Consider the following 72,089-nt stretch of genomic DNA (forward strand, 5'->3'; position numbering starts at 1 on the left):
CTGAAGAGATGAGTCTTCAGTAAAGACTTAAAGGTTGAGACTGAGTTTGCGTCTCTGACATGGGTAGGCAGACCGTTCCATAAAAATGGAGCTCTATAGGAGAAAGCCCTGGCTCCAGCTGTTTGCTTAGAAATTCTAGGGACAATTAGGAGGCCTGCGTCTTGTGACCGTAGCGTACGTGTACAGCAAGACCAAATCAGAGAGATAGGTAGGAGCAAGCCCATGTAATGCTTTGTAGGTTAGCAGTAAAACCTTGATATCAGCACTTGCTTTGACAGGAAGCCAGTGTAGGGAGGCTAGCACTGGAGTAATATGATAAACATTTTTTGGTTCTAGTCAGGATTCTAGCAGCCGTATTTAGCACTAACTGAAGTTTATTTAGTGCTTTATCCGGGTAGCCGGAAAGTAGAGCATTGCAGTAGTCTAACCTAGAAGTGACAGAAGCATGGATACATTTTTCTGCATCATTTTTGGTCAGAAAGTTTCAGATTTTTGCAATGTTACGTAGATGGAAAAAAGCTGTCCTTGAAATGGTCTTGATATGTTCTTCAAAAGAGAGATCAGGGTCCAGAGTAACACCGAGGTCCTTCACAGTTTTATTTGAGACGACTGTACAACCACTAAGATTAATTGTCAGATTCAACAGAACAAATTCTTATTTTCAATGACGGCCTAGGAACAGTGTGTTAACTGCCTGCTCAGGGGCAGAACGACAGATCTGTATCTTGTCAGCTCAGGGGTTTTGAACTTGCAACCTTCCGTTTACTAGTCCAACACTCTAACCACTAGACTACCCTGCCACCCCTACACTCTAACCACTAGACTACCCTGCCACCTCTACACTCTAACCACTAGACTACCCTGCCACCCCTACACTCTAACCACTAGACTACCCTGCCACCTCTACACTCTAACCACTAGACTACCCTGCCACCCCTACACTCTAACCACTAGACTACCCTGCCACCCCTACACTCTAACCACTAGACTACCCTGCCACCCCTACACTCTAACCACTAGGCTACGCTGCCGCCCCTACACTCTAACCACTAGACTACCCTGCCACCCCTACACTCTAACCACTAGACTACGCTGCCGCCCCTACACTCTAACCACTAGACTACCCTGCCACCCCTACACTCTAACCACTAGGCTACCCTGCCACCCCTACACTCTAACCACTAGACTACCCTGCCACCCCTACACTCTAACCACTAGACTACGCTGCCGCCCCTACACTCTAACCACTAGACTACCCTGCCACCCCTACACTCTAACCACTAGACTACGCTGCCACCCCTACACTCTAACCACTAGACTACCCTGCCACCCCTACACTCTAACCACTAGGCTACCCTGCCACCCCTACACTCTAACCACTAGACTACCCTGCCACCCCTACACTCTAACCACTAGGCTACCCTGCCACCCCTACACTCTAACCACTAGACTACCCTGCCACCCCTACACTCTAACCACTAGACTACCCTGCCACCCCTACACTCTAACCACTAGGCTACCCTGCCACCCCTACACTCTAACCACTAGGCTACCCTGCCACCCCTACACTCTAACCACTAGGCTACCCTGCCACCCCTACACTCTAACCACTAGGCTACCCTGCCACCCCTACACTCTAACCACTAGGCTACCCTGCCACCCCTACACTCTAACCACTAGGCTACCCTGCCACCCCTACACTCTAACCACTAGACTACCCTGCCACCCCTACACTCTAACCACTAGGCTACCCTGCCACCCCTACACTCTAACCACTAGGCTACCCTGCCACCCCTACACTCTAACCACTAGGCTACCCTGCCACCCCTACACTCTAACCACTAGGCTACCCTGCCACCCCTACACTCTAACCACTAGGCTACCCTGCCACCCCTACACTCTAACCACTAGACTACCCTGCCACCCCTACACTCTAACCACTAGACTACCCTGCCACCCCTACACTCTAACCACTAGGCTACGCTGCCGCCCCTACACTCTAACCACTAGGCTACCCTGCCACCCCTACACTCTAACCACTAGGCTACCCTGCCACCCCTACACTCTAACCACTAGGCTACCCTGCCACCCCTACACTCTAACCACTAGGCTACCCTGCCACCCCTACACTCTAACCACTAGGCTACCCTGCCACCCCTACACTCTAACCACTAGGCTACCCTGCCACCCCTACACTCTAACCACTAGGCTACCCTGCCACCCCTACACTCTAACCACTAGGCTACCCTGCCACCCCTACACTCTAACCACTAGGCTACCCTGCCACCCCTACACTCTAACCACTAGGCTACCCTGCCACCCCTACACTCTAACCACTAGACTACCCTGCCACCCCTACACTCTAACCACTAGGCTACCCTGCCACCCCTACACTCTAACCACTAGGCTACCCTGCCACCCCTACACTCTAACCACTAGGCTACCCTGCCACCCCTACACTCTAACCACTAGGCTACCCTGCCACCCCTACACTCTAACCACTAGGCTACCCTGCCACCCCTACACTCTAACCACTAGACTACCCTGCCACCCCTACACTCTAACCACTAGACTACCCTGCCACCCCTACACTCTAACCACTAGGCTACGCTGCCGCCCCTACACTCTAACCACTAGGCTACCCTGCCACCCCTACACTCTAACCACTAGGCTACCCTGCCACCCCTACACTCTAACCACTAGGCTACCCTGCCACCCCTACACTCTAACCACTAGGCTACCCTGCCACCCCTACACTCTAACCACTAGGCTACCCTGCCACCCCTACACTCTAACCACTAGGCTACCCTGCCACCCCTACACTCTAACCACTAGGCTACCCTGCCACCCCTACACTCTAACCACTAGGCTACGCTGCCGCCCCTACACTCTAACCACTAGACTACCCTGCCACCCCTACACTCTAACCACTAGGCTACCCTGCCACCCCTACACTCTAACCACTAGGCTACCCTGCCACCCCTACACTCTAACCACTAGGCTACCCTGCCACCCCTACACTCTAACCACTAGGCTACCCTGCCACCCCTACACTCTAACCACTAGGCTACCCTGCCACCCCTACACTCTAACCACTAGACTACCCTGCCACCCCTACACTCTAACCACTAGGCTACCCTGCCACCCCTACACTCTAACCACTAGGCTACCCTGCCACCCCTACACTCTAACCACTAGACTACCCTGCCACCCCTACACTCTAACCACTAGGCTACCCTGCCACCCCTACACTCTAACCACTAGGCTACCCTGCCACCCCTACACTCTAACCACTAGGCTACCCTGCCACCCCTACACTCTAACCACTAGACTACCCTGCCACCCCTACACTCTAACCACTAGGCTACCCTGCCACCCCTACACTCTAACCACTAGACTACCCTGCCACCCCTACACTCTAACCACTAGGCTACCCTGCCACCCCTACACTCTAACCACTAGGCTACCCTGCCACCCCTACACTCTAACCACTAGGCTACCCTGCCACCCCTACACTCTAACCACTAGACTACCCTGCCACCCCTACACTCTAACCACTAGGCTACCCTGCCACCCCTACACTCTAACCACTAGACTACCCTGCCACCTCTACACTCTAACCACTAGGCTACCCTGCCACCCCTACACTCTAACCACTAGACTACCCTGCCACCTCTACACTCTAACCACTAGGCTACCCTGCCACCCCTACACTCTAACCACTAGACTACCCTGCCACCCCTACACTCTAACCACTAGGCTACCCTGCCACCCCTACACTCTAACCACTAGGCTACCCTGCCACCCCTACACTCTAACCACTAGGCTACCCTGCCACCTCTACACTCTAACCACTAGGCTACCCTGCCACCCCTACACTCTAAACACTAGGCTACCCTGCCACCCCTACACTCTAACCACTAGGCTACCCTGCCACCCCTACACTCTAACCACTAGGCTACCCTGCCACCCCTACACTCTAACCACTAGGCTACCCTGCCACCCCTACACTCTAACCACTAGGCTACCCTGCCACCTCTACACTCTAACCACTAGGCTACCCTGCCACCTCTACACTCTAACCACTAGGCTACCCTGCCACCCCTACACTCTAACCACTAGGCTACCCTGCCACCCCTACACTCTAACCACTAGGCTACCCTGCCACCCCTACACTCTAACCACTAGGCTACCCTGCCACCCCTACACTCTAACCACTAGGCTACCCTGCCACCCCTACACTCTAACCACTAGGCTACCCTGCCACCCCTACACTCTAACCACTAGGCTACCCTGCCACCCCTACACTCTAACCACTAGGCTACCCTGCCACCCCTACACTCTAACCACTAGGCTACCCTGCCACCCCTACACTCTAACCACTAGGCTACCCTGCCACCCCTACACTCTAACCACTAGGCTACCCTGCCACCTCTACACTCTAACCACTAGGCTACCCTGCCACCCCTACACTCTAACCACTAGGCTACCCTGCCACCTCTACACTCTAACCACTAGGCTACCCTGCCACCCCTACACTCTAACCACTAGGCTACCCTGCCACCCCTACACTCTAACCACTAGACTACCTGCCACCTCTACACTCTAACCACTAGGCTACCCTGCCACCCCTACACTCTAACCACTAGGCTACCCTGCCACCTCTACACTCTAACCACTAGGCTACCTGCCACCTCTACACTCTAACCACTAGACTACCCTGCCACCCCTACACTCTAACCACTAGGCTACCCTGCCACCTCTACACTCTAACCACTAGGCTACCCTGCCACCCCTACACTCTAACCACTAGGCTACCCTGCCACCCCTACACTCTAACCACTAGGCTACCCTGCCACCCCTACACTCTAACCACTAGGCTACCTGCCACCTCTACACTCTAACCACTAGACTACCCTGCCACCCCTACACTCTAACCACTAGACTACGCTGCCACCCCTACACTCTAACCACTAGGCTACCCTGCCACCTCTACACTCTAACCACTAGACTACGCTGCCACCCCTACACTCTAACCACTAGGCTACCCTGCCACCCCTACACTCTAACCACTAGGCTACCCTGCCACCTCTACACTCTAACCACTAGGCTACCTGCCACCTCTACACTCTAACCACTAGACTACCCTGCCACCCCTACACTCTAACCACTAGACTACCCTGCCACCCCTACACTCTAACCACTAGACTACCCTGCCACCTCTACACTCTAACCACTAGGCTACCCTGCCACCTCTACACTCTAACCACTAGGCTACCTGCCTCCTCTACACTCTAACCACTAGACTACCCTGCCACCCCTACACTCTAACCACTAGACTACCCTGCCACCCCTACACTCTAACCACTAGACTACCCTGCCACCCCTACACTCTAACCACTAGGCTACCCTGCCACCCCTACACTCTAACCACTAGGCTACCCTGCCACCCCTACACTCTAACCACTAGACTACCCTGCCACCTCTACACTCTAACCACTAGGCTACGCTGCCGCCCCTACACTCTAACCACTAGGCTACCCTGCCACCCCTACACTCTAACCACTAGACTACCCTGCCACCCCTACACTCTAACCACTAGACTACCCTGCCACCCCTACACTCTAACCACTAGACTACCCTGCCACCCCTACACTCTAACCACTAGACTACCCTGCCACCCCTACACTCTAACCACTAGGCTACCCTGCCACCCCTACACTCTAACCACTAGACTACCCTGCCACCCCTACACTCTAACCACTAGACTACCCTGCCACCCCTACACTCTAACCACTAGGCTACCCTGCCACCCCTACACTCTAACCACTAGGCTACCCTGCCACCTCTACACTCTAACCACTAGGCTACCTGCCTCCTCTACACTCTAACCACTAGACTACCCTGCCACCCCTACACTCTAACCACTAGGCTACCCTGCCACCCCTACACTCTAACCACTAGGCTACCCTGCCACCTCTACACTCTAACCACTAGGCTACCTGCCTCCTCTACACTCTAACCACTAGGCTACCTGCCGCCTCTACACTCTAACCACTAGGCTACCCTGCCACCTCTACACTCTAACCACTAGGCTACCTGCCTCCTCTACACTCTAACCACTAGGCTACCCTGCCACCCCTACACTCTAACCACTAGGCTACCTGCCTCCTCTACACTCTAACCACTAGACTACCCTGCCACCCCTACACTCTAACCACTAGACTACCCTGCCACCCCTACACTCTAACCACTAGACTACCCTGCCACCCCTACACTCTAACCACTAGACTACCCTGCCACCCCTACACTCTAACCACTAGGCTACCCTGCCACCCCTACACTCTAACCACTAGACTACCCTGCCACCCCTACACTCTAACCACTAGACTACCCTGCCACCCCTACACTCTAACCACTAGGCTACCCTGCCACCCCTACACTCTAACCACTAGGCTACCCTGCCACCTCTACACTCTAACCACTAGGCTACCTGCCTCCTCTACACTCTAACCACTAGACTACCCTGCCACCCCTACACTCTAACCACTAGGCTACCCTGCCACCCCTACACTCTAACCACTAGGCTACCCTGCCACCTCTACACTCTAACCACTAGGCTACCTGCCTCCTCTACACTCTAACCACTAGGCTACCTGCCGCCTCTACACTCTAACCACTAGGCTACCCTGCCACCTCTACACTCTAACCACTAGGCTACCTGCCTCCTCTACACTCTAACCACTAGGCTACCCTGCCACCCCAAAATGTAATGTAATGTATGTATGTGTGCTGTACTGTATGTGTACTGTACTGTACTGTATGTGTACTGTACTGTATGTGTACTGTACTGTATGTGTACTGTACTGTACTGTATGTGTACTGTACTGTACTGTATGTGTACTGTACTGTACTGTATGTGTACTGTACTGTATGTGTACTGTACTGTACTGTATGTGTACTGTACTGTACTGTATGTGTACTGTACTGTACTGTATGTGTACTGTACTGTACTGTATGTGTACTGTACTGTATGTGTACTGTACTGTACTGTATGTGTACTGTACTGTATGTGTACTGTACTGTACTGTATGTGTACTGTACTGTATGTGTACTGTACTGTATGTATGTGTGCTGTACTGTATGTGTACTGTACTGTACTGTATGTGTACTGTACTGTACTGTATGTGTACTGTACTGTACTGTATGTGTACTGTACTGTACTGTATGTGTACTGTACTGTATGTGTACTGTACTGTACTGTATGTGTACTGTACTGTATGTGTACTGTACTGTACTGTATGTGTACTGTACTGTATGTGTACTGTACTGTACTGTATGTGTACTGTACTGTATGTATGTGTGCTGTACTGTATGTGTACTGTACTGTACTGTATGTGTACTGTACTGTACTGTATGTGTACTGTACTGTACTGTATGTGTACTGTACTGTACTGTATGTGTGCTGTACTGTATGTATGTGTACTGTACTGTACTGTACTGTATGTGTACTGTACTGTATGTATGTGTGCTGTACTGTATGTGTACTGTACTGTACTGTATGTGTACTGTACTGTATGTATGTGTGCTGTACTGTATGTATGTGTACTGTACTGTACTGTATGTATGTGTGCTGTACTGTACTGTATGTGTGCTGTACTGTGTTTATGTGTACTGTACTGTGTGTCTGTGTACTGTACTGTATGTATGTGCACTGTACTGTGCGTATGTGTACTGTATGTACAGTGGGGAGAACAAGTATTTGATACACTGCCGATTTTGCAGGTTTTCCTACTTACAAAGCATTTATCATAGGTACACTTCAACTGTGAGAGACGGAATCTAAAACAAAAATCCAGAAAATCACATTGTATGATTTTTAAGTAATTAATTGCCATTTTATTGCATGACAAAAGTATTTGATACATCAGAAAAGCAGAACTTAATATTTGGTACAGAAACCTTTGTTTGCAAAGACATACACACAGGTTGTTTTTAGCCTAAATAATCAATAATATTTCAACTGGACAATAAACAAGAAAGGCGCGCTCTCGGTCGTGCGCATGAAAAACCTCTGGGACACCGTAGTGTCCACTCATTCAGAGTGTTCTTGCTCCCTCATGTTTCAGAATACAAGCCTGAAACAATTTCTAAAGACTGTTGACAGTCTTTGAGTCCTAAGTCAATGGATACTGTAATGGCATTCAATAGAAAACTACAAACATAAAAAAAAAAATCTCAGGTTTTTGCCTGCCAAATCAGTTCTGTTATACTCACAGACATTATTTTACAGAGTGTTTTCTATATGCATATCCTAGCTTCTGGGCCTGAGTAGCAGGTAGTTTACTTTGGGAACACTTTTCATCCGGAAGTGAAAATAGTGCCCCCTACCCTAGTGAAGTTTTAATCTCTTAATCACTCTCTTAATCTATCAGGACATTCTGTAAACGGCATTGCCTAGGTTTGCAAAACTCAAGTTACTCTACAAAAATTCCAAGGTTTTAGTCCTGGTTAGATGATTCCAGGATGTTCTGCTTATTTCCCTCTTGATTCCCCAGGAGTCTTCCAACCAGGATTTGGGGAAAACCTGGGAATTATGGAAATGTTTCTGGAATTGTATTTCCAACCCTAGTCGGTTATGTTTGTGTTGGGTTAAACCCAGAGACACTGCGGATCCGCCCCTTTTTTTCAATTTTCGCCTAAAATGACAAACCCAAATCTAACCGCCTGTAACTCAGTTCCTGAAACAAGGACATGCATATTCTTGGTACCATTTGAAAGGAATCACTTTGAAGTTTGTGGAAATGGGAAAGGAATGTAGCAGAATATAACACAATAGATCTGGTAAAAGAAAATACAAAGAAAAAAACAACCGTTCTTTTGTATTTTTTTTGGAAACGTCATCTTTGAAATGCAAGAGAAAGGCCATATTGTATTATTCCAGCCCGGGTGCAATTTATATTTTGGCCACCAGACTGCAGCAGTGTATGTGCAAAGTTTTAGACTGATCCAATGAACCATTTCATTGCTATGTTAGAGGCAGAGAAAATGTTGTATCAAAATTGCCCAAATGTGCCTAATTTGTTAATTAACAACGTTTCATGTTCAAAATTGTGCACTCTCCTCAAACAGTAGCATGGTCTGATAATGTCTGCTAGGGTCTGATAGGATCTGCTAGGGTCTGACAAGGTCTGATAATGTCTGCTAGGGTCTGCTAGGGTCTGATAATGTCTGCTAGGGTCTGATAATGTCTGCTAGGGTCTGACAAGGTCTGATAATGTCTGCTATGGTCTGATATAGTCTGCTAGGGTCTGATAATGTCTGATAGGGTCTGATAGGGTTTGCTAGGGTCTGACAGGATCTGCTAGGGTCTGATAGGGTCTGACAGGGTCTGATAATGTCTGCTAGGGTCTGATAGGGTCTGATAATGTCTACTAGGGTCTGATAGGGTCTGACAGGGTCTGATAATGTCTGATAGGGTCTGATAGGGTCTGCTAGGGTTTGCTAGGGTCTGACAGGATCTGCTAGGGTCTGATAGGGTCTGACAGGGTCTGATAATGTGTTCTAGGGTCTGATAATGTCTGATAATGTCTGCTAGGGTCTGCTAGGGTCTGACAGGATCTGCTAGGGTCTGATAGGGTCTGACCGGGTCTGATAGGGTCTGATAATGTGTGATAAGGTCTGATAATGTCTGATAGGGTCTGCTAGGGTCTGACAGGGTCTGATAATGTCTGTTAGGGTCTGATAATGTCTGATAGGGTCTGCTAGGGTCTGCTAGGGTCTGACAGGGTCTGATAATGTCTGATAGGGTCTGATAATGTCTGCTAGGGTCTGATAGGGTCTGATAGGGTCTGCTAGGGTCTGATTATGTCTTCTAGGGTCTGATAATGTCTGATAATGTCTGCTAGGGTCTGATAGGGTCTGACAGGGTCTGATAATGTCTGATAGGGTCTGATAATGTCTGATAGGGCCTGATAGGGTCTGATAGGGTCTTCTAGGGTCTGATTATGTCTTCTAGGGTCTGATAATGTCTGATAATGTCTGCTAGGGTCTGACAGGGTCTGACAGGATCTGCTAGGGTCTGATAATGTCTGCTAGGGTCTGATAGGGTCTGATAATGTCTGATAGGGTCTGATAGGGTCTGCTAGGGTTTGCTAGGGTCTGCTAGGGTCTGACAGGGTCTGATAATGTCTGATAGGGTCTGATAATGTCTGCTAGGGTCTGATAGGGTCTGATAGGGTCTGCTAGGGTCTGATTATGTCTTCTAGGGTCTGATAATGTCTGATAATGTCTGCTAGGGTCTGATAGGGTCTGACAGGGTCTGATAATGTCTGATAGGGTCTGATAATGTCTGATAGGGCCTGATAGGGTCTGATAGGGTCTTCTAGGGTCTGATTATGTCTTCTAGGGTCTGATAATGTCTGATAATGTCTGCTAGGGTCTGACAGGGTCTGACAGGATCTGCTAGGGTCTGATAATGTCTGCTAGGGTCTGATAGGGTCTGATAATGTCTGATAGGGTCTGATAGGGTCTGCTAGGGTTTGCTAGGGTCTGACAGGATCTGCTAGGGTCTGATAGGGTCTGACAGGGTCTGATAATGTCTTCTAGGGTCTGATAATGTCTGATAATGTCGACTAGGGTCTGCTAGGGTCTGACAGGATCTGCTAGGGTCTGATAGGGTCTGATAATGTGTGATAAGGTCTGATAATGTCTGATAGGGTCTGCTAGGGTCTGACAGGGTCTGATAATGTCTGATAGGGTCTGATAATGTCTGATAGGGTCTGATAATGTCTGCTAGGGTCTGACAGGGTCTGATAGGGTCTTCTAGGGTCTGATTATGTCTTCTAGGGTCTGATAATGTCTGATAATGTCTGCTAGGGTCTGATAGGGTCTGACAGGGTCTGATAATGTCTGATAGGGTCTGATAATGTCTGATAGGGCCTGATAGGGTCTGATAGGGTCTTCTAGGGTCTGATTATGTCTTCTAGGGTCTGATAATGTCTGATAATGTCTGCTAGGGTCTGACAGGGTCTGACAGGATCTGCTAGGGTCTGATAGGGTCTGACAGGGTCTGGTAATGTCTGCTAGGGTCTGATAATGTCTGATAGGGTCTGACAGGGTCTGACAGGATCTGCTAGGGTCTGATTATGTCTTCTAGGGTCTGATAATGTCTGATAATGTCTGCTAGGGTCTGATAGGGTCTGACAGGGTCTGATAATGTCTGATAGGGTCTGATAATGTCTGATAGGGCCTGATAGGGTCTGATAAGGTCTTCTAGGGTCTGATTATGTCTTCTAGGGTCTGATAATGTCTGATAATGTCTGCTAGGGTCTGACAGGGTCTGACATGATCTGCTAGGGTCTGATAATGTCTGCTAGGGTCTGATAGGGTCTGATAATGTCTGATAGGGTCTGATAGGGTCTGCTAGGGTTTGCTAGGGTCTGACAGGATCTGCTAGGGTCTGATAGGGTCTGATAATGTCTGATAGGGTCTGACAGGGTCTGACAGGATCTGCTAGGGTCTGCTAGCGTCTGCTAGGGTCTGACATGGTCTGATAATGTCTGCTAGGTTCTGTTAGGGTCTGACAGGGTCCTATAATGTCTGCTAGGGTCTGACAGGGTCTGATAATGTCTGATAGGGTCTGATAATGTCTGATAGGGTCTGATAATGTCTGCTAGGGTCTGCTAGGGTCTGACAGGGTCTGATAATGTCTGATAGGGTCTGATAATGTCTGCTAGGGTCTGATAGGGTCTGATAGGGTCTGCTAGGATCTGATTATGTCTTCTAGGGTCTGATAATGTCTGATAATGTCTGCTAGGGTCTGATAGGGTCTGACAGGGTCTGATAATGTCTGATAGGGTCTGATAATGTCTGATAGGGCCTGATAGGGTCTGATAGGGTCTTCTATGGTCTGATTATGTCTTGTAGGGTCTGATAATGTCTGATAATGTCTGCTAGGGTCTGACAGGGTCTGACAGGATCTGCTAGGGTCTGATAGGGTCTGACAGGGTCTGGTAATGTCTGCTAGGGTCTGATAATGTCTGATAGGGTCTGACAGGGTCTGACAGGATCTGCTAGGGTCTTTCAGGGTCTGATAATGTCTACTAGGGTCTGATAGGGTCTGATAATGTCTGATAGGGTCTGACAGGGTCTGACAGGATCTGCTAGGGTCTTTCAGGGTCTGATAGGGTCTGAAAGGGTCTGGTAATGTCTGCTAGGGTCTGATAATGTCTGATAGGGTCTGACAGGGTCTGACAGGATCTGCTAGGGTCTGATTATGTCTTCTAGGGTCTGATAATGTCTGATAATGTCTGCTAGGGTCTGATAGGGTCTGACAGGGTCTGATAATGTCTGATAGGGCCTGATAGGGTCTGATAGGGTCTTCTAGGGTCTGATTATGTCTTCTAGGGTCTGATAATGTCTGATAATGTCTGCTAGGGTCTGACAGGGTCTGACAGGATCTGCTAGGGTCTGATAGGGTCTGACAGGGTCTGGTAATGTCTGCTAGGGTCTGATAATGTCTGATAGGGTCTGACAGGGTCTGACAGGATCTGCTAGGGTCTGATTATGTCTTCTAGGGTCTGATAATGTCTGATAATGTCTGCTAGGGTCTGATAGGGTCTGACAGGGTCTGATAATGTCTGATAGGGTCTGATAATGTGTGATAGGGCCTGATAGGGTCTGATAGGGTCTTCTAGGGTCTGATTATGTCTTCTAGGGTCTGATAATGTCTGATAATGTCTGCTAGGGTCTGACAGGGTCTGACAGGATCTGCTAGGGTCTGATAATGTCTGCTAGGGTCTGATAGGGTCTGATAATGTCTGATAGGGTCTGATAGGGTCTGCTAGGGTTTGCTAGGGTCTGACAGGATCTGCTAGGGTCTGATAGGGTCTGACAGGGTCTGATAATGTCTTCTAGGGTCTAATAATGTCTGATAATGTCGTCTAGGGTCTGCTAGGGTCTGACAGGATCTGCTAGGGTCTGATAGGGTCTGACAGGGTCTGATAGGGTCTGATAATGTGTGATAAGGTCTGATAATGTCTGATAGGGTCTGCTAGGGTCTGACAGGGTCTGATAATGTCTGATAGGGTCTGATAATGTCTGATAGGGTCTGATAATGTCTGCTAGGGTCTGCAAGGGTCTGATAGGGTCTGATAATGTCTGATAGGGTCTGATAATGTCTGCTAGGGTCTGACAGGGTCTGATAGGGTCTGCTAAGGTCTGATTATGTCTTCTAGGGTCTGATAATGACTGATAATGTCTGCTAGGGTCTGATAGGGTCTGACAGGGTCTGATAATGTCTGATAGGGTCTGATAATGTCTGATAGGGCCTGATAGGGTCTGATAGGGTCTTCTAGGGTCTGATAGGGTCTGATAATGTCTGATAGGGTCTGACAGGGTCTGACAGGATCTGCTAGGGTCTTTCAGGGTCTGATAATGTTTGCTAGGTTCTGATAGGGTCTGATAATGTCTGATAGGGTCTGACAGGGTCTGACAGGATCTGACAGGATCTGCTAGGGTCTGATAGGGTCTGACAGGGTCTGGTAATGTCTGCTAGGGTCTGATAGGGTCTGACAGGGTCTGACAGGATCTGCTAGGGTCTTTCAGGGTCTGATAATGTCTACTAGGGTCTGATAGGGTCTGATAATGTCTGATAGGGTCTGACAGGGTCTGACAGGATCTGCTAGGGTCTTTCAGGGTCTGATAATGTTTGCTAGGTTCTGATAGGGTCTGATAATGTCTGATAGGGTCTGACAGGGTCTGACAGGATCTGCTAGGGTCTGCTAGGGTCTGCTAGGGTCTGACATGGTCTGATAATGTCTGCTAGGGTCTGTTAGGGTCTGACAGGGTCCTATAATGTCTGCTAGGGTCTGACAGGGTCTGATAATGTCTGATAGGGTCTGATAATGTCTGATAGGGTCTGATAATGTCTGCTAGGGTCTGCTAGGGTCTGACAGGGTCTGATAATGTCTGATAGGGTCTGATAATGTCTGCTAGGGTCTGATAGGGTCTGATAGGGTCTGCTAGGGTCTGATTATGTCTTCTAGGGTCTGATAATGTCTGATAATGTCTGCTAGGGTCTGATAGGGTCTGACAGGGTCTGATAATGTCTGATAGGGTCTGATAATGTCTGATAGGGCCTGATAGGGTCTGATAGGGTCTTCTAGGGTCTGATTATGTCTTCTAGGGTCCGATAATGTCTGATAATGTCTGCTAGGGTCTGACAGGGTCTGACAGGATCTGATAGGGTCTGATAGGGTCTGACAGGGTCTGGTAATGTCTGCTAGGGTCTGATAATGTCTGATAGGGTCTGACAGGGTCTGACAGGATCTGCTAGGGTCTTTCAGGGTCTGATAATGTCTACTAGGGTCTGATAGGGTCTGATAATGTCTGATAGGGTCTGACAGGGTCTGACAGGATCTGCTAGGGTCTTTCAGGGTCTGATAATGTCTGCTAGGTTCTGATAGGGTCTGATAATGTCTGATAGGGTCTGACAGGGTCTGACAGGATCTGCTAGGTTCTGCTAGGGTCTGACATGGTCTGATAATGTCTGCTAGGGTCTGTTAGGGTCTGACAGGGTCCGATAATGTCTGCTATGGTCTGATAATGTCTGTTAGGGTCTGATAATGTCTGCTATGGTCTGATAATGTCTGCTAGGGTCTGATAATGTCTGCTAGGGTCTGCTAGGGTCTGACAAGGTCTGATAATGTCTGCTATGGTCTGATATGGTCTGCTAGGGTCTGATAATGTCTGATAGGGTTTGCTAGCGTCTGACAGGATCTGCTAGGGTCTGATAGGGTCCGACAGGGTCTGATAATGTCTGACAGGGTCTGGTAATGTCTGATAGGGTTTGCTAGGGTCTGACAGGATCTGCTAGGGTCTGATAGGGTCTGACAGGGTCTGATAATGTCTGCTAGGGTCTGATAATGTTGTATAGGTTCTGCTAGGGTCTGCTAGGGTCTGACACAGTCTGCTAGGGTCTGACAACATCTGATAATGTCTGCTAGGGTTTTCTAGGGTCTGCTAGGGTCTAATAGGGTCTGATAATGTCTGATAGGGTCTGACAGGGTCTGACAGGATCTGCTAGGGTCTGATAGGGTCTGATAATGTCTGATAGGGTCTGATAATGTCTGATAGGGTTTGCTAGGGTCTGACAGGATCTGATAGGGTCTGACAGGGTCTGATAATGTCTGCTATGGTCTGATATGGTCTGCTAGGGTCTGATAATGTCTGATAGGGTTTGCTAGGGTCTGACAGGATCTGATAGGGTCTGACAGGGTCTGATAATGTCTGACAGGGTCTGATAATGTCTGATAGGGTTTGCTAGGGTCTGACAGGAACTGCTAGGGTCTGATAGGGTCTGACAGGCTCTGATAATGTCTGCTAGGGTCTGATAATGTCGTATAGGGTCTGCTAGGGTCTGCTAGGGTCTGACACGGTCTGCTAGGGTCTGACAGCGTCTGATAATGTCTGATAGGGTCTTCTAGGGTCTGCTAGGGTCTGATAGGGTCTGACAGGGTCTGATAGAGTCTCTAGGTGAGGATCATTCTCAAAGATTAGATTCTCTCCCTCGGATTTCAATGTAATCCCACTCCACTCCAAGCCTAATCGCCCCTTTTTAAAACTGCCCCTCTGTAGTTAGTCTCTCTCACCAAACGCATGGCGCTCCAGATGCTCCACAGCGGTTGTGAGAAGAGACTACAAACACACACACGCACACGCACACACACACACACACACACACACACACACACACACACACACACACACACACACAAGCACACACACACACACACACACACACACACACACACACTGTTACAACTATCACACAGACAACTATCATACAGCCAGCATTATCCTTTTCCTCAGTCTCTAAATGAGTCAAATAGCTCTCTCCTTTGACTTACTATGAGGGAACACATTATAGGCTTACAGAGTTAGAATATAACATTTTAGAAATCATAACTCTTCAGTCAATTGGATTGCAGCTAGCCTGGATACCTGGATATGCAGCTAGCCTGGATACCTGTATATGCAGCTAGCCTGGATACCTGGATATGCAGCTAGCCTGGCTACCAGATCTGTTAGTGCTAACATTCCACTCCTTGTCATGCAAAACATTAACAAAAAAATTAAAAAACAGATCTGGGACCAGACTTATGATCCTGCTGCAAATCCAGGAAACATCATTATGTTGTTGACGCACAACCCTTATAGTTCCATCTTGGCAGGGGAATACATTGATGCATCATGATACCATGCAGTAGCACAACCAGGCGTATTGATGACAGCACAGATGTTACCAGTGACCTGACCTCAGAGATTTACCATTGGGGGATGTGTGTGTGTGTATGGGGGGGGGGGGGGGGGGTTTGGGTGGGACAACGAAGGCAGCAGGGGGTTGGAGGGTGTTTAGGGGAAACAAAAGCTTTATGGATTATTAGGTCAACAAAACAAAAAAACACCCTGAAATCTCTGTTCTGTTTGTCTTTTTCATCAGTCAGCTGTTCAACTACATTCTAACAATGGTCGAGTCTCGTTTGGTCTGTCCTTGTGTCGGCTGTTCTGATTGGTGCTCCTTGTGTCGGCTGTTCTAATTGGTGCTCCTTGTGTCGGCTGTTCTTATTGGTGCTTTAGCTTGTGTTTTGATTTTCATGTGATGATCGGATACAATAATGAAGAATTCAGTAAGTTATTGGGAGGGAAGCATCTACTTTCAAGGCTTCATTAGATCTCCCCAGCGTATTGAATCATCCATGTGAGGATTGAATCTTCCATGTGAGGGTTGAATCATCCATGAGAGTATTGAATCATCCATGAGAGTATTGAATCATCCATGAGAGTATTGAATCATCCATGAGAGTATTGAATCATCCATGAGAGTATTGAATCATCCATGCGAGTATTGAATCATCCATGTGAGTATTGAATCATCCATGCGAGTATTGAATCATCCATGTGAGTATTGAATCATCCATGTGAGTATTGCAGCTAGCTAGCTAGCTCACAGCCTGCAGCTAGCTCACAGCTAGGCATCCAGTACCAAAGCTATCCCTGAGGCCCACCTCCCGGCCTACTCAGCTGTTCACCCGAACCCCACTCATACACGGCTAGAGCCACTGCCACGAAGCTAGCACCAGCTAGCCGTGAGCCAGGCGCATCTCCTGGCTAGCAAACTAAATTCTACAATACCTCTTTCGCCATCTGGCTTGGATTCTCTGTCGACACAGCGCCCCGCCGCACCACCACGACAGGTCTGCCGACAAATACTCCATCCGCTGTGCCTTCAACCGGCCTCCGTCTGAGCAGACCCTCCTACCACCCCCGGGCTACTAACTTTAAACGCTGTGTCGCCCGCATGCGTAGTGGCGGCCCCAGCCGCGAACTCAGACTCTGTGTGTAGTTAATCCGACCCTCTCTGCCTAGTCATCGCCATTTTACCTGATGTTGTTGTGTTAGCTGATTAGCTGTTGTTATCTCACCTAGCTCTCTGTTTTAGCTAGCTCTCCCAATCAACACCTGCGATTACTTTATGCCTCGCTGTATGTGTCTCTCAAATGTCAATATGCCTTGTATACTGTTGTTCAGGTTAGTTATCATTGTTTTAGTTTACAATGGGGTCCCTAGTTCCACTCTTCATACCCCTGATACCTCCTTTGTCCCACCTCCCACACATGCGGTGACCTCACCCATTACAACCAGCATGTCCAGAGATACAACCTCTCTTATCATCACCCAGTGCCTGGGCTTACCTCCACAGTACCCGCACCCCACCATACCCCTGTCTGCGCATTATGCCCTGAATATACTCTACCACGCCCAGAAATCTGCTCCTTTTATTCTTTGTCCCCATCGCTCTAGGCGACCAGTTTTGATAGCCTTTAGCCGCACCCTCATTCTACTCCTCCTCTGTTCCGCGGGTGATGTGGAGGTAAACCCAGGCCCTGCTTGTCCCCAGGCACCCTCATTTGTTTACTTCTGTGATTGAAAAAGCCTTGGTTTCATGCATGTCAACATCAGAAGTCTCCTCCCTAAATTTGTTTTAAGCACACTCTGCCAACCCTTGATGTCCTTGCCGTGTCTGAATCATGGCTTAGGAAGGCCACCAAAAATTCTGAGATTTCCATACCCAGCTATAACATTTTCCATCAAGATAGAACTGCCAAAGAGGGAGGAGTTGCAGTCTACTGCAGAGATAGCCTGCAAAGTAATGTCATACTTTCCAGGTACATACCCAAACAGTTCGAACTTCTAATTTAAAAAATTAATCTCTCCAGAAATAAGTCTCTCACTGTTGCCGCCTGCTACCGACCCCCCTCAGCTCCCAGCTGTGCCCTTGACACCATTTGTGAATTGATCGCCCCCCATCTAGTTTCAGAGTTTTCAATCTCACACAAATCATCAAGGAACCCACCAGGTACAACCCTAAATCTGTAAACAAGGGCACCCACATAGACGTTATCCTGATCAACTGGCCCTCCAAATACACCTCCGCTGTCTTCAATCAGGATCTCAGCGATCACTGCCTCATTGCCTGTATCAGCTACGGGTCCGCAGTCAAACGACCACCCCTCATCAATGTCAAACGCTCCCTAAAACACTTCTGCGAGCAGGCCTTTCGAATCGACCTGGCCCGGGTATCCTGGAAGGATATTGACCTCATCCCGTCAGTTGAGGATGCCTGGTCATTCTTTAAAAGTAACTTCCTCACCATCTTAGATAAGCATGCTCCGTTCAAAAAATGCAGAACGAAGAACAGATATAGCCCTTGGTTCACTCCAGACCTGACTGCCCTCGACCAGCACAAAAACATCCTGTGGCAGACTGCAATAGCATCGAATAGTCCCCGCGATATGCAACTACTCAGGGAAGTCAGGAACCAATAGACGCAGTCAGTCAGGAAAGCAAAGGCCAGATTTTTCAAGCAGAAATTTGCATCCTGTAGCTCTAACTCCAAAAAGTTATGGGACACTGTAAAGTCCATGGAGAACAAGAGCACCTCCTCCCACCTGCCCACTGCACTGAGGCTAGGTAACACGGTCACCTCCGATAAATCCATGATAATCGAAAACTTCAACAAGCATTTCTCAATGGCTGGCCATGCCTTCCTCCTGGCTACTCCAACCTCGGCCAACAGCTCCACCCCCCCCCCCCCCCCCCCCGCAGCTACTCGCCCAAGCCTTCCCAGCTTCTCCTTTACCCAAATCCAGATAGCAGATGCTCTGAAAGAGCTGCAAAACCTGGACCCGTACAAATCAACTGGGCTTGACAATCTGGACCCTCTATTTCTGAAACTATCCTCCACCATTGTCGCAACCCCTATTTCCGGCCTGTTCAACCTCTGTTTCATATCGTCTGAGATCCACAAGGATTGGAAAGCTGCCGCGGTCATCCCCCTCTTCAAAGGGGGAGACACCCTGGACCAAAACTGTTACAGACCTACAGTGCCTTGCGAAAGTATTCGGCCCCCTTGAACTTTGCAACCTTTTGCCACATTTCAGGCTTCAAACATAAAGCTATAAAACTGTATTTTTATGTGAAGAATCAACAACAAGTGGGACACAATCATGAAGTGGAACGACATTTATTGGATATTTCAAACTTTTTTAACAAATCAAAAACTGAAAAATTGGGCATGCAAAATTATTCAGCCCCTTTACTTTCAGTGCAGCAAACTCTCTCCAGAAGTTCAGTGAGGATCTCTGAATGATCCAATGTTGACCTACATGACTAATGATGATAAATACAATCCACCTGTGTGTAATCAAGTCTCCGTATAAATGCACCTGCACTGTGATAGTCTCAGAGGTCTGTCAAAAACACAGAGAGCATCATGAAGAACAAGGAACACACCAGGCAGGTCCGAGATACTGTTGTGAAGAAGTTTAAAGCCGGATTTGGATACAAAAATATTTCCCAAGCTTTAAACATCCCAAGGAGCACTGTGCAAGCGATAATATTGAAATGGAAGGAGTATCAGACCACTGCAAATCTACCAAGACCTGACCGTCCCTCTAAACTTTCAGCTCATACAAGGAGAAGACTGATCAGAGATGCAGCCAAGAGGCCCATGATCACTCTGGATGAACTGCAGAGATCTACAGCTGAGGTGGGAGACTCTGTCCATAGGACAACAATCAGTCGTATATTGCACAAATCTGGCCTTTATGGAAGAGTGGCAAGAAGAAAGCCATTTCTTAAAGATATCCATAAAAAGTGTTGTTTAAAGTTTGCCACAAGCCACCTGGAAGACACACCAAACATGTGGAAGAAGGTGCTCTGGTCAGATGAAACCAAAATTGAACTTTTTGGCAACAATGCAAAACGTTATGTTTGGCGTAAAAGCAACACAGCTCATCACCCTGAACACACCATCCCCACTGTCAAACATGGTGGTGGCAGCATCATGGTTTGGGCCTGCTTTTCTTCAGCAGGGACAGGGAAGATGGTTAAAATTGATAGGAAGATGGATGGAGCCAAATACAGGACCATTCTGGAAGAAAACCTGATGGAGTCTGCAAAAGACCTGAGACTGGGACGGAGATTTGTCTTCCAACAAGACAATGATCCAAAACATAAAGCAAAATCTACAATGGAATGGTTAAAAAATAAACATATCCAGGTGTTAGAATGGCCAAGTCAAAGTCCAGACCTGAATCCAATCGAGAATCTGTGGAAAGAACTGAAAACTGCTGTTCACAAATGCTCTCCATCCAACCTCACTGAGCTCGAGCTGTTTTTCAAGGAGGAATGGGAAAAAATGTCAGTCTCTCGATGTGCAAAACTGATAGAGACATACCCCAAGCAACTTACAGCTGTAATCGCAGCAAAAGGTGGCGCTACAAAGTATTAACTTAAGGGGGCTGAATAATTTTGCACGCCCAATTTTTCAGTTTTTGATTTGTTAAAAAAGTTTGAAATATCCAATAAATGTCGTTCCACTTCATGATTGTGTCCCACTTGTTGTTGATTCTTCACATAAAATACAGTTTTATATCTTTATGTTTGAAGCCTGAAATGTGGCAAAAGGTCGCAAAGTTCAAGGGGGGCGAATACTTTCGCAAGGCACTGTATATCCATCCTGCCCTGCCTATCTAAGGTCTTCGAAAGCCATGTCAACAAACAGATCACTGACCGTTTCGAATCCCACCGTACCTTCTCCGCTGTGCAATCTGGTTTCAGAGCAGGTCACGGGTGCACCTCAGCCACGCTCAAGGTACTAAACGATATCATAACCGCCATCGATAAAAGACAGTACTGTGCAGCATTCTTCATCGACCTGGCCAAGGCTTTCGACTATGTCAATCACCATATTCTTATCGGCAGACTCAGTAGCCTCGGTTTTTCTAATGACTGCCTTGCCTGGTTTACCAACTACTTTGCAGACAGAGTTCAGTGTGTCAAATCGGAGGGCATGTTGTCCGGTCCTCTGGCAGTCTCTATGGGGATGCCACAGGGTTCAATTCTCGGGCCGACTCTTTTCTTGGTAAATATAAATGATGTTGCTCCTGCTGCGGGCGATTCCCTGATCCACCTCTACGCAGACGACATCATTCTGTATACTTCTGGCCCTTCCTTGGACACTGTGCTATCTAACCTCCAAACGAGCTTCAATTCCATACAACACTCCTTCCCATGCCACCAACTGCTCTTAAACGCTAGTAAAACCAAATGCATGCTTTTCAACTGTTCGCTGCCTGCACCCGCACGCCCGACTAGCATCACCACCCTGGATGGTTCCGAGCTAGAATATGTGGACATCTATAAGTACCTAGGTGTCTGGCTAGACTGTAAACTCTCCTTCCAGACTCATATCAAACATCTCCAATCCAAAATCAAATCTAGAGTCGGCTTTCTATTTCGCAACAAAGCCTCCTTCACTCACGCCACCAAACTTACCCTAGTAAAACTGACTATCCTACTGATCCTCGACTTTGGCGATGTCATCTACAAAATAGCTTCCAATACTCTACTCAGCAAACTGGATGCAGTTTATCACAGTGTCATCCGTTTTGTTACTAAAGCACCTTAAACCACCCACCACTGCGACCTGTATGCTCTAGTCGGCTGGCCCTCGCTACATATTCGTCGCCAGACCCACTGGTTCCAGGTCATCTACAAGTCCATGCTAGGTAAAGCGCCGCCTTATCTCAGTTCACTGGTCACGATGGCAACACCCACCCGTAGCACGCGCTCTAGCAGGTGTATCTCACTGATCATCCCTAAAGCCAACACCTCTTTTGGCCGCCTTTCCTTCCAGTTCTCTGCTGCCTGTGACTGGAACGAATTGCAAAAATTGTTGAAGTTGGAGACTTTTATCTCCCTCACCAACTTTAAACATCTGCTATCTGAGAAGCTAACAGATCGCTGCAGCTGTACATAGTCCATCGGTAAATAGCCCACCCAATTTACCTACCTCATCCCCATACTGTTTTTATTTATTTACTTTTCTGCTCTTTTGCACACCAATATCTCTACCTGCACATGACCATCTGATCATTTATCACTCCAGTGTTAATCAACTAAATTGTGATTATTCGCCTACCTCCTCATGCCTTCTGCACACAATGTATATAGACTCTTTTTTTTTATCTACTGTGTTATTGACTTGTTTATTGTTTACACCATGTGTAACTCTGTGTTGTTGTCTGTTCACACTGCTATGCTTTATCTTGGCCAGGTCACAGTTATAAATGAGAACTTGTTCTCAACTAGCCTACCAGGTTAAATAAAGGTGAAATAAAATAAAATTAATTGAATCATCCATGAGAGTATTGAATCATCCATGAGAGTATTGAATCATCCACGAGAGTATTGAAACATCCATGAGAGTATCGAATCATCCATGAGAGTATCGAATCATCCATGAGCTGGGGAAAATAGGATGGGGGAGCATCCCAAATAGCACACCATTCCCTATATAGTGCACTTCCCCATCAAACATGTCCACATTGGCATGATGTGGGATAAAATATTGGCCCTGCGTAGACTACCCACATTTTGCCAACAAGTCATGTTTGCTTGGTCTTTATCCATAGGGCTCTGGTCAAAAATAGAGCACTATGTAGGGAATAGGGCTCTGGTCTAAAGTAGTCTACATAGGGTCTATAGTAGTCTAAATAGGGAATAGGGCTCTGGTCAAAAATAGAGCACTATGTAGGGAATAGGGCTCTGGTCAATAGTAGTGCACTATGTAGGGAATAGGGCTCTGGTCAATAGTAGTGCACTATGTAGGGAATAGGGCTCTGGTCTAAAGTAGTCTAAATAGGGTCTATAGTAGTCTAAATAGGGTCTATAGTAGTCTAAATAGGGTCTATAGTAGTCTAAATAGGGTGTATAGTAGTCTAATTAGGGTCTATAGTAGTCTAAATAGGGTCTATAGTAGTCTAAATAGGGTCTATAGTAGTCTAAATAGGGTCTATAGTAGTCTAATTAGGGTCTATAGTAGTCTAAATAGGGTGTAAAGTAGTCTAATTAGGGTCTATAGTAGTCTAAATAGGGTGTAAAGTAGTCTAATTAGGGTCTATAGTAGTCTAAATAGGGTCTATAGTAGTCTAAATAGGGTCTATAGTAGTCTAAATAGGGTCTATAGTAGTCTACATAGGGTCTATAGTAGTCTAAATAGGGTCTATAGTAGTATAAATAGGGTCTATAGTAGTCTAAATAGGGTCTATAGTAGTCTAAATAGGGTCTATAGTAGTCTACGTAGGGTCTATAGTAGTCTAAATAGGGTCTATAGTAGTCTAAATAGGGTCTATAGTAGTCTAAATAGAGTCTATAGTAGTCTACATAGGGTCTATAGTAGTCTAAATAGGGTCTATAGTAGTCTAAATAGGGTCTATAGTAGTCTAAATAGGGTCTATAGTAGTCTAAATAGGGTCTATAGTAGTCTACATAGGGTCTATAGTAGTCTACGTAGGGTCTATAGTAGTCTAAATAGGGTCTATAGTAGTCTAAATAGGGTCTATAGTCGTCTAAATAGGGTCTATAGTAGTCTAATTAGGGTCTATAGTAGTCTAAATAGGGTCTATAGTAGTCTAAATAGGGTCTATAGTAGTCTAATTAGGGTCTATAGTAGTCTAAATAGGGTCTATAGTAGTCTAAATAGGGTCTATAGTAGTCTAAATAGGGTCTATAGTAGTCTACGTAGGGTCTATAGTAGTCTAAATAGGGTCTATAGTAGTCTAAATAGGGTCTATAGTAGTCTACATAGGGTCTATAGTAGTCTAAATAGGGTCTATAGTAGTCTAAATAGGGTCTATAGTAGTCTAATTAGGGTCTATAGTAGTCTAAATAGGGTCTATAGTAGTCTAAATAGGGTCTATAGTAGTCTAAATAGGGTCTATAGTAGTCTAATTAGGGTCTATAGTAGTCTAAATAGGGTCTATAGTAGTCTAAATAGGGTCTATAGTAGTCTAAATAGGGTCTATAGTAGTCTAAATAGGGTCTATAGTAGTCTAAATAGGGTCTATAGTAGTCTAAATAGGGTCTATAGTAGTATAAAGGTCTATAGTAGTCTAAATAGGGTCTATAGTAATCTAATTAGGGTCTATAATAGTCTAAATAGGGTCTATAGTAGTAATTTGAGACACAGTCAGGATGATTTCAGATACATCAACTCCATATTATTTCAACATGCTTTGCTGTTTATTCTTTGAAATTCGCTGAAATAGTCATTGTTTTTGGCTTAAAAGCCTGGTTGTGGGTTCTGATTGGGTACGTTTGAATTACTGTTGAATATGATGTAGTTGTATTGATTTTCCCCATCGTTTCCTACAGCAGGGGAGTGGGAGGAGCTGGTGTGTTCTCCTCCTGTGATAGATATGGAGAATACAAAGACAGAGCATAAAACACATAGACCTACACACACGCTCCGAACCCAGTGGACAGGATAATAAATATTAAAGATATCAGTGTCATGGTGCTGCTAATGGCACATCCGTCACATCCTCATCTCTCTCTCTCTCTCTCTCTCTCTCTCTCTGGGGTCAAGTGTTCACATGCAACAATAACAACTCAACTCATTCAGAATCCATTTCGTACAGTATAACATATTCAAAGACAAACGTGAAATAGCAACTTGTTTATTCTCCGTCTTCAGAATGCTTGGGGTCTTCAGAATGTTTGTGGTCTTCAGAATGTTTGTGGTCTTCAGAATGTTTGTGGTCTTCAGAATGCTTGTGGCCTTCAGAATGCTTGTGGTCTTCAGAATGCTTGTGGTCTTCAGAATGCTTGTGGTCTTCAGAATGTTTGTGGTCTTCAGAATGCTTGTTGTCTAGAGAATGCTTGTTGTCTTCAGAATGATTGTCTTCAGAACGTTTGTTGTCTTCAGAATGTTTGTGGTCTTCAGAATGTTTGTGGTCTTCAGAATGTTTGTGGTCTTCAGAATGCTTGTGGTCTTCAGAATACTTGTGGTCTTCAGAATGTTTGTGGTCTTCAGAATATTTGTGGTCTTCAGAATGTTTGTGGTCTTCAGAATGCTTGTTGTCTTCAGAATGCTTGTTGTCTTCAGAATGATTGTCTTCAGAATGCTTGTGGTCTTCAGAATGCTTGTTGTCTTCAGAATGCTTGTTGTCTTCAGAATGCTTGTTGTCTTCAGAATGCTTGTGTTCTTCAGAATGTTTGTGGTCTTCAGAATGTTTGTGGTCTTCAGAATGTTTGTGGTCTTCAGAATGCTTGTTGTCTTCAGAATGCTTGTTGTCTTCAGAATGATTGTCTTCAGAATGCTTGTTGTCTTCAGAATGCTTGTTGTCTTCAGAATGCTTGTTGTCTTCAGAATGCTTGTTGTCTTCAGAATGCTTGTGTTCTTCAGAATGCTTGTGTTCTTCAGAATGCTTGTGTTCTTCAGAATGCTTGTTGTCTTCAGAATGCTTGTTGTCTTCAGAATGTTTGTGGTCTTCAGAATGCTTGTGGTCTTCAGAATGCTTGTTGTCTTCAGAATCTTTGTGGTCTTCAGAATGCTTGTGGTCTTCAGAGTGCTCCTGGTTAACTCAGTCACAAATCAAATCAAATCAAAGTTTATTTGTCATTTGCGCCGAATACAACAGGTGTAGTGAAATGCTTACAGTGAAATGCTAACTTACAGGCTCTAACCAATAGTGTGGAGAAAAAAATGTATGAGAGTGTGTGTAGGTAAGTAAAGAAATAAAACAACAGTAAAATGACATTTGAAAAGAAGAGTAGCAAGGCTATATACAGACACCTGTTAGTCATGCTGATTGAGGTAGTATCTAGATATGGTTAAAGTGACTGTGCATATATCATAAACAGAGAGTAGCAGCAGCGTAAAAAGAGGGGTTGGTGGGTGGTGGGACAGAATGCAGATAGCCCGGCTAGCCAATGTGTGGGAGCACTGGTTGGTTGGGCAAATTGAGGTAGTATGTACATGAATGTATAGTTAAAGTGACTATGCATATACGATAAACAGAGAATAGCAGCAGCATAAAAGAGGGGTTGGGAGGGCACACAATGCAAATAGTCTGGGTAACCATTTGGTTACCTGTTCAGGAGTCTTATGGCTTGGGGGTAAAAACTGTTGAGAAGCCTTTTTGTCCTAGACTTGGCACTCCGGTACTGTTTGCCATGCGGTAGTAGAGAGAACAGTCTGTGACTGGGGTGGCTGGGGTTTTGACAATTTTCCGGGCCTTCCTCTGACACCGCCTGGTGTAGAGGTCCTGGATGGCAGGCAGCTTTTCCCCAGTGATGTACTGGGCCGTACGCACTACCCTCTGAAGTGCCTTGCGGTCGGAGGCCGAGTAGTTGCCGTACCAGGCAGTGATGCAACCGGTCAGGATGCTCTCGATGTTGCAGCTGTAGAACCTTTTGAGGATCTCAGGACCCATGCCAAATCTTTTCAGTTTCCTGAGGGGGAATAGGCTTTGCCGTGCCCTCTTCACAACCGTCTTGGTGTGCTTGGACCATTCTATTTTGTTGTTGATGTGGACACCAAGGAATTTGAAGCTCTCAACCTGCTCCACTAGAGCCGAGTCGATGAGAATGGGGGCGTGCTCGGTCCTCCTTTTCCTGTGGTCCACAATCATATCCTTGGTCTTGGTTACGTTGAGGGATAGGTTGTTATTCTGGCACCACCCGGCCAGGTCTCTGACCTCCTCCCTATAGGCTGTCTCGTCACAGTCGGTGATCAGGCCTACCACCGTTGTGTCGTCCGTAAACTTAACGATGGTGTTGGAGTCGTGCCCTTGCCATGCAGTCGTGGGTGAACAGGGAGTACAGGAGGGGACTGAACACGCACCTGTGGGAGGCTACAGTGTTGAGGATCAGCGTGGCAGATGTGTTGCTACCTAACCTCACCACCAGGGGGGCGGTCCGTCAGGAAGTCTAGGATCCAGTTGCAGAGGGAGGTGTTTAGTCCCAGGTTCCTTAGCTTAGTGATAAGCTTTGAATATACTATGGTGTTGACCGCTGAGCTGTAGTCAATGAAAAGCATTCTCACACAGGTGTTCCTTTTGTCCAGGTGGGAAAGGGCTGTGTGGCGTGCAATAGAGATTGCATCATCTGTGGATCTGTTTGGGTGGTATGCAAATTGGAGTGGGTCTAGGGTTTCTGAGATAATGGTGTTGATGTGAGCCATTACCAGCCTTTCAAAGAACTAAATGGCCACGGACGTGAGTGCTACTGGTCTGTAGTCATTTAGGCAGGTTGCCTTTTGTGTTCTTGGGCACAGGGACTATGGTGGTCTGCTTGAGGCATGTTGGTACTACAGACTCAATCAGGGACTTGTTGAAAATGTCAGTGTAGTCTGTAATAGTTTGCAAGCCCTGCCACATCCGATGAGCATCGGAGCCGGTGTAGTATGATTCGATCTTAGCCCTGTATTGATGCTTTGCCTGTTTGATGGTTCGTCTCAGGGCATAACGGGATTTCTTGTAAGCTTCCGGGTTAGAGTCCCACACCTTGAAAGCGGAAGCTCTACCCTTTAGCTCAGTGCGAATGTTGCCTGTAATCCATGGCTTCTGGTTGGGGGATGTATGTACAGTCACTGTGGGGACGACGTCCTCAATGCACTTATTGATAAAGTCGGTGACTGATGGGATGTATTCCTCAATGCCATCGGAAGAATCCCGGAACATGTTCCAGTCTGTGATAGCAGAACAGTCCTGTAGTTTAGCATCTGCTTCATCTGACCACTTTTTTATAGACCAAGTCACTGGTGCTTCCTGCTTGAATTTTTGCTTGCTAGCTGGAATCGTGAGGATAGAGTTGTGGTCGGATTTACCAAATGAAGGGCGGGGGAGAGCTTTGTACGCGTCTCTGTGTGTGGAGTACAGGTGATCTAGAATGTTTTTTTTCTCTGGTTACACATTTAACATGTTGATAGAGATTTGGTAGAACTGATTTAAGTTTCCCTGCATTAAAGTCTCTGGCCACTAGGAGCACCACCTCTGGGTGAGTGGTTTCCTGTTTGCTTATTTCCTTATACAGCTGACTGAGTGCTGACTGAGCTTTGTCTAATCCGAGGTGAGTGATCTCTGTCCTGATATCCAGAAAGTCTTTGTCTAATCCCAAATGTGCCTAATTTGATTATTATTAACTTTTCATGTTCAAAACGGTGCACTCTCCTCAAACAATAGCATGATATTCTTTCACTGTAATAGCTACTGTAAATTGGACAGTGCCGTTAGATTAACAAGAATTTAAACTTTCTGCCCATATCAGATATGTCTATGTTCTGGGAAATGTTCTTGTTACTTACAACCCCATGCTAATAGCATTAACCTACGTTCAACCATCTTGTGGAAGGGACAACGATCCCAAAGAAGTTTTAAGAATGTGAAATGTCAGAATAATAGTAGAGAGAACGATTTATTTCAGCTTTTATTTCTTTCATCACATTCTCAGTGGGTCTGAAGTTTACATACACCCAATTAGTATCTGGTAATATTTCCTTTAAATTGTTTAATTTGGGTAAAACGTTTCGGGTAGCCTTTCACAAGCTTCCCGCAATAAGTTGGGTGAATTTTGGCCCATTCCTCCTGACAGAGCTAGTGTAACTGAGTCAGGTTGGTAGGCCTCCTTGCTCGCACATGCTTTTTCAGTTCTGCCAACTAATTTTCTATGGGATTGAGGTCAGGGTTTGTGATGGCCACTCCAACACCTTGACTTTGTTGTCCTTAAGCCATTTTGCTACAACTTTGGAAGTATGCTTGGCGTCATTGTTCATTTGGAAGACTAATTTGCGACCAAGCTTTAACTTGACTGATGTCTTGAGATGTTGCTTCAATATATCCACAAAATTGCCAAGAATTTGAAGATCTCGTACAACGCTGTGTACTACTCCCTTCATGGAACAGTGCACACTGGCCCTAACCAGAATAGAAAGAGGAGTGGGAGGCCCCGGTGCACAACTGAGCAAGAGGATTAGTACATTAGAGTGTCTAGTTTGAGAAACAGACACCTCACAAGTCCTCAACTGGCAGCTTCATTAAATAGTCCCGCAAAACACAAGTCTCAATGTCAACAGTGGAGATTCAACTCTGCAATGCTGGCCTTATAGGCAGAGTTCCTCTGTCCAGTGTCTGTGTTCTTCTGCCCATCTTAATCTTTTCTTTTTATTGGTCAGTCTGACATTTGGCTTTTCCTTTGCAACTATGCCTGTGGTAAAGGTTAATATGTTAATATGCTTCAGTTTGCTGCAATTTGACTGGTTTCACATTTCTCCAGCAATCATAAGGTAAAAAAAGAAATTGTCATTTCTATTTACAATCCCCTTATTCAAATGACTTACTCATGTAGGTCTTATCATTTTTTTATTTTTTTATTTAACCTTTGCAGTGGCTCGCGAAAGCATTCACCCCCCTTGGCATCTTCCCTATTTTGTTGCCTTACAACCTGGAATTAAAATGCAGTTTTGGGGTGTTTGCATCATTTGACTTCCACAACATGCCTAGCACTTAGAAGATGCAAAACATTTTTTCTTGTGAAACAAACAAGAAAAAAAGAAAAAAAAGATCTTGAGGGTGCAACACTACTAGCAATTACAGCTGCAAGTCTCTTGGGGTATGTCTCTATAAGCTTGCCACATATAGCCACTGGGATTTTAGCCAGTTCTTCAAGGCAAAACTGCCTCAGCTCCTTCAAGTTGGATGGGTTCTGCTGGTGTCCAGCAATCTTTAAGTCATACCACATTTTCACAATTGGATTGAGGTGTGTGCTTTGACGAGGCCATTCCAAGACATTTAAGTGTTTCCCCTTAAACCAATCGAGTGTTACTTTAGCAGTATGCTTAGGGTCATTGTCCTGCTGGAAGGTGAACCTCCGTCCCAGTCTCAAATCTCTGGTAGACTGAAACAGGTTTCCCTCAAGAATTTCCCTGCATTTAGCACCATACATCATTCCTTCAATTCTGATCAGTTTCCCAGTCCCTGCCGTGAAAAACAGTCTCATCTGACCAGAGTACATTCTTCCATATGTTTACAGAGTCTCCCACATGCCTTTTGGTGAACACCAAACGTGTTTGCTTATTTTTTTCTTTAAGCAATGGCTTTTTTTCTGGCCACTCTTCCGTAAAGCCCAGCTCTGTGGGGTGTACTGCTTAAAGTGGTCTTATGGACAGATACTCCAATCTCTGCTGTGGAGCTTTGCAGCTCCTTCAGTGTTATTTTTGGTCTCTGTGTTGCCTCTCTGATTAATGCCCTCCTTGCCTGGTCTTTGAGTTTTGGTGCGCGGCCCTCTCGTTGCAGGTTTGTTGTGGTGCCATATTCTTTACATTTTTTAATAATTAATTTAATAGTGCGAGGGATGTTGAAAGTTTCTGATATTTGTTTATAACCCAACCGTGATCTGTACCTCTCCACAACTTTGTCCCTGACCTGCTTGGAGAGCTCCTTGGTCTTCATGGTGCCGCTTGCTTAGTGGTGTTTCAGACTCCGGGGCCTTTCAGAACAGGTGTATATATACTGAGATCATGTGACAGATCATGTGACACTTAGATTGCACACAAAAGGACTTTATTTAACTAATTATGTGACTTCTGACGGTAATTGGTTGCACCAGATCTTTTTTAGGGGCTTCATAGCAAAGGGAGTGAATACATATGCACGCACCACTTGCAAAACGCTTCATTTTTTTAATATATATATTTTTTTTAATTGTGCATTTTTTTATTTTTTTCATTTCACTTCACCAATTTTGACTATTTTGTGTATGTCCATTACATGAAATCCAAATTAAAATATTTTTAAATTACAGGTTGTAATGCAACAAAATAGGAAAAACGGCAAGTGGGATGACTACTTTTGCAAGGCACTGTATTTAACTTGGCAAGTCAGCTGAGAACAAATTCTTATTTACAATGACGACCTATTTTACTCCCAATCACGGCCAGATGTGATTTAGCCTGGATTTTAACTGTAGTAACACCTTTTACACTGAGATGCAGTGACTTCGAACGCTGCGCCACTCGGGAGCCCTAAAATAGCTCTTATCAATTTGTAAATGACAGTGCATGAAAAAGTGTTATTTTGTTCATATAAAAATAAAGTAGGCATTGTTCAACTGGGAACCGATAGGTTGCTCAACCATATTCATCTCATGTAAAGGTTGTGGAATTATGAGGGAATTAATTCAAGGTTAGAATATCTGGGCGTCCCGAGTGGTGCAGCAGTCGCAGTGCTACAGACCCAGGTTTCATCCCAGGCTTTGTCACAACCGGCCGTGATTGGGTGTCCCATAGGGTGGTGCACAATTGGCCCAGCATCGTCTGGGTTTGGGGAGGGTTTGGCCTGGGGGGGCTTTATTTGGCTCACCGCGCTCTAGTGACTCCTTGTGGTGTTTCCTCCAACACATTGGTGTGGCTGGCTTCTGGGTTAAGCGGGTGGGTGTTAAGAAGTGCATTTTTTTCGGGTTTCGGAGCACGTTTGAGAGTTGCAGCGATGAGACAATATTGAAATTGGGGAGGAAAAGGGGGTAAAGCACATTATTTAAAAAATAATACAATGTATTTATATGTAGACATACTTTCATTTCTTTGGTCTCCACCCCAAACGAATAGTGGGTGAATAGCGGGTGAATAGTGGGTGAATAGCAGGTGAATAGCGGATGAATAGTGGGTGAATAGTGGGTGAATAGCGGATGAATAGCGGGTGAATAGTGGGTGAATAGCGGATGAATAGAGGGTGAATAGTGGGTGAATAGCGGATGAATAGTGGGTGAATAGCGGGTGAATAGCGGGTGAATAGTGGGTGAATAGCGGGTGAATAGAGGGTGAATAGTGGGTGAATAGCGGATGAATAGTGGGTGAATAGCGGGTGAATAGCCTGCTATTCTCAGGCTTAAGTTGAAGGTCAGAATACTCTTTGAGAGAAACGTGCATAAAAAGGAAATTACGTTCCATCTACTCTCACTTAACTCTGGTCGGAAACCCTCCCTTTAGAGGTGTCATTTCAGATGCAGCCGGTCTGGTTAATTGCAACATATTTCCTCCCTGTGTGGAATGACCCGTGGTCTCTGATAGAATAGCCTCATAAATAACAGACAGTACTCCGGGTGCAACTCTTCTAGGGCCACAGCTTTACGAGCTGCTGTTGAACACAATTAATACAATGACATTTATTTCATCTCTTAACTTGTTCACTGTCAGACCTATCATGAACACTGTAACTCTACCAGAAAGAAACACGGTTGTGTTGAATATCACCTTCACAACCCTGGTATGATGCTTTTAAAGTGTTAAATGGCAGTGTTGAGTCGACTGTACTTCTGATCCTCAACGATTTAACCACCAGGAATTTCTTCAGACTTCAGAGTGGTGTTATTCAGACTTCAGAGTGGTGTTATTTAGACTTCAGAGTGGTGTTATTTAGACTTCAGAGTGGTGTTATTTAGACTTCAGAGTGGTGTTATTTAGACTTCAGAGTGGTGTTATTTAGACTTCAGAGTGGTGTTATTTAGACTTCAGAGTGGTGTTATTTAGACTTCAGAGTGGTGTTATTTAGACTTCAGAGTGGTGTTATTCAGACTTCAGAGTGGTGTTATTTAGACTTCAGAGTGGTGTTATTCAGACTTCAGAGTGGTGTTTTTTAAACCAATTAAAGGGGAATTTCACCCTGGTTCTGCCACAGCATATAGTGATTACTATATTAACAACATTACGTTTTTATCAGAAACATCAACATCCAAACCACAAGCTTGAATGAACGCATTTTCATTTTCACTGGTAGAATCTGGAAGTTTAGACTTCCTGTGAATTTGTCTGTTCTTGGTGAACTACAAAGTCCAGCATTGATAGCGAATGCAGATACCGCCCCGCAAGGTACATGGGGCCCAAAACTTGATTCATGTTGTTTAGTTGTAACAACAGTAATCTCAGATCTTCTCTAGGCACATTTTTTTTTTAAACGTTTGTTTTCCGCTAACTTTTGTCACCATGCCCGTGTCGTGTTATGTGCCTGGCTGTGCAACAAACAAACAAGAATGATGCTTACAGTGATCAAAGATTATCAGAGGGATTTTCAGACTCAACAGGGAATCCTTATAGATGACAGAAGTGATGCGATATCTTCATTTTATCCCTAATTTACGTCTAACCGAGAATCTTCCATTTTTGTTGTGGTCTAAATGGATTCCCCATCCGTTCAGCCTGAAAATACCTCTGATAACCATTGGTCACTGTAAACATCATTCTTGATAGCCATCAAACCACTGGCAGCATCGAGGTAAATCTCTGGTAGGTAAAACGATGAAAGGTAATGTAATGTTAGCTAGCTAGACAGTCTTGTATTGAACTCTGAAAGCCATGCATTCATGGGCTCCCGAGTGGCACAGCGGTCTAAGGTACTAAGGCGTCACTACAAACCCAGGCTGTATCACAATCGGCCACGATTGGGAGTCCCATAGGGCGTCGAACAATTGACCCAGCGTCGTCCGGGTTAGATTTTTGCCGGGGTAGGTCGTCATAGTAATTAAGAATTTGTTCTTAACTGACTTACCTAGTTAAATGAAGGTTAAATAAATAAATACAAAAATAACAATAATCATAACCAATGTCATCCCATCGTCAATTATGTTACATAGCTAGCTAATAAAGCTATGTACAGTTCAAACAAGAGGCATGGTAACAAGTTAGCAGGTTCCAGGCTAACTAGCTAGCCAACTCCAGTCATGTGCTAATGTTTTCTGGTAAACCTATCTTTAGGTGGCTGGTTGTAACATTGTAGCTCGCTAGCTACCTACCTACCTAGCTACCTAAGTTAATAAACATAATTTTTAGGAGGGGATTTCCCCCACTGCAACACAGTAGTATATTAGCGAGCAATACTCAAAATGGGTTTGAGCAGATAGACTAAAGTTAGTTAGGTGGCTCGCAGGAAAAATACATTCTTCCCTCTTGGAGCATCGACTGAAGCTGAGCCTATTCCTGTTGAAACAGGTTAAATGTCAACATGTAGCAAAATAAAACATGCTACAACTTTGAATTTGTGTTGACGAGAGGAATCACTTGAAGGCCAATGTGGTCTGGCCAGTTGTTTCAATGTTGCCCAAAGGACTGCGTTGTTCGTGTCCACCTCCCTTTCAAAAAAAGCCTGCCTTGAGCGAGGGGTGGGGTCAGAGCACGAAGCACCGCCACACACGACCTGTAGTCTTTCAGAAACTGGAAAAAATGTGTCTGCTTGTGCATTTAGATAAGAATCCGCTGAAAGGAATATCGCTGAAAGACATTCAATGGTTTTATCAAACGAAGACACCTATATCTGCACCCACAAAAACATATTGTACAATCAGTAGAACATAGAGCCTTATAGTGTGATCAGTAGAACATTGAGCCTTATAGTGTGATCAGTGGAACATAGAGCCTTATAGTGTGATCAGTAGAACATAGAGCCTTATAGTGTGATCAGTAGAACATAGAGCCTTATAGTGTGATCAGTAGAACATAGAGCCTTATAGTGTGATCAGTATAATATAGAGCCTTATAGTGTGATCAGTAGAACATAGAGCCTTATAGTGTGATCAGTAGAACATAGAGCCTTATAGTGTGATCAGTATAATTTAGAGCCTTATAGTGTGATCACTATAACATAGAGCCTTATAGTGTGATCAGTATAATATAGAGCCTTATAGTGTGATCAGTAGAGCCTTATAGTGTGATCAGTATATTATAGAGCCTTATAGTGTATAACATAGAGCCTTATAGTGTGATCACTATAACATAGAACCTTATAGTGTGATCAATAGAGCCTTATAGTGTGATCAGTAGAACATAGAGCCTTATAGTGTGATCAGTAGAACATAGAGCCTTATAGTGTGATCAGAAGAACATAGAGCCTTATAGTGTGATCAGTAGAACATAGAGCCTTATAGTGTGATCAGTAGAGCCTGATAGTGTGATCATTAGAGCCTTATAGTGTGATCACTTTAACATAGAGCCTTAGAGTGTGATCAGTAGAACATAGAGCCTTATAGTGTGATCAATAGAGCCTTATAGTGTGATCAATAGAGCCTTATAGTGTGATCAATAGAGCCTTATAGTGTGATCAGTAGAACATAGAGCCTGATAGTGTGATCATTAGAGCCTTATAGTGTGATCACTTTAACATAGAGCCTTAGAGTGTGATCAGTAGAACATAGAGCCTTATAGTGTGATCAATAGAGCCTTATAGTGTGATCAATAGAGCCTTATAGTGTGATCAATAGAGCCTTATAGTGTGATCAGTAGAACATAGAGCCTGATAGTGTGATCATTAGAGCCTTATAGTGTGATCACTTTAACATAGAGCCTTAGAGTGTGATCAGTAGAACATAGAGCCTTATAGTGTGATCAATAGAGCCTTATAGTGTGATCAATAGAGCCTTATAGTGTGGTCAATAGAGCCTTATAGTGTGATCAGTAGAACATAGAGCCTGATAGTGTGATCATTAGAGCCTTATAGTGTGATCACTTTAACATAGAGCCTTATAGTGTGATCAGTATAACATAGAGCCTTGTAGTGTGATCAGTAGAACATAGAGCCTTATAGTGTGATCAGTAGAACTGTATAGCGTGATCACTATAACATAGAGCCTTATAGTGTGATCAGAAGAACATAGAGCCTTATAGTGTGATCAGTATAATTTAGAGCCTTATAGTGTGATCAGTAGAACATAGAGCCTTATAGTGTGATCAGTAGAACATAGAGCCTTATAGTGTGATCAGTATAATTTAGAGCCTTATAGTGTGATCACTATAACATAGAGCCTTATAGTGTGATCAGTATAATATAGAGCCTTATAGTGTGATCAGAAGAACATAGAGCCTTATAGTGTGATCAGTAGAACATAGAGCCTTATAGTGTGATCAGTAGAGCCTGATAGTGTGATCATTAGAGCCTTATAGTGTGATCACTTTAACATAGAGCCTTAGAGTGTGATCAGTAGAACATAGAGCCTTATAGTGTGATCAATAGAGCCTTATAGTGTGATCAATAGAGCCTTATAGTGTGATCAATAGAGCCTTATAGTGTGATCAGTAGAACATAGAGCCTGATAGTGTGATCATTAGAGCCTTATAGTGTGATCACTTTAACATAGAGCCTTAGAGTGTGATCAGTAGAACATAGAGCCTTATAGTGTGATCAATAGAGCCTTATAGTGTGATCAATAGAGCCTTATAGTGTGATCAATAGAGCCTTATAGTGTGATCAGTAGAACATAGAGCCTGATAGTGTGATCATTAGAGCCTTATAGTGTGATCACTTTAACATAGAGCCTTAGAGTGTGATCAGTAGAACATAGAGCCTTATAGTGTGATCAATAGAGCCTTATAGTGTGATCAATAGAGCCTTATAGTGTGATCAATAGAGCCTTATAGTGTGATCAGTAGAACATAGAGCCTGATAGTGTGATCATTAGAGCCTTATAGTGTGATCACTTTAACATAGAGCCTTATAGTGTGATCAGTATAACATAGAGCCTTGTAGTGTGATCAGTAGAACATAGAGCCTTATAGTGTGATCAGTAGAACTGTATAGCGTGATCACTATAACATAGAGCCTTATAGTGTGATCAGAAGAACATAGAGCCTTATAGTGTGATCAGTATAATTTAGAGCCTTATAGTGTGATCAGTAGAACATAGAGCCTTATAGTGTGATCAGTATAACATAGAGCCTTATAGTGTGATCAGTAGAACATAGAGCCTTATAGTGTGATCAGTCTCACATAGAGCCTTAGTGTGATCAGTAGAACATAGAGCCTTATAGTGTGATCAGTCTCACATAGAGCCTTAGTGTGATCAGTAGAACATAGAGCCTTATAGTGTGATCAGTCTCACATAGAGCCTTAGTGTGATCAGTAGAACATAGAGCATTATAGTGTGATCTACTACATGCAGTAGTCCCCCCCCCCCTATCAATACACTGGAAGCTGTCATAGTGTGTACCATTCAGCACACGAATCCCTGACCTGCCTTCTTCCTGGGCAATTATGTGTAAACACATCTCACTGACCTAGAAATGCCTCAGACATGATGAGAAGCAGACAGATCCCCCCAGGGTGACGTTCCCTTTTAAAGCATCTTTATGTAACGGCACTATGTTAGACTGTGTGTGTGTGCGTGTGCGTGTGTGTGTGTGTGTGTGTGTGTGTTTTATGTGTGTGTGTGTGTATGTGTCTGCATGCGAGCTCTAGCATTTTTAACCCCAACCTTCATTCGATCAGACAACTGGGGATTTTATCATTATACTCCCCAAAATGTATCTGGTTAAAATCTCATCTCATTTTCCTTTTACTAGGCTCAGAGAGAGAGAGGGAAGGCATTATTCTGTTACAGTATGGCTGCTGATGGGACTGGCTGGCTGGCCGGCTGGCTGGCTAGCTGGCTGACTGGCTGACTAGCTGGCTGGCTGGCTGGCTAGCTGGCTAACTGACTGACTAGCTGGCTGGCTGACTGGCTACCAGGCTAACTGACTGGCTGGCTGACTGGCTGGCTACCTGGTTAGCTGACTGGCTGGCTGACTGGCTGGCTGACTGGCTGGCTACCTGGTTAGCTGACTGGCTGGCTGACTGGCTGGCTGACTGGCTGGCTACCTGGTTAACTGACTGGCTGGCTGACTGACTAGCTGGCTGGCTGACTGGCTACCAGGCTAACTGACTGGCTGGCTGACTGGCTGGCTACCTGGTTAACTGACTGGCTGGCTGACTGGCTGGCTACCTGGTTAGCTGACTGGCTGGCTGACTGGCTGGCTGACTGGCTGGCTACCTGGTTAACTGACTGGCTGGCTGACTGACTAGCTGGCTGGCTGACTGGCTACCAGGCTAACTGACTGGCTGGCTGACTGGCTGGCTACCTGGTTAACTGACTGGCTGGCTGACTGGCTGGCTACCTGGTTAGCTGACTGGCTGGCTGACTGATTGGCGTTTGCCTGGAACTGGGCTTTGCTTGAGCTACATTTGGAATAGGATGCTCTGTTCCTCTGCCTGGGCTCCTCTTACACAAGCTTCTCCCATAGTGCTGCCCTGTGCTCTGCCCTACTGACTCTTTGACTGGACTGACTCCCTGACTGGACTGACTCTCTGGACTGGACTGACTCTCTGACTGGACTGACTCTCTGACTCGACTGACTCTCTGGACTGGACTGACTCTCTGACTCGACTGACTCTCTGGACTGGACTGACTCCCTGACTGGACTGACTCTCTGGACTGGACTGACTCTCTGACTGGACTGACTCTCTGGACTGACTCTCTGACTGGACTGACTCTCTGACTGGACTGACTCTCTGACTGGACTGACTCTCTGGACTGGACTGACTCTCTGGACTGGACTGACTCTCTGTACTGGACTGACTCCCTGACTGGACTGACTCTCTGACTGGACTGACTCTCTGACTGGACTGACTCTCTGACTGGACTGACTCTCTGACTCGACTGACTCTCTGGACTGGACTGACTCTCTGACTCGACTGACTCTCTGGACTGGACTGACTCCCTGACTGGACTGACTCTCTGGACTGGACTGACTCTCTGGACTGGACTGACTCTCTGACTGGACTGACTCTCTGACTCGACTGACTCTCTGGACTGGACTGACTCTCTGACTCGACTGACTCTCTGGACTGGACTGACTCCCTGACTGGACTGACTCTCTGGACTGGACTGACTCTCTGACTGGACTGACTCTCTGTACTGACTCTCTGACTGGACTGACTCTCTGACTCGACTGACTCTCTGGACTTGACTGACTCTCTGGACTGGACTGACTCTCTGTACTGGACTGACTCTTTGACTGGACTGACTCTCTGACTGGACTGACTCTCTGACTGGACTGACTCTCTGGACTGGACTGACTCTCTGGACTGGACTGACTCTCTGGACTGGACTGACTCTCTGACTGGACTGACTCTCTGACTCGACTGACTCTCTGGACTGGACTGACTCTCTGTACTGGACTGACTCTTTGACTGGACTGACTCTCTGACTGGACTGACTCTCTGACTGGACTGACTCTCTGGACTGGACTGACTCTCTGGACTGGACTGACTCTCTGACTGGACTGACTCTCTGACTCGACTGACTCTCTGGACTGGACTGACTCTCTGTACTGGACTGACTCTCTGACTGGACTGACTCTCTGGACTGGACTGACTCTCTGACTGGACTGACTCTCTGGACTGGACTGACTCTCTGGACTGGACTGACTCTCTGACTGGACTGACTCTCTGGACTGGACTGACTCTCTAACTGGACTGACTCTCTGACTCGACTGACTCTCTGGACTCGACTGACTCTCTGTACTGACTCTCTGACTGGACTGACTCTCTGACTCGACTGACTCTCTGGACTTGACTGACTCTCTGGACTTGACTGACTCTCTGGACTGACTCTCTGACTGGACTGACTCTCTGACTGGACTGACTCTCTGACTCGACTGATTCTCTGGACTGACTCTCTGACTGGACTGACTCTCTGGACTGGACTGACTCTCTGGACTGGACTGACTCTCTGACTCGACTGTCTCTCTGGACTGGACTGACTCTCTGTACTGGACTGACTCTCTGACTGGACTGACTCTCTGGACTGGACTGACTCTCTGACTGGACTGACTCTCTGGACTGGACTGACTCTCTGGACTGGACTGACTCTCTGACTGGACTGACTCTCTGGACTGGACTGACTCTCTAACTGGACTGACTCTCTGACTCGACTGACTCTCTGGACTCGACTGACTCTCTGTACTGACTCTCTGACTGGACTGACTCTCTGACTCGACTGACTCTCTGGACTTGACTGACTCTCTGGACTTGACTGACTCTCTGGACTGACTCTCTGACTGGACTGACTCTCTGACTGGACTGACTCTCTGACTCGACTGATTCTCTGGACTGACTCTCTGACTGGACTGACTCTCTGGACTGGACTGACTCTCTGGACTGGACTGACTCTCTGACTCGACTGTCTCTCTGGACTGGACTGTCTCTCTGGACTGGACTGACTCTCTGACTCGACTGACTCTCGGACTGGACTGACTCTGACTCGACTGACTCTCTGACTTGACTGTCTCTCTGGACTGGACTGTCTCTCTGGACTGGACTGACTCTCTGGACTGGACTGACTCTCTGACTCGACTGACTCTGACTCGACTGACTCTCTGACTTGACTGTCTCTCTGGACTGGACTGACTCTCTGACTGGACTGACTCTCTGGACTGGACTGACTCTCTGGACTGGACTGACTCTCTGGACTGGACTGAAATGGACTGCATCTCTGATTAGATTGTGCTACTGTTCTGACTGTCTCTCTCTGTATAGACTGTGCTGAAGCTATACTGGACTGTGCTACTGTTCTGACTGTCTCTGTCTAGACTGTGCTGAAGCTATACTAGACTCTGCTACTGTTCTGTCTGTTTGTCTGTCTGTCTCTGTCTGGACTGTGCTGAAGCTACACTAGACTGTGCTACTGTTCTGTCTGTTTGTCTGTCTGTCTCTGTCTGTGACTGTGCATGCCTTCATGTACGTGCATCATCTTCATGATGTTGTCAGCCAAAACTGTCTATGGTGCCTGTTCTCTTCTCTGTGTCTCTCTGTCCAGAGGTTCTGTTCCCTCCTCTGTGTCTCTCTGCCCAGAGGTTCTGTTCTCTCCTCTGTGTCTCTCTGTCCAGAGGTTCTGTTCTATCCTCTGTGTCTCTCTGTCCAGAGGTTCTGACCTCCCCTCTGTGTCTCTCTACCCAGAGGTTCTGTTCTCCTCTGTGTCTGTCTGTCCAGAGGTTCTGTTCTCTCCTCTGTGTCTCTGTGTCTCTCTGTCCAGAGGTTCTGTTCTCTCCTCTGTGTCACTCTGTCCAGAGGTTCTGTTCTCTCCTCTGTGTCTCTGTGTCTCTCTGTCCAGAGGTTCATTTCACCCCTCTGTGTCTCTCTGTTCAGAGGTTCTGTTCTCTCCTCTGTGTCTCTATGTCTGTCTGTCCAGAGGTTCTGTTTCTCTGTGTCTCTCTGTTCAGAGGTTCTGTTCTCTCGTCTGTGTCTCTCTGCCCAGAGGTTCTGTTCTCTCCTCTGTGTCTCTCTGTCCAGAGGTTCTGTTCTCTCCTCTGTGTCTCTCTGCCCAGAGGTTCTGTTCTCTCCTCTGTGTCTCTGTGTCCAGAGGTTATGTTCTCTCCTCTGTGTCTCTCTGCCCAGAGGTTCTGTTCTATCCTCTGTGTCTCTCTGCCCAGAGGTTCTGTTCTATCCTCTGTCTCTCTGTCCAGAGGTTCTGTTCTCTCCTCTGAGTCTCTGTGTCTCTCTGTCCAGAGGTTCTGTTCTCTCCTCTGTGTCTCTGTGTCTCTCTGTCCAGAGGTTCATTTCACTCCTCTGTGTCTCTCTGTTCAGAGGTTCTGTTCTCTCCTCTGTGTCTCTGTGTCTCTCTGTCCAGAGGTTCTGTTCTCTCCTCTGTGCCTCTCTGTCCAGAGGTTCTGTTCTATCCTCTGTGTGTCTATGTCCAGAGGTTCTGTTCTCTCCTCTGTGTCTCTGTTTCCAGAGGTTCTGTTCTATCCTCTGTGTCTCTCTGTCCAGGGGCTATGTTCCCTCCTCTGTGTCTCTCTGTCCAGAGGTTATGTTCTCTCCTCTGTGTCTCTCTGTCCAGAGGTTCTGTTCTCTCCTCTGTGTCTCTCTGTCCAGAGGTTCTGTTCTCTCCTCTGTGTCTCTCTGCCCATAGGTTCTGTTCTCTCCTCTGTGTCTCTCTGTCCAGAGGTTCTGTTATCTCCTCTGTGTCTCTCTATCCAGAGGTTCTGTTCACTCCTCTGTGTCTCTGTGTCCAGAGGTTCTGTTCTATCCTCTGTGTCTCTCTGTCCAGAGGTTCTGTTCTCTCCTCTGTGTCTCTCTGCCCAGAGGTTCTGTTCTATCCTCTGTGTCTCTCTGCCCAGAGGTTCTGTTCTATCCTATGCCTCTCTGTCCAGAGGTTCTGTTCTCTCCTCTGTGTCTCTGTGTCTCTCTGCCCAGAGGTTCTGTTCTCTCCTCTGTGTCTCTCTGCCCAGAGGTTCTGTTCTCTCCTCTGTGTCTCTGTGTCTCTCTGCCCAGAGGTTCTGTTCTCTCCTCTGTGTCTCTGTGTCTCTCTGCCCAGAGATTCTGTTCTCTCCTCTGTGTCTCTCTGTTCAGAGGTTCTGTTCTCTCCTCTGTGTCTCTGTGTCTCTCTGCCCAGAGGTTCTTTTCTCTCCTCTGTGTCTCTGTGTCTCTCTGTCCAGAGGTTATGTTCTCTCCTCTGTGTCTCTCTGTCCAGAGGTTCTGTTCTCTCCTCTGTGTCTCTCTGTCCAGAGGTTCTGTTCTCTCCTCTGTGTCTCTCTGTCCAGAGGTTCTGTTCTCTCATCTGTGTCTTGCTGCCCAGAGGTTCATGTCACTACTCTGCGTCTCTCTGTCCAGAGGTTCTGTTTCCTCCTCTGTGTCTGTGTCTCTCTGCCCAAAGGTTCTGTTTCCTCCTCTGTGTCTCTCTGTCCAGAGGTTCTGTCCTCTCCTCTGTGTCTCTCTGTCCAGAGGTTATGTTCCTCTGTGTCTCTGTGTCCAGAGGTTCTGTCCTCTCCTCTGTGTCTCTCTGTCCAGAGGTTCTGTTCTCTCCTCTGTGTCTCTCTGTCCATAGGTTCTGTTCTCTCCTCTGTGTCTCTCTGTCCAGAGGTTCTGTTCTCTCCTCTGTGTCTCTCTGCCCAGAGGTTCTGTTCTCTCCTCTGTGTCTCTGTGTCCAGAGGTTATGTTCTCTCCTCTGTGTCTCTCTGCCCAGAGGTTCTGTTCTATCCTCTGTGTCTCTCTGCCCAGAGGTTCTGTTCTATCCTCTGTCTCTCTGTCCAGAGGTTCTGTTCTCTCCTCTGAGTCTCTGTGTCTCTCTGTCCAGAGGTTCTGTTCTCTCCTCTGTGTCTCTGTGTCTCTCTGTCCAGAGGTTCATTTCACTCCTCTGTGTCTCTCTGTTCAGAGGTTCTGTTCTCTCCTCTGTGTCTCTGTGTCTCTCTGTCCAGAGGTTCTGTTCTCTCCTCTGTGCCTCTCTGTCCAGAGGTTCTGTTCTATCCTCTGTGTGTCTATGTCCAGAGGTTCTGTTCTCTCCTCTGTGTCTCTGTTTCCAGAGGTTCTGTTCTATCCTCTGTGTCTCTCTGTCCAGGGGCTATGTTCCCTCCTCTGTGTCTCTCTGTCCAGAGGTTATGTTCTCTCCTCTGTGTCTCTCTGTCCAGAGGTTCTGTTCTCTCCTCTGTGTCTCTCTGTCCAGAGGTTCTGTTCTCTCCTCTGTGTCTCTCTGCCCATAGGTTCTGTTCTCTCCTCTGTGTCTCTCTGTCCAGAGGTTCTGTTATCTCCTCTGTGTCTCTCTATCCAGAGGTTCTGTTCACTCCTCTGTGTCTCTGTGTCCAGAGGTTCTGTTCTATCCTCTGTGTCTCTCTGTCCAGAGGTTCTGTTCTCTCCTCTGTGTCTCTCTGCCCAGAGGTTCTGTTCTATCCTCTGTGTCTCTCTGCCCAGAGGTTCTGTTCTATCCTATGTCTCTCTGTCCAGAGGTTCTGTTCTCTCCTCTGTGTCTCTGTGTCTCTCTGCCCAGAGGTTCTGTTCTCTCCTCTGTGTCTCTCTGCCCAGAGGTTCTGTTCTCTCCTCTGTGTCTCTGTGTCTCTCTGCCCAGAGGTTCTGTTCTCTCCTCTGTGTCTCTGTGTCTCTCTGCCCAGAGATTCTGTTCTCTCCTCTGTGTCTCTCTGTTCAGAGGTTCTGTTCTCTCCTCTGTGTCTCTGTGTCTCTCTGCCCAGAGGTTCTGTTCTCTCCTCTGTGTCTCTGTGTCTCTCTGTCCAGAGGTTATGTTCTCTCCTCTGTGTCTCTCTGTCCAGAGGTTCTGTTCTCTCCTCTGTGTCTCTCTGTCCAGAGGTTCTGTTCTCTCCTCTGTGTCTCTCTGTCCAGAGGTTCTGTTCTCTCATCTGTGTCTTGCTGCCCAGAGGTTCATGTTACTACTCTGCGTCTCTCTGTCCAGAGGTTCTGTTTCCTCCTCTGTGTCTGTGTCTCTCTGCCCAAAGGTTCTGTTTCCTCCTCTGTGTCTCTCTGTCCAGAGGTTCTGTCCTCTCCTCTGTGTCTCTCTGTCCAGAGGTTATGTTCCTCTGTGTCTCTGTGTCCAGAGGTTCTGTCCTCTCCTCTGTGTCTCTCTGTCCAGAGGTTCTGTTCTCTCCTCTGTGTCTCTCTGTCCATAGGTTCTGTGTCTCCTCTGTGTCTCTGTCCAGAGGTTCTGTCCTCTCCTCTGTGTCTCTCTGTCCAGAGGTTCTGTTCACTCCTCTGTGTCTCTCTGTCCAGAGGTTCTGTCCTCTCCTCTGTGTCTCTCTGTCCAGAGGTTCTGTCCTCTCCTCTGTGTCTCTCTGCCCAGAGGTTCTTTTTCCTCCTCTGTGTCTCTCTGTCCAGAGGTTCTGTCCTCTCCTCTGTGTCTCTCTGTCCAGAGGTTCTGTTCCTCTGTGTCTCTGTGTCCAGAGGTTCTGTTCTCTCCTCTGTGTCTCTCTGTCCAGAGGTTCTGTCCTCTCCTCTATGTCTCTCTGTCCAGAGGTTCTGTTCTCTCCTCTCTGTCTGTATCTCTCTGTCCAGAGGTTCTGTCCTCCCCTCTCTGTCTCTGTGTCTCTCTGTCCAGAGGTTCATTTCACTCCTCTGTGTCTCTCTGTTCAGAGGTTCTGTTCTCTCCTCTGTGTCTCTGTGTCTCTCTGTCCAGAGGTTCTGTTCTCTCCTCTGTGCCTCTCTGTCCAGAGGTTCTGTTCTATCCTCAGTGTGTCTATGTCCAGAGGTTCTGTTCTCTCCTCTGTGTCTCTGTTTCCAGAGGTTCTGTTCTATCCTCTGTGTCTCTCTGTCCAGGGGCTATGTTCCCTCCTCTGTGTCTCTCTGTCCAGAGGTTCTGTTCTCTCCTCTGTGTCTCTCTGTCCAGAGGTTCTGTTCTCTCCTCTGTGTCTCTCTGCCCATAGGTTCTGTTCTCTCCTCTGTGTCTCTCTGTCCAGAGGTTCTGTTATCTCCTCTGTGTCTCTCTATCCAGAGGTTCTGTTCACTCCTCTGTGTCTCTGTGTCCAGAGGTTCTGTTCTATCCTCCGTGTCTCTCTGTCCAGAGGTTCTGTTCTCTCCTCTGTGTCTCTCTGTCCAGAGATTATGTTCTCTCCTCTGTGTCTCTCTGTCCAGAGGTTCTGTTCTCTCCTCTGTGTCTCTCTGCCCAGAGGTTCTGTTCTATCCTCTGTGTCTCTCTGCCCAGAGGTTCTGTTCTATCCTATGTCTCTCTGTCCAGAGGTTCTGTTCTCTCCTCTGAGTCTATGTGTCTCTCTGTCCAGAGGTTCTGTTCTCTCCTCTGTGTCTCTGTGTCTCTCTGCCCAGAGGTTCTGTTCTCTCCTCTGTGTCTCTCTGCCCAGAGGTTCTGTTCTCTCCTCTGTGTCTCTGTGTCTCTCTGCCCAGAGGTTCTGTTCTCTCCTCTGTGTCTCTGTGTCTCTCTGCCCAGAGATTCTGTTCTCTCCTCTGTGTCTCTCTGTTCAGAGGTTCTGTTCTCTCCTCTGTGTCTCTGTGTCTCTCTGCCCAGAGGTTCTGTTCTCTCCTCTGTGTCTCTCTGTCCAGAGGTTATGTTCTCTCCTCTGTGTCTCTCTGTCCAGAGGTTCTGTTCTCTCCTCTGTGTCTCTCTGTCCAGAGGTTCTGTTCTCTCCTCTGTGTCTCTCTGTCCAGAGGTTCTGTTCTCTCATCTGTGTCTTGCTGCCCAGAGGTTCATGTAACTACTCTGCGTCTCTCTGTCCAGAGGTTCTGTTTCCTCCTCTGTGTCTGTGTCTCTCTGCCCAAAGGTTCTGTTTCCTCTCTGTCCAGAGGTTCTGTCCTCTCCTCTGTGTCTCTCTGTCCAGAGGTTATGTTCCTCTGTGTCTCTCTGTCCAGAGGTTCTGTCCTCTCCTCTGTGTCTCTCTGTCCAGAGGTTCTGTCCTCTCCTCTGTGTCTCTCTGCCCAGAGGTTATTTTTCCTCCTCTGTGTCCCTCTGTCCAGAGGTTCTGTCCTCTCCTCTGTGTCTCTCTGTCCAGAGGTTCTGTTCCTCTGTGTCTCTGTGTCCAGAGGTTCTGTTCTCTCCTCTGTGTCTCTCTGTCCAGAGGTTCTGTTCTCTCCTCTATGTCTCTCTGTCCAGAGGTTCTGTTCTCTCCTCTCTGTCTGTATCTCTCTGTCCAGAGGTTCTGTCCTCCCCTCTGTGTCTCTCTGTCCAGAGGTTATGTTCTCTCATCTGTGTCTCTCTGTCCAGAGGTTATGTTCTCTCCTCTGTGTCTCTCTGTCCAGAGGTTCTGTTCTCTCCTCTGTGTCTCTCTGTCCAGAGGTTCTGCTCTCTCCTCTGTGTCTCTCTGTCCCGAGGTTCTGTTCTCTCCTCTGTGTCTCTCTGTCCAGAGGTCCTGTTATCTCTTCTGTCTCTCTGCTCTCGCCTGGTTGGTCATGTCTCTGCTTGTTTGCACTGATAGATTCAGTTTACGTCCCCAGGGCTGAGCAGAGGAGCTTTGGGTAGCAAATATGTATTTTCATAATGCAGTCACATTGCTGCCTACACACACACACACACACACACACACACACACACACACACACACACACACACACACACACACACACACACACACACACACACACACACACACACACAAACACACACACACACACACACACACACACACACACACACACACACAGCCTTCCTTTTCATTCCAACCAGACCCCGAGGAACGTTGTAACTGATGACATCATTAGAAAATGAGCTGTTGTATTTGTTGTATCCTGAGGTGGTTAGACACTTTAAATATTAAATTTAATAGCAGCTTTAATACTGTTTCATCAGATTCATATGAAGCCATCTTCTCTTTAAAACCCAGAAGAAGGTATTAGAGCTAGTCTGAATCACAGAACGAAACGCTGAATTACAGGATCTCTGTAGTCTGAATAGATGGATGAGTGAGTCACCGTGGATTTGATTTGGTCCTACTTCTTCCTGTCCGTCTGTGGGTTGATCCTGTAGCTGCAGCCTTCCTTCTGTTTATAGCATTAGCCATAAAGCATTAGCTACAGCTCAGACACACAACTAATGATGCTGTGTGTGAAGGAAGTGCTTGTGGAGGATGTTTTATAGCAGAGTGCTACTGGGTCCATTTCTATTCTTAATCCAAATAGATAGAGAGGTAGAGAGAGAGAACATTTTAAAATATACCGCCCACAAATCCCAATTGGTTATACTTAAAAACTCGTTAACATTATTCTCAACTCTGGCATCTTCCTCAATATATTTGGAACCAAGGACTGATCTCCCCAATCCACAAAAGTTGGAAGCAGATTTGACAACGATAACTACCATGGGATATGCGTCAACAGCAACCTTGGGGCAATCCTCTGCATTATCATTATCAGCAGACAGATTTCCTCTGTAAAAAAAAATTACTGAGCAAATGTCAAATTGGCTTTTTACCAAATTACCGTGACAGACCACGTATTCACACTGCACACCCTAATTGACAAACAAACCAAAACAAAGGCAAAGTCTTCTCATGCTTTGTTGATTTCAAAAAAGCTTTTGACTCAATTTGGCATGAGGGTCTGTTATACAAATTGATGGAAAGCGATGTTGGGCGGAAAAACATGCGACATTATAAAATCCATGTACACAAACAACAAGTGTGCCGTTGAAATTTGGCAAAAAACACACATTTCTTTCCACAGGGCCGTGGGGTGAGACAGGGATGCAGCTTGAGCCCCACCCTCTTCAACATATATATAAACAAATTGGAGAGGACACTAGAACAGCCTGCAGCACCCGGCCTCACCCTACTAGAATCCGAAGTCAAATGTCTACTGTTTGTTGATGATCTGGTGCTTCTGTCCCCAACTAAGGAGGGCCTACAGCAGCACCTAGATCTTCTGCACAGATTCTGTCAGACCTGGGCCCTGAAAGTAAATCTCAGTAAGACAAAAACAATGGTGTTCCAAAAAAGGTCCAGTCGCCAGGACCTCAAATACAAATTCCATCTAGACACCGTTGCCCTGGAGCACACAAAAAACTATACATACCTCGGCCTGAAAATCAGCACCACAGGAAACTTCCACAAAGCTGTGAACGATCTGAGATGCCATCAAAAGGAACATAAAATTTGACATACCAATTAGGATCTGGCTAAAAATACTTGAATCAGTTATAGAACCCATTGCCGTTTAGGGTTGTGAGTGTAACAGTATAGCTTCCGTCCCTGTCCTCGCCTTGAACCAGGTACCCTCTGCACACACAGACAACTGACACCCACGAAGCCCCACGAGGTCTGGGGTCTGCTCACCAACCAAGAATTCACTAAATGGGACAAACACAAAATTGAGGCCTCTGCAAAAATATCCTCAGTTCACAACGTAAGACACCAGATAATGCTCGCAGAGCAAAATTAGGCGGATACCCTGACACTTCCTAAATGTATGACCATATTAGAGACACATATTTCCCTTAGATTACAGAATTAGAAAAACAAACCCAATTTTGATAAAATCACATATCTACTGGGTGAAATACCACAAGTGTGCCATCACAGCAGCAAGATTTGTGACCTGTTGCCACAAGAAAAGGTCAAGCAGTGAACAACAACAAAAAATACTTGAATCAGTTTATAGAACCCATCGTCCTTTATGGTTGTGAGGTCTGGGGTCCACTCACCAACCAATAATTCACAAAATGTGACAAACACTAAATTAAGACTGCATGCAGAATTCTTCAAAAATATCCTCAGTGTACAACGTCAAAACACTAAATAATGCAGAGCAGAAATAGGCCGATACCGGCTAATTATCAAAATCCAGAAAAGATCTGTTAAATTCTACAACCACCTAAAAGGAAGTGATTCCCAAACCTTCCATAACAAAGCCATCACCTACAGAGAGATGAACCTGGAGAAGAGTCCCCTAAGCAATCTGGTCCTGTTCACAAACAGACCCCACAGAGCCCCAGGACAGCAACACAATTAGACCCAACCAAATCATGAAACAGAAATATAATTACTTGACACATTGGAAAGAATTAACAAAAAAACTGATCAAACTAGAATGCTATTTGGCCCTAAACAGAGAGTACACAGTGGCAGAATACCTGACCACTGTGACTGACCCAATCTCAAGGAAAGCTTTGACTATGTACAGACTCAGTGAGCATAGCCTTGCTATTGAGAAAAGCCATCGTAGGCAGATCTGGCTCTCAAGAGAAGACAGGCTATGTGCACACTGCCATATCTACTGGGTGAAAACCCACAGCGTGCCATCACAGCAGCAAGAGAGAGAGAGAGAGAGAATACAGTAAGAGAGATGCGTTTCGTAACACTCACTGCCTGTGACAGCCAGCCAGCCCCCCCAAAAAACTCCTCTCTCCTCCCTCCCCATCTCTCCTCCCTCCCCATCTCTCCTCTCTCCCGATGCACCAGATGCAGGGAGTATAGGATAAGAGAATACCATTTTAAATTACATTATTCATCCAGGTAACCGTTACATTATTCATACAACCCAGCAGATGCCCATATCGAAGAGGACACACTTCTGTACAAATGCTCCCTTTAATCTACAGTGTTAGACTTGTGTAACGCTAAGCATTCTGCTCAAGGCTGCAACAGAGATGTCTTTCAACACAACCAGACAGCTTGTGTCCCAAATAGCACTCTATTTAGACCTTGGGCACTATGGTAGTGCACTACTTTTGACCAGGGCCCTATGGTAGTGCACTACTTTTGACTAGGGCCCTATGGTAGTGCACTACTTTTGACCAGGGCCCTATGGTAGTGCACTACTTTTGACCAGGGCCCTATGGTAGTGCACTACTTTTGACCAGGGCCCTATGGTAGTGCACTACTTTTGACCAGGGCCCTATGGGTGCCATTTGGGACAGAGAACAATACCAACGGTCACATGACCTGTATGCCCTCAATACCACACTATAAAATGACCAACCAATCAACCAGTGTTTACTAAGGAAGTGCAGTGTGACATTCCGCTGGGTAGTTTGGTTGTGTCATGTGCCACAAGGTTGCCTCTGTCTAAATGTATTTACGCATCTCCTGGCCCAGGCTAGCTGTACACTACAGACAGGTTGGGTTTAGAGAGGTTATACAGTTCACAGAACATTATTCTATCGATATGTGTAGACAGATGCACAATATGAGGCCTAGAATTCTGTTCAGACTACAATCAGACATCACAAAGTAATTTCACTGGTTCAAGACAGTGGACTCATGGGCCAGGTTTGTGTGAGTTTGTACCTGCAAAAAAAATTGATCCGGTAAGACTCTTCATGTAAACAGATGGCTTCTACCCTGTTTCAGTAGTGCCAGGTTTCTATGGCTGACGTCATGTTCTGCAGTGGTCTGTCTGTGTGAGCAGACCTTAAGATGTAAACCGAATGAGATAGATTCATCATCACAGACTCTGACTCTTGCCTGCAGGTATAGTGACCATATGGCTAGTCTACGCAGTAGGGCCACCCTAATACCTGTGTGTCTGGTTAGACTGTAAACTCCTTCCAGACCCACATCAAACATTTCCAATCCAAAGTTAAATCTAGAATTGGCTTCCTATTTCGCAACAAAGCATCCTTCACTCATGCTGCCAAACATACCCTTGTAAAACTGACCATCCTACCGATCCTCGACTTCAGTGATGTCATTTACAAAATAGCCTCCGACATTCTACTCAGCCAATTGGATGCAGTCTATCACAGTGCCATCCGTTTTGTCACCAAAGCCCCTTATACTACCCACCACTGCAACCTGTATGCTCTCGTTGGCTGGCCCTCGCTTCATACTCGTCGCCAAACCCATTGGCTCCAGGTCATCTATAAGACCCTACTAGGTAAAATAATAAATAAATAAATTGGATGCAGTCTATCACATTGCCATTGGCTCCATGTTATTTTATTTTACTCCTTTGCACCCCATTATTTGTATTTCTACTTTGCACATTCTTCCACTGCAAATCAACATTCCAGTGTTTTACTTGCTACATTGTATTTAGTTTGCCTCCATGGCCTTTTTTTGCCTTTACCTCCCTTATCTCACCTCATTTGCTCACATCGTATATAGACTTGTTTCTACTGTATTATTGTCTGTATGTTTGTTTTACTCCATGTGTAACTCTGTTGTTGTTGTATGTGTCGAACTGCTTTGCTTTATCTTGGCCAGGTCGAAGTTGTAAATGAGAACTTGTTCTCAACTGGCCTACCTGGTTAAATAAAGGTGTTCTCAACTAGCCTCCCTGGTTAAATAAAGGTGTTCTCAACTGGCCTACCTGGTTAAATAAAGGTGAAATAAAAATAAAATAAAACAATTCCCTATAAAGAGCACTCCTTTAGACCAGGACCCACATTCCATGTTCTGAGTCTGGCCTCCAGTCAGCTAGTCTACTGACACCTCCAGTCAGCTAGTCTTCTATCACCTCCAGTCAGCCAGTCTACTGACACCTCCAGTCAGCTAGTCTACTAACACCTCCAGTCAGCTAGTCTACTATCACGTCCAGTCAGCTAGTCTACTGACACCTCCAGTCAGCTAATCTACTGACACCTCCAGTCAGCTAGTCTACTATCACCTCCAGTCAGCTAGTCTACTGACACCTCCAGTCAGCTAGTCTACTGACACCTCCAGTCAGCTAATCTACTGTCACCTCCAGTCAGCTAGTCTACTATCACCTCCAGTCAGCTAGTCTACTATCACCTCCAGTCAGCTAGTCTACTATCACCTCCAGTTAGCTAGTCTACTGTCAGCTAGTCTACTGACACCTCCAGTCAGCTAGTCTACTATCACCTCCAGTCAGCTAGTCTACTATCACCTCCAGTCAGCTAGTCTACTATCACCTCCAGTCAGCTAGTCTACTGTCAGCTAGTCTACTGACACCTCCAGTCAGCTAGTCTACTATCACCTCCAGTCAGCTAGTCTACTATCACCTCCAGTCAGCTAGTCTACTATCACCTCCAGTCAGCTAGTCTACTATCACCTCCAGTCAGCTAATCTACTATCACTTCCAGTCAGCTAGTCTACTGACACCTCCAGTCAGCTAGTCTACTATCACCTCCAGTTAGCTAGTCTACTGACACCTCCAGTCAGCGAGTCTACTGACACCTCCAGTCAGCTAGTCTACTGACACCTCCAGTCAGCTAGTCTACTATCACCTCCAGTCAGCTAGTCTACTATCACCTCCAGTCAGCTAGTCTACTATCACCACCAGTCAGCTAGTCTACTGACACCTCCAGTCAGCTAGTCTACTGACACCTCCAGTCAGCTAGTCTACTGACACCTCCAGTCAGCTAGTCTACTATCACCTCCAGTCAGCTAGTCTACTATCACCTCCAGTCAGCTAGTCTACTATCACCACCAGTCAGCTAGTCTACTGACACCTCCAGTCAGCTAGTCTACTATCACCTCCAGTCAGCTAGTCTACTATCACCTCCAGTCAGCTAGTCTACTATCACCTCCAGTCAGCTAGTCTACTATCACCTCCAGTCAGCTAGTCTACTGTCAGCTAGTCTACTGACACCTCCAGTCAGCTAGTCTACTATCACCTCCAGTCAGCTAGTCTACTATCACCACCAGTCAGCTAGTCTACTTTCACCTCCAGTCAGCTAGTCTACTATCACCACCAGTCAGCTAGTCTACTTTCACCTCCAGTCAGCTAGTCTACTATCACCTCCAGTCAGCTAGTCTACTATCACCTCCAGTCAGCTAGTCTACTATCACCTCCAGTCAGCTAGTCTACTGACACCTCCAGTCAGCTAGTCTACTTTCACCTCCAGTCAGCTAGTCTACTATCACCACCAGTCAGCTAGTCTACTATCACCTCCAGTCAGCTAGTCTACTATCACCTCCAGTCAGCTAGTCCACTGACACCTCCAGTCAGCTAGTCTACTGACACCTCCAGTCAGCTAGTCTACTATCACCTCCAGTCAGCCAGTCTACTGACACCTCCAGTCAGCTAGTCTACTATCACCTCCAGTCAGCTAGTCTACTAACACCTCCAGTCAGCTAGTCTACTATCACGTCCAGTCAGCTAGTCTACTGACACCTCCAGTCAGCTAGTCTACTGACACCTCCAGTCAGCTAGTCTACTATCATCTCCAGTCAGCTAGTCTACTGACACCTCCAGTCAGCTAGTCTACTGACACCTCCAGTCAGCTAATCTACTGTCACCTCCAGTCAGCTAGTCTACTATCACCTCCAGTCAGCTAGTCTACTATCACCTCCAGTCAGCATGTCTACTATCACCTCCAGTTAGCTAGTCTACTGTCAGCTAGTCTACTGACACCTCCAGTCAGCTAGTCTACTATCACGTCCAGTCAGCTAGTCTACTGACACCTCCAGTCAGCTAATCTACTGACACCTCCAGTCAGCTAGTCTACTATCATCTCCAGTCAGCTAGTCTACTGACACCTCCAGTCAGCTAGTCTACTGACACCTCCAGTCAGCTAATCTACTGTCACCTCCAGTCAGCTAGTCTACTATCACCTCCAGTCAGCTAGTCTACTATCACCTCCAGTCAGCATGTCTACTATCACCTCCAGTTAGCTAGTCTACTGTCAGCTAGTCTACTGACACCTCCAGTCAGCTAGTCTACTATCACCTCCAGTCAGCTAGTCTACTATCACCTCCAGTCAGCTAGTCTACTATCACCTCCAGTCAGCTAGTCTACTGTCAGCTAGTCTACTGACACCTCCAGTCAGCTAGTCTACTATCACCTCCAGTCAGCTAGTCTACTATCACCTCCAGTCAGCTAGTCTACTATCACCTCCAGTTAGCTAGTCTACTGTCAGCTAGTCTACTGACACCTCCAGTCAGCTAGTCTACTATCACCTCCAGTCAGCTAGTCTACTATCACCTCCAGTCAGCTAGTCTACTATCACCTCCAGTCAGCTAGTCTACTGTCAGCTAGTCTACTGACACCTCCAGTCAGCTAGTCTACTATCACCTCCAGTCAGCTAGTCTACTATCACCTCCAGTCAGCTAGTCTACTATCACCTCCAGTCAGCTAGTCTACTATCACCTCCAGTCAGCTAATCTACTATCACTTCCAGTCAGCTAGTCTACTGACACCTCCAGTCAGCTAGTCTACTATCACCTCCAGTTAGCTAGTCTACTGACACCTCCAGTCAGCGAGTCTACTGACACCTCCAGTCAGCTAGTCTACTGACACCTCCAGTCAGCTAGTCTACTATCACCTCCAGTCAGCTAGTCTACTATCACCTCCAGTCAGCTAGTCTACTATCACCACCAGTCAGCTAGTCTACTGACACCTCCAGTCAGCTAGTCTACTGACACCTCCAGTCAGCTAGTCTACTGACACCTCCAGTCAGCTAGTCTACTATCACCTCCAGTCAGCTAGTCTACTATCACCTCCAGTCAGCTAGTCTACTATCACCACCAGTCAGCTAGTCTACTGACACCTCCAGTCAGCTAGTCTACTATCACCTCCAGTCAGCTAGTCTACTATCACCTCCAGTCAGCTAGTCTACTATCACCTCCAGTCAGCTAGTCTACTATCACCTCCAGTCAGCTAGTCTACTGTCAGCTAGTCTACTGACACCTCCAGTCAGCTAGTCTACTATCACCTCCAGTCAGCTAGTCTACTATCACCACCAGTCAGCTAGTCTACTTTCACCTCCAGTCAGCTAGTCTACTATCACCACCAGTCAGCTAGTCTACTTTCACCTCCAGTCAGCTAGTCTACTATCACCTCCAGTCAGCTAGTCTACTATCACCTCCAGTCAGCTAGTCTACTATCACCTCCAGTCAGCTAGTCTACTGACACCTCCAGTCAGCTAGTCTACTTTCACCTCCAGTCAGCTAGTCTACTATCACCACCAGTCAGCTAGTCTACTATCACCTCCAGTCAGCTAGTCTACTATCACCTCCAGTCAGCTAGTCCACTGACACCTCCAGTCAGCTAGTCTACTGACACCTCCAGTCAGCTAGTCTACTATCACCTCCAGTCAGCCAGTCTACTGACACCTCCAGTCAGCTAGTCTACTATCACCTCCAGTCAGCTAGTCTACTAACACCTCCAGTCAGCTAGTCTACTATCACGTCCAGTCAGCTAGTCTACTGACACCTCCAGTCAGCTAATCTACTGACACCTCCAGTCAGCTAGTCTACTATCATCTCCAGTCAGCTAGTCTACTGACACCTCCAGTCAGCTAGTCTACTGACACCTCCAGTCAGCTAATCTACTGTCACCTCCAGTCAGCTAGTCTACTATCACCTCCAGTCAGCTAGTCTACTATCACCTCCAGTCAGCATGTCTACTATCACCTCCAGTTAGCTAGTCTACTGTCAGCTAGTCTACTGACACCTCCAGTCAGCTAGTCTACTATCACCTCCAGTCAGCTAGTCTACTATCACCTCCAGTCAGCTAGTCTACTATCACCTCCAGTCAGCTAGTCTACTGTCAGCTAGTCTACTGACACCTCCAGTCAGCTAGTCTACTATCACCTCCAGTCAGCTGGTCTACTATCACCTCCAGTCAGCTAGTCTACTATCACCTCCAGTCAGCTAGTCTACTATCACCACCAGTCAGCTAGTCTACTTTCACCTCCAGTCAGCTAGTCTACTATCACCTCCAGTCAGCTAGTCTACTATCACCTCCAGTCAGCTAGTCTACTATCACCTCCAGTCAGCTAGTCTACTGACACCTCCAGTCAGCTAGTCTACTTTCACCTCCAGTCAGCTAGTCTACTATCACCACCAGTCAGCTAGTCTACTTTCACCTCCAGTCAGCTAGTCTACTATCACCTCCAGTCAGCTAGTCTACTATCACCTCCAGTCAGCTAGTCTACTATCACCTCCAGTCAGCTAGTCTACTGACACCTCCAGTCAGCTAGTCTACTTTCACCTCCAGTCAGCTAGTCTACTATCACCACCAGTCAGCTAGTCTACTATCACCTCCAGTCAGCTAGTCTACTATCACCTCCAGTCAGCTAGTCCACTGACACCTCCAGTCAGCTAGTCTACTGACACCTCCAGTCAGCTAGTCTACTATCACCTCCAGTCAGCCAGTCTACTGACACCTCCAGTCAGCTAGTCTACTATCACCTCCAGTCAGCTAGTCTACTAACACCTCCAGTCAGCTAGTCTACTATCACGTCCAGTCAGCTAGTCTACTGACACCTCCAGTCAGCTAATCTACTGACACCTCCAGTCAGCTAGTCTACTATCATCTCCAGTCAGCTAGTCTACTGACACCTCCAGTCAGCTAGTCTACTGACACCTCCAGTCAGCTAATCTACTGTCACCTCCAGTCAGCTAGTCTACTATCACCTCCAGTCAGCTAGTCTACTATCACCTCCAGTCAGCATGTCTACTATCACCTCCAGTTAGCTAGTCTACTGTCAGCTAGTCTACTGACACCTCCAGTCAGCTAGTCTACTATCACCTCCAGTCAGCTAGTCTACTATCACCTGTAGTCAGCTAGTCTACTATCACCTCCAGTCAGCTAGTCTACTGTCAGCTAGTCTACTGACACCTCCAGTCAGCTAGTCTACTATCACCTCCAGTCAGCTGGTCCACTATCACCTCCAGTCAGCTAGTCTACTATCACCTCCAGTCAGCTAGTCTACTATCACCACCAGTCAGCTAGTCTACTTTCACCTCCAGTCAGCTAGTCTACTATCACCTCCAGTCAGCTAGTCTACTATCACCTCCAGTCAGCTAGTCTACTATCACCTCCAGTCAGCTAGTCTACTGACACCTCCAGTCAGCTAGTCTACTTTCACCTCCAGTCAGCTAGTCTACTATCACCACCAGTCAGCTAGTCTACTATCACCTCCAGTCAGCTAGTCTACTATCACCTCCAGTCAGCTAGTCCACTGACACCTCCAGTCAGCTAGTCTACTGACACCTCCAGTCAGCTAGTCTACTATCACCTCCAGTCAGCCAGTCTACTGACACCTCCAGTCAGCTAGTCTACTATCACCTCCAGTCAGCTAGTCTACTAACACCTCCAGTCAGCTAGTCTACTATCACGTCCAGTCAGCTAGTCTACTGACACCTCCAGTCAGCTAATCTACTGACACCTCCAGTCAGCTAGTCTACTATCATCTCCAGTCAGCTAGTCTACTGACACCTCCAGTCAGCTAGTCTACTGACACCTCCAGTCAGCTAATCTACTGTCACCTCCAGTCAGCTAGTCTACTATCACCTCCAGTCAGCTAGTCTACTATCACCTCCAGTCAGCATGTCTACTATCACCTCCAGTTAGCTAGTCTACTGTCAGCTAGTCTACTGACACCTCCAGTCAGCTAGTCTACTATCACCTCCAGTCAGCTAGTCTACTATCACCTCCAGTCAGCTAGTCTACTATCACCTCCAGTCAGCTAGTCTACTGTCAGCTAGTCTACTGACACCTCCAGTCAGCTAGTCTACTATCACCTCCAGTCAGCTGGTCTACTATCACCTCCAGTCAGCTAGTCTACTATCACCTCCAGTCAGCTAGTCTACTATCACCTCCAGTCAGCTAATCTACTATCACTTCCAGTCAGCTAGTCTACTGACACCTCCAGTCAGCTAGTCTACTATCACCTCCAGTTAGCTAGTCTACTATCACCTCCAGTTAGCTAGTCTACTGACACCTCCAGTCAGCGAGTCTACTGACACCTCCAGTCAGCTAGTCTACTGACACCTCCAGTCAGCTAGTCTAATGACACCTCCAGTCAGCTAGTCTACTGACACCTCCAGTCAGCTAGTCTACTGACACCTCCAGTCAGCTAGTCTACTATCACCTCCAGTCAGCTAGTCTACTATCACCTCCAGTCAGCTAGTCTACTATCACCACCAGTCAGCTAGTCTACTGACACCTCCAGTCAGCTAGTCTACTATCACCTCCAGTCAGCTAGTCTACTATCACCTCCAGTCAGCTAGTCTACTATCACCTCCAATCAGCTAGTCTACTATCACCCCCAGTCAGCTAGTCTACTGTCAGCTAGTCTACTGACACCTCCAGTCAGCTAGTCTACTATCACCTCCAGTCAGCTAGTCTACTATCACCACCAGTCAGCTAGTCTACTTTCACCTCCAGTCAGCTTGTCTACTATCACCACCAGTCAGCTAGTCTACTTTCACCTCCAGTCAGCTAGTCTACTATCACCTCCAGTCAGCTAGTCTACTATCACCTCCAGTCAGCTAGTCTACTATCACCTCCAGTCATCTAGTCTACTGACACCTCCAGTCAGCTAGTCTACTTTCACCTCCAGTCAGCTAGTCTACTATCACCACCAGTCAGCTAGTCTACTGACACCTCCAGTCAGCTAGTCTACTTTCACCTCCAGTCAGCTAGTCTACTATCACCACCAGTCAGCTAGTCTACTGACACCTCCAGTCAGCTAGTATACTGACACCACCAGTCAGCTAGTCTACTATCACCTCCAGTCAGCTAATCTACTGACACCTCCAGTCAGCTAGTCTACTATCACCTCCAGTCAGCTAGTCTACTATCACCTCCAGTCAGCTAGTCTACTATCACCTCCAGTCAGCTAGTCTACTATCACCTCCAGTCAGCTAGTCTACTGACACCTCCAGTCAGCTAGTCTACTGACACCTCCAGTCAGCTAGTCTACTATCACCTCCAGTCAGCTAGGCTACTATCACCTCCAGTCAGCTAGTCTACTATCACCTCCAGTCCGCTAGTCTACTGACAACTCCAGTCAGCTAGTCTACTATCACCTCCAGTCAGCTAGTCTACTGACACCTCCAGTCAGCTAGTCTACTGACACCTCCAGTCAGCTAGTCTACTGACACCTCCAGTCAGCTAGTCTACTATCACCTCCAGCCAGCTAGTCTACTATCACCTCCAGTCAGCTAGTCTACTATCACCACCAGTCAGCTAGTCTACTGACACCAGTCAGCTAGTCTACTATCACCTCCAGTCAGCTAGTCTACTGACACCTCCAGTCAGCTAATCTACTATCACCTCCAGTCCGCTAGTCTACTGACACCTCCAGTCAGCTAGTCTACTTTCACCTCCAGTCAGCTAGTCTACTATCACCACCAGTCAGCTAGTCTACTGACACCTCCAGTCAGCTAGTCTACTATCACCTCCAGTCAGCTAGTCTACTATCACCTCCAGTCCGCTAGTCTACTGACACCTCCAGTCCGCTAGTCTACTAACACAGCAGTGTTGTTGCAGGGTTAGGACCTCCTCTCTGTAGATTGACCTGGACAATGTAGGGCAAGATAACCAGGCTCACTGACAAGCGTATACAACCAGAGTATACAACACATTGACAGAATTACATTTCCCTGTACTAATCGTCTGTTCTAAAATAAAACCAGTTAATACTTTCCCTTCACCCCTTTCCCTTTCCGCAGCTCTTGGGGACTGAACTAAAACTTGCAACGGTCTAATTATGAAGGGGCATTCCATATTTACCATATGCACCGTGCTAAGACAGCATCACATCAAACAGGGCTTCAAATGAGATTTACAAAAACAACAACAACCACAGTTACAGGACTATTAATGACATCACATCCTTTTAGAATAATAAAATGTTTAGCTTCCCTGCAGATTTAGATATTTTCACATTTGCCAGGTTGTGATATCAAATCAAATGTATTTATAAAGCCCTTCTTACATTAGCTGATATCTCAAAGTGCTGTGCAGAAACCCCCAACCTAAATCCCCAAACAGCAAACAATGCAGGTGTAGAAGCACGGTGGCTAGGAAAAACTCCCTAAAAAGGCCAGAACCTAGGAAGAAACCTAGAGAGGAACCAGGCTATGTGGGGTGGCCAGTCCTCTTCTGGCTGTGCCAGGTAGAGAGGAACCAGGCTATGAGGGGTGGCCAGTCCTCTTCTGGCTGTGCCGGGTGGAGATTATAACAGAACATGGCTAAGATGTTCAAATGTTCATAGATGACCAGCAGGGTCAAATAATAATAATAATCAGAGTGGATGTCGAGGGTGGAACAGGTCAGCACCTCAGGAGTAAATGTCAGTTGGCTTTTCATAGCCGATCATTCAGAGTAGCTCTACCGCTCCTGCTGTCTCTAGAGAGTTGAAACCAGCAGGTCTGGGACAGGTAGCACGTCCGGTGAACAGGTCAGGGTTCCATAGCCGCAGGCAAAACAGTTGAAACTGGAGCAGCAGCACGGCCAGGTGGACTGGGGACAGCAAGGAGTCATCAGGCCAGGTGAGAGAGAGAGAGAGAGAGAGAGAGAGAGAGAGAGAGAGAGAGAGAGAGAGAGAGAGAGAGAGAGAGAGAGAGAGAGAGACCAGCCAGAAGTTATATTGTAATAGGTTGGGATATATACAGTATTAGCCTGGCCTGCTGAGGAGTGATGGACTCCATCCTAACTTGAGGGGTGCTCTCATCTTATCTATGAACATAGATAATGGATCTATGTTCCTTATCTCAGTTCACTGGTCACGATGGCAACACCCACCCGTAGCACGCGCTCCAGCAGGTGTATCTCACTGATCATCCCTAAAGCCAAGACCTCATTTGGCCGCCTTTCATTCCAGTTCTCTGCTGCCTGCGACTGGAACGAATTGCAAAAATCGCTGAAGTTGGAGACTTTTATCTCCCTCACCAACTTCAACCATCTGCTATCTGAGCAGCTAACCGATCGCTGCAGCTGTACATAGTCCATCGGTAAATAGCCCACCCAATTTACCTACCTCATCCCCATACTGTTTTTATTTATTTACTTTTCTGCTCTTTTGCACACCAGTATCTCTACCTGCACATGACCATCTGATCATTTATCACTCCAGTGTTAATCTGAAAAATTGTAATTATTCGCCTACCTCCTCATGCCTTTTGCACACAATGTATATAGACTCTCTTTTTTCTTTTTTTTCCACTGTGTTATTGACTTGTTAATTGTTTACTCCATGTGTAACTCTGTGTTGTCTGTTCACACTGCTATGCTTTATCTTGGCCAGGTCGCAGTTGTAAATGAGAACTTGTTCTCAACTAGCCTACCTGGTTAAATAAAGGTGAAATAAAGAATAAATAAAAATAAAAATCTAACTTCCCTAGCTCCAAAACGAGACATGGTGCAGGCCAATCAGCAGGCTGCTAGCCAGCCTGCCACCTTAGTGCATCTGCCACAGTCAATGTAGTCAGCTCAGCTATCCCCATTGAGACTGTGTCTGTGCATCGTTCTTGGTCGGACAAAACTAAACATTGCGCTATTTGCCTTAGCAATCCCACTGGAATAAAGACCTCTTCCATTCCTGTCATTATGGAAAGAGATAATATCTCACATCTCAGAATAAGACTTCTTTAACTTCTCTAGGGTGGAATTTTGGATGAAAAGCATGCCCAAATTAAACTGCCTTCTACTCAGGCCCAGAATATAGGATATGCTATTAATTAGTAGATTTTGATAGAAAACACTATAAAGTTTCCAGAACTGTTAAAATAATGTCTGTGAGTATAACATAACTGATTTTGCAGGAAAAAACCTGAGAAAATTCCATTCAGGAAGTAGGATTATTTTGTTTGTTGTAGTATTCTATTCAATGCCATTACAGTATCCATTGACTTAGGACTCAAATTGCAGTTCCTATGCCTTCCACTAGATGTCAACAGTCTTTAGAAATTGTTTCAGGCTTGTATTTTGAAAAATAAGTAAGGGAGTAAGAGCAATCGGAATGAGTGGACCCTGCCGTGTCACAGAGCTTTTTCATGCGCAATCTCGAGAGTGCATTTTTTGTTTACCTTTTATATTGACGACGTTATTGTCCGGTTCAAATATTATCGATTATTTAGGCTAAAAACAACCAGAGGATTGAATATAAACATTGTTTGGCATGTTTCTATGAACTTTATGGATACAATTTGGATTTTTTTGTCTGCCTGTTGTGACTGCGTTTGAGCCTGTGGATTACTGAAGAAAATGCGCAAACGAAACGGAGGTTTTCGGATATAAAGAGAGACTTTATCGATCAAAAGGAACACTTATTGAATAAATGAACGTCTTCTGAGTGCAATCATATGAAGATAATCAAAGGTAAGTGATTCATTTCATCTCTATTTCTGACTTGTGTAACTCTTCCACTTGGCTGGTTACTGTTTGTAATGATTTGTCTGCTGGGCTGTGTTCTCAAATAATTGTAAGGTATGCTTTCGCCGTAAAGCATTTTTTAAATCTGACACAGTGGTTGGATTCACAAGAAGTTAATCTTTAAACCTATGTAAAATAGTTGTATCTTTTCTACATTTTCATAATGAGTGTTTCTGTATTTGAATTTGGCGCTCTGCAATCTCACTGGATGTTGGCCAGGTGGGACGCTAGCGTCCCACAAACCTTAGAGAGGTTAATGTTAGATAGTTAATGTACTTGGCACTGTGTTATCCTCAGTGGGGCAAAGAAAGTGTTTAGCTTGTCCGGAAGCAAGATGTCGTTGTCCACGACGTGGCAGGTTTTCCTGTAATCTGTGATTGTCTGTAGACCCTGCTACGTATGTGTACATCTTGTGTCTGAGCGACTTTAATTGCGACTCTACTTTGTCTCTGTATTGACATTTTGCCTGTTTGATTGCCTCACGGCGGGCATAACTACACTGTTTGGATTCAACCATATTCCGAGTCACCTGGCCGTGGTTAAATGCGATGGTTCACATTTTCAGGTTTCCGCAAATGCTGCCATCAATCCACGGTTTTTGGTCTGGGTAGATTTTAATAGTCACAGTGCGAACACCATCCACTTTACATTTCCTTATGAACTCAGTCACCGTGTCAGTGTATACGTCAGTGTTATTCTCAGAGGCAACCCGGGAACATATCCCAGTCCACGTGATCAAAACAATCTTGAAGCATGGATTCCGATTGGTCAGACCAGCGTTGAATAGACCTTAGCACGGGCACTTCCTGTTTATGTTTCTGCCTATAGGAAGGGAGGAGCAGAATGGAGTCGTGATCTGATTTACCGAAGGGAGGGCCTTGAAGCCATCCTGGAAGGGAGAAAAACAATGGTAGAGAATTTTTGAAGCAAGAGTACTGCATGCAATAGAATTTTGGTAGGGTTTTCCTCATATTTCCCCGCTAAAATAAATGAGGATATGTGTTTTCCAATTTGTATAAAGTCCAGTTTAGTTCCTTTAGGGCCGTCATGGTATTGGCTTGAGGGGGAATATACATGGCTCTGACCCTAACCGAAGAGAATTATCTTGGGAGGTAATATGGTCGGCATTTGATTGTGAGGTATTCTAGGTAGGGTGAACAAAAGGACTTGAGTTCCTGTACATTATCACAATCACACCATGATTAGTTAATCATGAAGCATACACCACTACCTTTCTTCTTCCCGGAGAGGTCTTTATTCCTGTCTGTGCGTTGTACTGAGAACTCACCTGGGTGTATGGACAGGGACAGTATATCCGGAGAGAGCCATGATTCCTTGAAACAGAGTATGTTACAGTCCCTGATGTCTCTCTGGAAGGAGATCCTCGCCCTGAGCTTGTCTACTTTATTGTCCAGGGACTGAACATAAGTAACTAATATACTCGGAAGCCGGTTGATGGTGTGCACGCCTCCTGAGTCGGACTAGAAGTCCACTCCGAATACCTCTTCTACGATGGTGGCAGTCTGGGATCATGTCAATTGTCTTGGGGGGTACGAACAAAGGATCCAATTCTGGCGAATTACCGCCATTCTAATATCCAAAAGTTATTTCCAGCTGTATATAATAAATAAATAAAAATGATGGGCAAGAAATAACACACAACAACAAAAAATGATACAGCAAACCGTCATCAGACCACAGTGTCCCCCAACCTCAGTCCCCAGTATCTATGCTGCAATAGTCTATGTGCCGGGGGGCTAGATTCACTCTGTCCTGTCTGCTGAAATTCTCCTGTATCTCTCTCTCTCTCCCTGTCTCTTTCCCTATCTCCAGGAGAACCTGAGCCCTAGGATCATTCCTCAGGACTACCAGGCCTGATGACTCCTGGCTGTCCCCGTCTCCAGTCCACCTGGTCGGGCTGCTGATCCATTTTCTGCTGTTCTGTCTGTAGCTATGGAACCCTAACCTGTTCACCAGATGTGCTACCTTGTCCCAAAACTTCTGTTTTCGACTCTCTCTCTCTCTCTCTCTCTCTCTCTCTCTCTCTCTCTCTCTCTCTCTCTCTCTCTCTCTCTCTCTCTCTCTCTACCGAACCTCTTAATGCTCGGCTATGAAAAGTCAACTGACATTTACTCCTGAGATGCTGACCTGTTGCACCCTCTACAACCAACATTTGGTATTTTATTAGGATTCCCATTAGCTGTTGCAAAAGCAGCAGCTACTCTTCCTGGGGTCCACACAGATCATGATATTTAATACAGACCATCAATAGACAAGAAAAGCTCATGGACAGAACTACATACATTCTTTAAAAAGGCACACATAGCCTACGTATCAATACATACACACAAACTATATAGGTCCAATTGGGGAGAGGCGTTGTGCCATGAGGTGTTGCTTTATCTGTTTTTTGAAACCAGGTTTTCTGTTTATTTGAGAAATATGAGATGGAAGGAAGTTCCATGCAATAAGGGCTCTATATAGTACTGCACGCTTTCTTGAATTTGTTCTGGATTTGGGGACTGTGAAAAGACCCCTGGTGGCGTGTGTGTGTCAGAGCTGTATGTAAGTTGACTATGCAAACAATTAGGAAATTTCAACACATTAACGATTCTTATAAAAAGAAGAAGTGATGCAGTCAGTCTCTCCTCAGCTCTTAGACAAGAGAGACTGGCATGCCCTGCTCTGTTCTGGACCAGTTTATATCAGCCCTCGCTGGCACAGCCCTTCTTTGTTCTGGACCAGCTGCAGTTTAACTAGGTCTTTCCTTGCCACACTGGACTAGACGACAAGACAATAATCAAGATTAGACAAAACTAAAGCCTGCAGAACTAGCTTTTTGGAGTCTGGTGTCAAAAAAGCAGAGCATCTCTTCATTACAGCCAGACCTCTCCCCATTTTTACAACCATTGAATCGATATGTTTTGACCATGACAGTTTATAATCTAAGGTAACGCCAAGTAATTTAGTCTCCTCAACTTGTTCAACAGCCACGCCATTCATTCCCAGATTAAGCTGAGTTCTAGCACTTAATGATTTGTACCAAATACAATGCTCTTAGTTTTAGAGATGTTCAGGACCAGTGTATTACTGGCCACCCATTCCAAAACAGACTGCAACTCTTTTTTAAGGGATTCAGTGACTTCATTAGCTGTGGGTGCTGATGCGTATATGGTTGAATTATCAGCATACATGGACACACATGCTTTGTTTAATGCCAGTGGCAGGTCATTGGTAAAAATAGAAATGTGTAGAGGGCCTAGAGAGCTGCCCTGCGGCACACCACAATCTACATGTTTGACATTAGAGAAGCTTCCATTAAAGAAAACCCTTTGAGTTCTATTAGATAGATAGCTCTGAATTCACGATATGGCAGAGGTTGAAAAGCCATAACACATACAGTTCTTTCAAACACCACTTATGGTCAAGGCTGAACTGAAATCTAACAGTACAGATCTCACGATCTTCTTATTATCAATTTATTTAAACCAATCAGTCATTTGTGTCGTCAGTGCAGTACATGTTGAGTGCCCTTCTCTATAAGCATCCAGAAAGTCTGTTGTTAATTTGTTTAGAGAAATAGCATTGTATTTGATCAAACACAATTTTTTTTCCAACAGTTTGCTAAGAGCTGACAGCAAGCTTATAGGTCTGCTGTTAGAACCATTATAAGACCTCTTTACCACTCTTGGGTAGCGGAATTATTTTGGCTTCCCTCCAGCCCTGAAGACAAAGACTTTCCTCTAGGCTCAGATGAAAGATATGACAGATAGGAGTGGCTATAGAGTCAGCTACCATCCTCAGTAGCTTTCCATCTAAGTTGTCAATGCCTGGATGTTTGTCATTATTGATCGTTAACAATCATTTTCACTCACTTTACAAAATTCAAACTTCAACTGCTTTTCTTTTATTATTTGTTTAATTTATGCATAATATAATTGCTCAAGTTTCACTTAGCCAATGAAATAATCATTAAAATAATTGGCAACATCATATGGTTTTGTGATGAATCATCTGATTCGATGAAAGATGGAGCTAAATTTGTCATTCTGCCCATAATTTCATTTAAAGAACTCCAGAGATTTTTTCCATTATTTTTTTATATCATTGATCTTGGCTTCATAATACAGTTTATTCTTCTTTGTGTTGAGTTTAGTCACATCATTTCTCCATTTGCAGTAAGTCAGTCAGATGTGCAGCCAGACTTATCAGCCACTCCTTTTGCCTCATCTCTTTCAACCATACAGTTTTTCAATTCCTCATCAATCCATGGAGCCTTAACAGTTTTAACAGTCAGTTTCTAAACAGATGCATGTTTATCAATTATTGGAAGAAGCAATTTCATAAATGTATCAAGTGCAGCATCTCCTCATTAATCACATCAGACCAACAAATATTTTTAACATCATCCACATAAGAGTCACAACAAAATCTTTAGTATGACCTCTTATACAGTATTTTAGGCCCAGCTGTTCCTGGATATAGCCACTATATTGTGATCACTGCATCCAATGGGTTTAGAGCTTTAGAACAAAGTTCTACAGTATTAGTAAAAATGTGATCAATACATGTGGATGATCTTGTTCTTGTAATGTTTGTAAACACCCTGGTAGGTTGATTAATAACCTGAACCAGATTACAGGCACTGGTTACAGTGAGCTTCCTCTTGAGTGGACAGCTTGAGGAAAATCAGTCAATATTCAGGATCTGCTAGAGCCGCCAGTCAGCCAGGATCTGCCAGAGCCGCCATTCAGCCAGGAGCTGCAAGAGCCGTCAGTCAGCCAGGAGCTGCCAGAGCCGTCAGTCAGCCAGAAGCTGCCAAAGCCATCAACCAGCCTGAGCTATCTCTCAGTCCTGAGCTACCTCTCAGTCCTGAGCTACCTCTCAGTCCTAAGCTACCCCTCAGTCCTGAGCTACCCCTCTGTCATGAGCTACCCTTCAGTCCTGAGCTATCCCTCAGTCCTGAGCTATCCCTCAGTCCGGAGCTGCCCCTCAGTCCGGAGCTGCCCCTCAGTCCGGAGCTACCCCTCAGTCCGGAGCTGCCCCTCAGTCCAGTGGGGCCCGTTGTAAGGGTTCCTAGGCTAAGGTCAGCGGCGAGGGTCGCCACTCAAAGGACGCGGACAAAGACTATGATGGAGTGGGGTCCACGTCCAGCGCCAGAGCCGCCACCGCGGACAGATGCCCACCCAGACCCTCCCCTATAGGTTTAGGTTGTACTGTCGGAATCCGCACCTTGGGGGAGGGGGGGTACTGTCACGTTCTGACCATAGTTCTTTTGCGTTTTCCTTGTTTTAGTGTTGGTCAGGACGTGAGCTGGGTGGGCATTCTATGTTGTTTGTCTATTTCTATGTTTGGCCTGATATGGTTCTCAATCAGAGGCAGGTGTTAGTCATTGTCTCTGATTGGGAACCATATTTAGGTAGCCTGTTTTGTGTTGGGTTTTGTGGGTGGTTGTTTCCTGTCTTTGTGTTTACTGCACCAGATAGGGCTGTTTCCTGTCTTTGTGTTTACTGCACCAGACAGGACTGTTTCCTGTCTTTGTGTTTACTGCACCAGATAGGGCTGTTTCCTGTCTTTGTGTTTACTGCACCAGATAGGGCTGTTTCCTGTCTTTGTGTTTACTGCACCAGATAGGGCTGTTTCCTGTCTTTGTGTTTACTGCACCAGATAGGGCTGTTTCCTGTCTTTGTGTTTACTGCACCAGATAGGGCTGTTTCCTGTCTTTGTGTTTACTGCACCAGATAGGGTTGTTTCCTGTCTTTGTGTTTACTGCACCAGATAGGGTTGTTTCCTGTCTTTGTGTTTACTGCACCAGATAGGGTTGTTTCCTGTCTTTGTGTTTACTGCACCAGATAGGGCTGTTTCCTGTCTTTGTGTTTACTGCACCAGATGGGGCTGTTTCCTGTCTTTGTGTTTACTGCACCAGATAGGGCTGTTTCCTGTCTTTGTGTTTACTGCACCAGATAGGGCTGTTTCCTGTCTTTGTGTTTACTGCACCAGACAGGGCTGTTTCCTGTCTTTGTGTTTACTGCACCAGACAGGGCTGTTTCGGTTTTGCCACGTTTATTGTTTTGTAGTTTGTTCATGTTAAGTGTCTCTTATTAAAAAACCATGAACTTCAACCACGCTGCGTTTTGGTCCTCCTCTCCTTCACAGGAAGAAAGCCGTGACATCACTGGCCACTTTAATAAATGGAACACAAGTCACTTGAACAATGCCACTTTAATAATGTTTACATATCTTGCATTACTCATATCATATGTATATCCTGTATTCTATACTATCTACTGTATCTCAGTCTATGCATTACTCATCTCATATGTATATACTGTATAATATACTATCTACTGTATCTCAGTCTATGCCGCTCTGACATTGCTCATCCATATATTTATATTTATATATTCTTATTCCATTCCTTTACTAGATTTTGTGTATTAGGTTTTGTTGTGGAATTGTTAGATATTACTTGTTAGATATTACTGCACTGTCAGAACTGGAAGCACAAGCATTTCGCTACACTCACAATAACACCTGCTAACCATGTGTATGTGACCAATACAATTTGATTTGATTTGGTGGGGGAATAATGGTCTGGGGCTGTTCTTCATGGTTCGGGCCAGGCCCCTTAGTTCCAGTGAAGAGACATCTTAACGCTACAGCATACAATGACATTCTAGACAATTCTGTGCTTCCAACTTTGTGGCAACAGTTTGGAGAAGGCCCTTTCCTGTTTTAGCGTGACAATGCCCCAGTGCACAAAGTGAGGTCCATACAGAAATGATTGGTCTAGATCGGTGTGAAAGAACTTGACTTGACTAATGCTCTTCTGGCTGAATGGAAGCAAGTCCCCGCAGCAAAGTTCCATCATCTAGTGGAAAGCCATCCCAGAAGAGTGGAGGCTGTTATAGCAGCAATGTTCCAACACCTAGTGGAAAGCCTTCCCAGAATAGTGGAGGTTGTTATAGCAGCAATGTTCCAACATCTAGTGGAAAGCCTTCCCAGAATAGTGGAGGCTGTTATAGCAGCAATGTTCCAACATCTAGTAGAAAGCCTTCCCAGAAGAGTGGAGGCTGTTATAGCAGCAAAGTTCCATCATCTAGTGGAAAGCCTTCCCAGAAGAGTGGAGGCTGTTATATCAGCAATGTTCCTACATCTAGTGGAAAGCCTTCCCAGAAGAGTGGAGGCTGTTATAGCAGCAATGTTCCAACATCTAGTGGAAAGCCTTCCCAGAAGAGTGGAGGCTGTTATATCAGCAATGTTCCTACATCTAGTGGAAAGCCTTCCCAGAAGAGAGGAGGCTGTTATAGCTGCAAAGGGGGGGACCAACTCCATATTAATGGCCATAATTTTGGAATGAGATGTCCTACACACACGGCACATGCTAACATCTGACGAACTATGAAGTGTGTTAAATTATGTCTCCACGGTGGTTGTGCCGCCCTATTCCCTACCTCTGTGGGCTGGATCAGTATTTGTGTAATTTTTAAACATGTATTTTATCAAACAGTAGTTTTTTTTTTGAATGAAATGTGTACTGGAACTTTATATTTATGTGATGACATTTGAAAATGATTCAACAATCGTCATTAAGTTCGACAAACAGTTGACATCATCATTTGTCGTAATAAAGAAAGTCAGACAAAAGAAAAGCTGGCGAACAGATAAAAAGTGACTCCATGTTTAGACTGTTTCCTTTAGACTGTTTCCTTTAGACTGTTTCCTTTAGACTGTATCCTTTAGACTGTTTCCTTTAGACTGTTTCCTTTAGACTGTTTCCTTTAGACTGTTTCCTTCATACTGTTTCCTTTAGACTGTTTCCTTTAGACTGTTTCCTTTAGACTGTTTCCTTTAGACTGTTTCCTTTAGACTGTTTCCTGTAGACTGTTTCCTTTAGACTGTTTCCTTTAGACTGTTTCCTTTAGGCTGTTTCCTTTAGACTGTTTCCTTTAGACTGTTTCCTGTAGACTGTTTCCTTTAGACTGTTTCCTTTAGACTGTTTCCTTTAGGCTGTTTCCTTTAGACTGTTTCCTTCAGACTGTTTCCTTTAGACTGTTTCCTTGAGACTGTTTCTTTTAGACTGTTTCCTTTAGACTGTTTCCTTGAGACTGTTTCCTTACGACTGTTTCCTTTAGACTGTTTCCTGTAGACTGTTTCCTTACGACTGTTTCCTTTAGACTGTTTCTTTTAGACTGTTTCCTTTAGACTGTTTCCTTTAGACTGTTTCTTTTAGACTGTTTCCTTTAGACTGTTTCCTTGAGACTGTTTCCTTACGGCTGTTTCCTTTAGACTGTTTCCTGTAGACTGTTTCCTTTAGACTGTTTCCTTTAGACTGTTTCCTTTAGACTGTTTCCCTACGACTGTTTCCTTTAGACTGTTTCCTGTAGACTGTTTCCTTTAGACTGTTTCCTGTAGACTGTTTCCTTACGACTGTTTCCTGTAGACTGTTTCCTTACGACTGTTTCCTTTAGACTGTTTATTTTAGACTGTTTCCTTTAGACTGTTTCCTTGAGACTGTTTCCTTACGACTGTTTCCTTTAGACTGTTTCCTGTAGACTGTTTCCTTACGACTGTTTCCTTTAGACTGTTTCTTTTAGACTGTTTCCTGTAGACTGTTTCCTTACGACTGTTTCCTTTAGACTGTTTCCTGTGGACTGTTTCCTTTAGACTGTTTCCTTTAGACTGTTTCTTTACGACTGTTTCCTTTAGACTGTTTCCTGTAGACTGTTTCCTTTAGACTGTTTCCTGTAGACTGTTTCCTTACGACTGTTTCCTGTAGACTGTTTCCTTACGACTGTTTCCTTTAGACTGTTTCTTTTAGACTGTTTCCTTTATACTGTTTCCTTGAGACTGTTTCCTTACGACTGTTTCCTTTAGACTGTTTCCTGTAGACTGTTTCCTTACGACTGTTTCCTTTAGACTGTTTCTTTTAGACTGTTTCCTTTAGACTGTTTCCTTGAGACTGTTTCCTGTAGACTGTTTCCTGTAGACTGTTTCCTTTAGACTGTTTCCTTTAGACTGTTTCCTTTAGACTGTTTCCTGTAGACTGTTTCCTTACGACTGTTTCCTGTAGACTGTTTCTTTTAGACTGTTTCCTTTAGACTGTTTCCTTGAGACTGTTTCCTTACGACTGTTTCCTTTAGACTGTTTCCTGTAGACTGTTTCCTTACGACTGTTTCCTTTAGACTGTTTCTTTTAGACTGTTTCCTTTAGACTGTTTCCTTGAGACTGTTTCCTTTCCTTACGACTGTTTCCTTTAGACTGTTTCTTTTAGACTGTTTTCTTTAGGCTGTTTCCTTGAGACTGTTTTCTTTCGACTGATTCCTTTAGACTGTTTCCTTTAGACTGTTTCTTTTAGACGGTTTCCTTTAGACTGTTTCCTTTAGACTGTTTCCTTTAGACTGTTTCCTTACAACTGTTTCCTTTAGACTGTTTCCTTTAGACCGCTTCCTTACGACTGTTTCCTTATGACTGTTTCCTTTCGACTGTTTCCTTTCAACTGTTTCCTTTAGCCTGTTTCCTTTATACGGTTTCCTTTCGACTGTTTTCCCTTTAGACTGTTTCCTTTATCCTGTTTCCTTTAGCCTGTTTCCTTTATCCTGTTTCCTTTAGACTGTTTCCTTACGACTGTTTCCTTACGACCGTTTCCTTACG

This window comes from Oncorhynchus mykiss, chromosome 12 (assembly GCF_013265735.2).
Source record: "Oncorhynchus mykiss isolate Arlee chromosome 12, USDA_OmykA_1.1, whole genome shotgun sequence".
Classification (NCBI taxonomy): Eukaryota; Metazoa; Chordata; class Actinopteri; order Salmoniformes; family Salmonidae; genus Oncorhynchus; species Oncorhynchus mykiss.